The sequence below is a fragment of the Anser cygnoides genome, chromosome Z (genome assembly GCF_040182565.1).
Source record: "Anser cygnoides isolate HZ-2024a breed goose chromosome Z, Taihu_goose_T2T_genome, whole genome shotgun sequence".
Taxonomy (NCBI): domain Eukaryota; kingdom Metazoa; phylum Chordata; class Aves; order Anseriformes; family Anatidae; genus Anser; species Anser cygnoides.
In genome coordinates, this window is record NC_089912.1 from 2,515,049 (window position 1) to 2,587,137 (window position 72,089).

A 72,089-nucleotide genomic window follows, 5' to 3' on the forward strand; every position below is an offset into this window, starting at 1 on the left:
GGTTGGAAGCACCATGGCTGGGTAAATGTGTTTGTCCTTAGCTCTGTGTTGCTGGCAATAGGATATTATTGGTTCATTAATTATTTCACTTAAAGCCAGTTCAGGTGGCCTTCATAGGCGCAAGTCTACAGGCTGGATATCTCAAATCACTAAGATGTAAGAGAATGTTATTATTTGAACCCTGTGCCTCTCTGTCTTTTGGTTCATATTCCTCTATACTGCTAAGCTAGCTATTTTCCATCTTTACTCCCTGAAAAACACTTCCCTTATAAGTAGGCAGGGAGCATGGTCAATGGAAAGCTGTGTAAGTGTAGTCTACCTCTCTGGGGGATTTTGTCTTCCTTGTTAACCTTTTTTGCCCTAAAGAAGTCTTGCAGAACCAAGAATGAACAAAATGAGTAACATTAATAACATTTCAAACAATTGAAACACCACAACTTAGGTTGGGCAGACAAATCTGAACTCAAATTCTCATTTCTAAACATTCAAAATCATATAGAAATAAAATAAAAATGAAAAGCAGAGCTGTCATAGCCTCAAAGATGACACTGGATGGTGAAGGAGGCACTCCTACTCATACTATCTCTGCTTAGGTTGGTGCCAATCCAAATGCTGCATACCCTTCCCATTCTGCAGAATAATGAGATGCAATCCTATATCAATTTGGTACTGTTAGTAATAGTATCAAACAGCTTTGCTCTGAGACATTGTGACCTTTGATATTCAGGAAGAAGCAAAACACGAGGAAAAAAAAGGAAAAAAATTCAAACTTTTCTTTTATCTCATCTTTTATGTATCATTAGGTGACTGTTAGCCTGACTTTTGGCCTTTCTGGGTGTGATGACAAAGCTATTTGCAACCAGTACAAAACTCAATGGGCATAACTTTAAAACTGAGCTTCTTTTGCCTGTAAAGTGGAGGACAGCTGATACAACTAGCTCTGTGAGTATTGCTATCTGCTGTGAAAGCTAGGGAAGCAGCCTACCTCTATCACTGCCACACTTGTTTATAAAAATGAAAGTGTAAAAATGATAATATCCTTATTTATTTATTTTTTGCTTTTTCTACCCTGACTTCCTATATATATATATATATTTTTTTTTTGTCGTGGAAAGGTTGTGTACATGTCCTTATCAGTTTTGAACTCGCTAGCTAATCACAGCTGAATTGCTAAGGGCATGGAAGAGAAGGTGAATATAGAGGCAAAGAGAGAAACTGTTTTCACTTGTACCTCACCAGAGAAAGGTACATCCAAAGTACTATTTTTGACAGGGTCTTAGCATGCAGCAGCTTTTTCCTCATCCCGTAGTATGCTCATTGATTAATTAAGATCCCATTCAGCACCCAGATATTTTACCATTTATTTCTGGATATCTTCAATCATGACTCATGACTCATAGTCACCTCACCTTCTGTTCCTCTTTCAGTCAAGTCAACCACCATTCACAAGTGAATTAATTTCAGCCTCACACTACCAATTGCCCTCAAAATATAAGATAAGGCATGAATTCCCTCAAAACCACATCACTTGCTGCTCCATAGGCTGGAGGTCTAATTATTCTTAAAGGATGATATAGTAGAATATGTAAAAAAACATACTTCTGTAATCAATTGCACCAATCACAGACACTAGAAATAATTTATGAATGATTATTATTAATTAAAAAGAAGTCTATGAACAGAACCTACTGCAACAGGCTGTAGAAACCTATAAGAGTAGCTATACTCCTGGCACATCTTATAGGAGGTGTGTGAGGAGAAGAAAGAAGAGGTAACATGGACATCTACATAGTGAAATTTGGAACTTGACTGAATGTACTGAACTCTGGAAAAAGAGCAACACGTCACTTGACACAAAATATACAAATATACCCACCACAAGAAATGCCAGGAAAATATTATTAAGAGGCAATGATGCCCAGGGTGGTGGGTGTCAGCTGCTTGTCAGCATTTCTACTGTGGGTGGGATGTCCAAGGGGCAGCCCCAGACTGGGGCTAGACCCACAACTTCTGCCAGAAACCGAGTTGGGCTGAGGAGCAAAACTGAGACATACAACTCATGATTTAATAGATTTCTGTCATCAGAGTGGTTGAGGACCTGTTCTGGTGTATGATAAGCTTTTGACAATCACCTGACAAAGAGACTGAGCCATGCATCTCTGGCGTAGACTGAAAACTTGTCCTTCCTTTGTCATCTTGGCTGGCATCAGGAGTGCAGAGATACGTTTCTTCAGGGAAGAGAACACCCTGTTTGTTTGGGCACTGCCATTTTCTTCAACTAAACCACAATTTTTGCTTTCATTGAGTACAGAATTCACATGCTTTCATCTATCTGTGGGGAATTTTCTTCATATGAATAACAATGGCATCTCTGATACGGTGATTTTCTTGGGAAGGTCTCGCTATAAGGTTGCTAGTCAGAAAGAAACTAGCTAGCAATCACTTGAGCAACAAACAGTATCTCCAATGTCCTGGAAAGCCACAGCTTAATGTTTCAGGAGTAGCTTTTATTCATCGTCCTGCATGTCAACTACCTATCTCTGATGATAGCGTTAGCTGTTCTTTCTGGAAGAATGGCAGAAATAAAAGTTCTGTTGTATTTTAGAGGCTTTTCAAACAGGTATTTTTGCATTGTGAAATCTGCACCACATTTACAGTTAAGACGTTCTGAAACAGAAGAGTGAGTGGACACTTAATTAACATTTGGCAACATCTTGTAGTCAGTTATAGCCTATAATCACAGTCATACTGTGCTTTGACTTTTGTGACAAGGTCCATTTTGTGGGGCTTAAAGTCTGCAAGGGCTGCTGACCCTGTGGTCATGCAGGCAATATAATAAGAAGTGGTGAATGGGAAAACTGCAAGGGGATATACCACTCACTGCATACTCACAGTACTCAGTTCATACTATAAAAATGGGATAAACTGAGTCAGATATGTTGAATGGCCTGATCGTATTTAGGCCAGAAGAAATCTTTTCACAGGCTTTAGTGGATTTAGACCAGATTCCTTGTTTTCTGTCATTGGAAACATGGCACTGGATAATTTGCTAAGTCCCTAACAATCTAGGATCTTTAGTGTGTCAGGAAGGGGAGAGAAAGGGAGAATGGAAATATTCTCTCTATATAAATATAAACTATTTAAGATTCTTTGAAGAATATTTTCTTCAGTCTAATGAGATCTTGCAGTATTTCATGGGTTTTGCACTAGTTTGTCTCAGGATGAAACCTGTACTTGCAAGATTGACCCAACACTTGTAGCCTACAAACGCGGGAACTGTGTCTATATGTTAGAGGCTGATCAACAGGTCAAAATTAAGTTTCAGAATTTCATAGAAGTGAGCTAACTACAGCACAAAGAAACCAGAAAAATCCTAATATACAGGAGAAATGAAATAGTGATTTGTTTTGTCAAAATATGTATGAGAAAAACACAAACTGTAGTATTTTTTTCTGTGTAATTGTATTTGAAAGACCATAGAAAAAATTGCCCATTCAAATATTAGTATGTAGATCATTGACACAGGGCTCTCTAAAGTGATTTGCCCAATTCCCTTGAGTGTATTTTCCAACCGTACGTCAAACAAATTTATCATGTTGCATTTGTAATACTGTAAGTAAAATACTTGGTAATGTGAGTTGCTCTAAACTAACTCTCAAAGAGATAGGAAAGAGCAATCTTCTTACACATTGTATTGGACATGCTTTTGTCCAATATTAAGGTTCATTTCTATGTATAAAATGTGCATCCATTTGTTTAGATTACGTTATATTTATACATTAAAGTTATGCAAATATTTAATGAGGACTTTAAATTTTTTATTTATTTAATTATGTTGGTGAATTACTAATTTTGCTAGATTTTTGTCTAAATAGATGTATTATTAAAAGGCTGATTAAACTGATGAAGTCTTCTAAAATAGTGGTCAGACCAGTGCAAATTTAACTAACAAAAGACAAGGTCTAATTTAGGATAAATCTAAAAAGTCAAGTGGTAGCAACCAAATCAATTACAAAACAATGCCTTTTTTTTTTTTTTTTTAATATATTTTTATATTGTTTACCACAGAAGAGCTCCTTTCAGGGTGTAAAAGGTGGATGTGCAGCTTTCTCAAACTCCTGTGCAATAATTCCTGTGTAAACTCTGAAAATGTAACTGATAATATGTCAATGATTACTATACAAAGAGGTTAAATATTACAGCTAATTTCCTCACTGAAATCCAATCCAGGGATTAGCAACAATGGGGAATCTGTTTTATTTGCATTTAATTTGTACCTTCACACTATTATCTCCCATGTTTTAGTTTCAGGAAATGTGGTCTCAGGCTATTATAACCACATTTCATGCTGCAGTTGCACCGTTATTTGAGCTGTAGGGTTGGAAACGACTTATCAAAAAAATAAAGCCAGCATACTTTATTTTAATTATACTAGAGCTGTGTCTAAATAAAAAAAAAATACTACAGTATATATTTAATATGGAGCACAGATTAACAGTTTTATGAGACATAAAATCTATCTATATCATTTTCTATTTACAAATCAGTTATATATCTTTCAACAAAACAAATGCCTATAGTGTAAAAATGAATAAGGAGACTGTCAAACTAGCAATCATGTAAGCAGTAAATAACATCTTAATTGGCCTGGAATGCCGGAATTTGATTTTTTGGGGACTAGCTTTTATTTATTGATCTATATAGCATATTTATCTTTTCAGTGATTTGTACAAGTCTATTCCCTTTCCTCAATATCGGATCCATGTATGGTTTTATATTGTAAATCCCATCTGGGGAAATAGCCAAGTAAGAGAAGCCCTGTTGCTTCTGGAAAAGCCATCCATTTAAAAGCTTTCACTGACGCAAGGGTAACTGCAGTTTTTATGTTTTGTCTTCTGATGAAAAAGAAGGGGAAAGAGAAAGAGGAAGAGAACAGAAATGCTCCTAGCATGAGGTTGCCACACAATGCATGCTCCAACAGCTTTTTATTCTTCACTGGCTTGGTAGCAGAGAGAAAACAAGAAAGGGTCCCACGTACACTGGGAAATGTCTGCTACATGTTCCTGCCCAAGGTACATTCACCAACGAGGCTTGAGGGCAGTGTTGGGTAAGGCAGGTTCTGTGCATCACGAGCCAGCTCCAGGTTCAGATCTCAGCAGCATTTGCACGGATTTGTTCTTAGCGCTCCTGTGGTACCTCCAGACAAACATCACTGCACCCTGCGCTACTGAGACCCGTCAAACTCAGCTGTCCTCTGCCCTGCTGGCTGGCTGGGGATGAGCCTCTTTTCTGAAACACAGGTGTCCGCTGCTGCAGTCAGCGCTGGGGGCGAGAAGACATCCATCAGTGCTGCTCTTCTTCCTCATGGAAATGCTGCTGGAAATGTCACCCTGCAGACATCGCTTAGCTGTTTTGCTTAGGACTGCTAACGATCGGCCCTTAAAAGTATTTCTGCTGTTGATGGTAGAGAAAAAATTTTGCAAATAGCAATGTTGCACTTGCTCGACTTCTGGTTTTGTGAACGTGGTTTGATAAACACTGAAAAGATAATGCTCTGATAGTTGCTGTTACTCTGGTATAACCTTAACTGTCTGGAAACGAGCTAATGAAATATTTTGGTGTGTCTTTTAGAGAATACATTTGCATTTGACATAATTAGTGGTAGGCAGATCCAGCTCCATCCAGGGGGAATCTCAAGACAACTGCTTTGCCAACTATTAGTGCCTAATTTCTGAATGTCAAACCCTGCACATCTTAATTTCTAGAGAATAAGCTCAATTGAACTTGCTCCCCAGTTATGCAAAACTGCTCAGATAAAACCAAGTGGACACCAATGTAATGAATGTGGTTATTAAATTGTTTCAATTGAAAGAACCCTATTCTTACACCATCATAATAGGAACAATTTATCCCCACTGATCAGCCTGTCTCTTTTTTCTGAGCTCTCTTTGATCTTGAAGCATATTGCAGTGGTGTGTCCTATTGAAAAGCAAAACTGGGGCAATTTTAATGCTTTTGTACCTTACCAGTGCTCTATTTTTTCGCTGTTTAAAAATAGCTGTTAATTATAAGTGCAGTTTAAATGTCTCAAGTGACCCAGAAATGCAGGTTGGAATGAGACAGATTGTGTGTCTCATATAAAACAGATGTACTTTCACAGAGCAGTCTGAATTCAGCCCTCAATATGTATCTTTCTCTAAGGTTATTTCAGTCAGGTATTGAGCTTGTCTAGCACTAAGCTATAAAATCCCACACATTTTGAACAATGAAGAGAAAACTGGATCTATATTTACCTCAAGAATAAAAAGCCTCTCTTTCTGTGGGGGTGTATTTTGCTGGTAGTGGTTGATGGGATGAGGGCATTTCCCTTCTACTTCAGAGACCCAGGAGACCAGATGCCTCATTTAATCTCCACCTCTTCTGCCTCTTGACGTAATAAGCCTATGCTTTTAAAGAACATTTAGTGGTAATAAACTTTCAGGAGCTCCTCTTATTTCGACTGGATTAAGCACTGCACAAGTGCCAGCTTTGCCTTGCAGATATGAAATTTCAGACTTTTCCTGCATTTTGAGTGGCTTGAATTTTTTTTTTTTTTCCCTCTCTTCTGCAACTGATCTCTTTTAATTCCTGTCGGTGATGAGGTTCATCAAGAGAAGTCTGACAAGTAGCATGCAAATTAAATTAAGACATGTTAGTGATTTACTGGAGGGCCTGAACAAATCAGTTATTTATATGTCTATTTATTTGTATGTTGTTAGACAGCAATTTACAGACATTTCAATTCAGCAGCAAGACTCTGTTTCAACTTTCAGATTAGAATGGGCTGTCGAGTGCAATGAGTTTGATGAGCTCTCCCCTGTCCCTGAAGATCAGAGGTACACATTTCAAAGCCACCACCACTTTGTGAGACTGAATGGTTTAATGGTGATGGAAGGCAAGGGTCAACTGAGCCTGGACTGTACATTCAGATCTCACTCATTAAGAGAGACTGACACCTAGTTAAGGGATGGACACTGCAGGGCCAGTCTGCAGTTGCAGAAGAACCTACCGGCTCTGCAGCTGAGCAGGAAGCTTGGGCCAAAAGAGCATTGGGAACTTTTTCCCCTTTGCTTGGTTATTACACATCATACATCTTTCCCTCATTATTTCACCTAAGAATAAAACAAACAAACAAAAAAAAACCACACAGATTTGCAGAATGAATGGAGATTCATTCTCAGATACTTACACATTCACATAGTCAGATATCCATGAGATAAATAAATAGAGAAATATGCTTAGTGGCAGTAAGTGCAAGGGGTGAATTACTTTGTTTTCCACACTCCTGGAGATCATTTTCAATGACAAAAATTTGGGGAGTGAAGTTCTAATTTCTTAGTGTTTTCAGTGCTTACAAAACTTCTCCTGAATCTCAGAGGATGTTAAAAGAATAAATTGGCTATGATATATTACAATGCTCTGAGTCCAACTTCAAGAGAAGCCACAGATCTTAGTTTCGAACATCAGTCCCCAGAAGAACACAGTGATTATATCTGCCTTTGGGAACTTTCTAATTCTGGAAACAAAAGCGCTTCCTTTTAGTATTCCCACATTAACACTTAATGTTAGCATGATGGAAAATGTAAATTTCAGAGTAAATGAAACAATAGCATATCTATATTTGAAACGAGAAAACTAGTATTTCTGAAAAAATGTTCATCAACTATAACTATCTTTTCACCTCTTTAGGAATATATTTTGGTGCATAAACAATTTCTCAAGGTTCAGATGTCAAGAGAAAAATTTCTACTAAAACTCCATGGGCTATGTTTTATCCTGTAAATTTTCCCATTGGTATTCCGTCAAGCACTAGGACTGAACATCAGCTTAAACAAGTGTATGAATTAATTATTTGACAAAACAGTATGAACTCAAAATTAAACATATACTTAGAACTGAGTGCTATGTTGATCTGGGATGGACACACACTTAAATGTTCTACAGCACTGAGCCCCTTAATTTGAATATAGGTGTTGTGTATTTTAACTACATTCAAAACAATCCATTCTAATCCAGTTTAAGTGGGGACAACTATATAGCCAGAGGAATTCTGTGGAGTGCAAGAAAACTTCATCACAATGGTTGTTTGAACCTATGTTAGCTTTGGTGGTTTAATTTTAAATTTCCCGTCTCTACTGGATGACTTTGATTGTGTTGCTAAATTAAAACCACAGCTTTTGGTTTGGTTACAAAACCAAACCATTGCATACAGGAAGCAACGTGAGAACATATTATAAAATTTTTTTTCTTTCCTCACAAAGAAAAGGTGATCAACTTAGAAAAAGCATTCATGTTTTGCCTTTAATGGAAACAGGCAAAAATCTATCTCTAAAAAAGATAGAAAGAATAACCTTATGAAAGCAGAGTGGATCACAGTAAGTGAGAAGAAATGGTGAAACAAATTTATAAAGAGACAGTAGTCACAAAGAATCTTCTGAAATCTTCAGTGAAGACTCTACAGATTATGTAATTTATAAACAGGTAACAAAAAGCACAGACTGCAGTGTGAGCAGGCAGTAATGGCAGAGGACTCTGTTCACAGTATCAGAATCATTAAGGCTGGAAAAAATCTCCAAGGTCATCTGGTCCAACCATTCCCCTACCACCAAATTCACCCACTAAACCATGTCCCTAAGCACCACGTCCAAACTTTCCTTGAACACCCGCAGGGATGGTGACTCCACCACCTCCCTGGGCAACTTGTTTCAACATCTGACTACTATTTCTGAGAAGAAATATCTTCTAATTTCCAACCTGAACCTTCCCTGCTGCAACTCGAGGCCATTCCCTTTCATTTCATAACAAATCTTCCCCGTGTAAAGTCCTAACTGTCCACTGTTGAACAGCTAAACTGGTTTTATAGACCAATAGTTCTATTCAAGCCTGGCAAAGTTAATATAAGCATGCTGAATTTTTGTGTTGGTAACATTAATTAGACTCTTATTTTTTTCTTTTTAAACTGATAAACAATCTTTTAGTAAATTCCTTTTTGTCAGGAAAAAAACAACAACACACAAAAAAACAATCAACAACAACAGAAAAACAACTCAGTGTGTCAGGGAATTCATTATGTTTGTTGTGAGTAGTTCCGTTACAATTTCTCCCCTTATTTCAGACATAAAACGGAACAGCTGTATGTTGCATATTAGACAGAACATACACATGAACATACACATGCATATAAATGCTTTCTATTTTAAGCCTTTGAATTTGCTGTCAAGAATGGTAATGAGCGAACCTCAAATATTTTCAGGCACAATTTAGAGAGGGACACAATGATTGAAATATCTAGGATCCCTTCCATGAAGCAATCTTTCCATTCAGCATTAATGAATCTGCTGCTGTAGTTCTTTATCTTCTTTCAGATGCCACATGATGGAGGGACTGTGGAGCAAGTCCAGAGGAGAGGATCAAAAAGAAGCAGAGGTCAAAGAAATATGATCTAGGAAGAAGCCCTTAACAGGGGGTGTTCAGCCCTCAGAAATGAAGACTGCCAGGGACGTGGTCACAGTCCTTCCATTCTGAAAAACCTAGTGCAAAAAAACAAACAAAAAAACCACCCCGAAACCAAAGAGATTTGTCTTTCCTGAATATAGGGTGTATGCTGGGAAAACCTTTGTGGTGGAAAGGTGAGCAGTAGGCCAGATTTCTGGGGGGGATTCTAGGAGGATACCATAACCATAACACAGTCAGGGGCAGGTTAGAAAAAAGATCTGTCAGCAATGGAGTAGTCATAGTTTGTCCTACTTTGGAGGTGCACTTGAAGTGCTTACAAACCTTTTGACCCTAACTGTCTCCTCTTTCCACTTCTCTTTCCACTTCCCTCCCCAGTAATCTGTAGCCTGTTGTATTGCTTCCTACTGTAAGGCTTCTAAACAAATGTTTCTTGTCTTCCATAAAAAACACATTTATCAGCATGCTGCTCTTTCCCACTCCTTCCCCTTCTATTTTGCAGTTTTTGCCTGTCCCTTACGGCTATCCATGATGATCTAATTGACAAACCAAAATAAACTGAAAAGGTACTGTGTGAGGAGCCAAATCATTTTTTGGTGGTCCACCTGTGCCTATTTGCCATTGCAATACTTGAATAATAAGCAAACTTACAATTTACTTTTTTGTGCTTAAATCCAAAATGGTGATTCAAAATTGATGTCAATGTCTCATCTGCAGCTGGATGCACCTGAGTTTTTTAACAGCTTGATGTTACATTTTCCTAATGAGACTAATATTTTCCTTTCATTTTTTTCCCCCATTTCCTCAGCTTTTTTAGTTATGGGGAAGTTGGAGCCAATTTCATGCTTTTGTTATGGTAATCCCCAAACTGTTTCATGTAATCTAAATAAGCTGTCCTTAAAGGAGGGACAGAACTAGGTTCTTTTCCAGACATTGTCCTAATGGTCGAGCTTCTTTCAGCTATCTCCAGTTCCTCCTCTTTGCTTCCTTTGTTGCTCTTTGACTCTTACTTACTCTCTGGTTTGACAAATTTTATTCAGGGTGACAGCACTGCTAAAACATGGTAGATAAGTAGAGAGTGGTGGCTTTGAATATGAGAGGCAGAAGACAGATTTCAGGTGGGGTGAACTCTATCACTGCTGAGTTAGTGCAGAGACAGAAGGGAAAAAAACTGCTCCTTTGGCCGTCGTTTGAAGGGAAGGAATGAACACACATTATACTTTTGGTTTCTTGGTTTAGTCACAAGTCTGAGACAGTGGTGACAGTAATTTACATTCATAGAAATTTTAGGAACCGTAGCTGGACGAAGCCTCTTTTGGGAGGAGCAGTTCCACTACACCATATCCATTATTACTGTACCAGTGCTCAGTCATCACTGTCTCAAGCACTGGATGGAGGCCAACTCAATGATTCTGTAGCATGCTATAATCCTGGACCATATTGAATAACATCTGGGGTTTGATTAAAAGTATATTCAGTTACTTGCATACTTTCAAATACTTCTATACAGTGGATTTCTTGTAAACAGCTTAGTACCACTTCCCAGGGCCTGTGCTTTGAGCTCCCACTGCATCCCATTTCCACTGCCAGTGCCACTACACAAGGATTCTGCCATTGGCCACACATTTACCAGGTGTTGTTTGCCAAGGTAGGTAAAACTACAAGGCAGATGCTGCTTATACCTTTTTTGCTCTATCTGCTCTAATTGTGAGGAAAACTAAAGAAAAAATCTTCAATATGCTGCACAATGCTTCTATAAATTATATTCCATTTGAAACAGCCAAGCAATTTTTACTGCCCATGTTTTATGTCACGCAGCCCTTTGAGACAAACCGGTGTGAGCTAAGACTGTTTTCGCAGGTGCTAAATCTGTGCTAATCACTGAGGGAGTAAGAAAGAAGAAATCTAAATTTTTGTGATTCTTGTGATTAATACACATGGATTTAGCATGATTGGACCTGCTGGCAGCCAACTAATGGACTGACTCTGTAGTTGCTGATAAGGAAACTGATTCCACTACAATCCAAGTACTTCATTACCTCCTGTTCCGAGCACACAGTATACATATTTTCTTAATTTTAAGGTTTAAAAAGTGTATGTTGTCTAAAGACAACGACATTATGTACAGCTATGTGTTCAGGAAATCCTAATGTGTTCCTTGGTTTTTCAAAGTACACTGAGATTATAGGACAGTTTTATTCTGTCACAATTCCTTGCTGCCACACTGTCAAAAGGGAAAACTCACTGTATATTTGGTGGGAGGGAAAGAAGTCCATCCTCATTCTTCTCAATTAGCATATCATCGTCAATAACATTAGCTGGTTTAGTTAAATGCATGATTTGTGACTTTTATCTATCAACTGAAAAACAAAACAAAACAAAACAAAAAACAAACCCAAAAAGAGCCAAGAAAATGTAGTCCTGTTTCTAAGCAGGTAGAGAAGATGTGAGCCTGAGTGCAGTGGATTTGTTTTCTGTTTGATTTACTGACTTGCACAGAAACTTTGAATCAACCACATAACTCTTCTGTACCTGAGTTTCTCTTCTCTAGAATTATGAGAATAAAACTGTGGAATATCTTGGAAAGAGTTTCATACAGATAACAAAATAAAATAAAAGCAAAGTGATACCATTTCAATGGAAAGAGCTGGGGTTGGTTTACTGAACTCCCACAAGATATAGAGAGGGATCCTTTTTTTACAAATCACTTAGGTGATTTGTAATTCACTAATTGCAACAAAGCTGAGGTGAAAATTATGAGAAGTTTGTGAAGATCTAGTGTGACAGTGTGAAGAGAGACTGAGAAGATCAATTAGATTAGAGAGAAAATGAATTAAAACTTGATCTTGTTCTCCCTGTAGTTAACGGCAAAACTCTCACTGACTTTATGGAGCATAAAGATCCAGATGTGGAGGCTGACTGGAAAGAACAAATGTAAGTGTACAAATAAATGGTGTGGAGTAAGTAAATCACATTTTCTTGTTCATTCTCACTTATGTTAAAGAAGTGGTCAATCAGTTAAACCACAATGCAAAAGCTTAAAGCAAACAGAGAAAATCCTGCCCTTATATAAAACCTTTTACAGTTCACTGCTACATAGAGATCAATGGGACAAAAAGGGAGGAGATCTTCCATGGGTAAGAATATCCAAAATAACATTAACTAAAAATGACTAAAAACTGAGAAAATCAACATGTTACAGGATATGATGTAAATACAAACAGTAAATACAAAAAGGGGTGTGTAGAAACTTCCCTCAAAGTAAATTGCTTATTCAGCAACTTCGTTTGTCTTGCCATTCTAAAGGTCAAAGCAGACACTTTCATTCCTCTCCTTTTCTCAAGCAACCTTGGAGAGCAATGGAGAGCAATGTTATTATTTTCTGCCTTTTTCAGGTAGTTTATGCATATTGGATTTATTTTTCCTTTATTGAGAGTCGGATGCATGGCACATATATATTAGAAATGTAATGATGGGAATTACTTACTATTTTTTTGTTTTCCAATTGTCACTGTTTGACTTCTACACAAACCTTTAATTCTTACACTAACTCTTCAAAGCTGCTGATTCATGTTTGTATCAACTGAACTTACATCTTACAAGAGGAGCTTCTTGAAGTTTGTGGGACTTCCACAGAACCAGGTATTTCCATATAACAACTGCTACAAGTTCTTTCTGTATGGGGATAATAGCATCTGAATCAGACACTTGAAATAAAGAACAGGAAAACTGATGTGTCCAGCAAAATATTTTTATCGTATTTGGATTTTTCCCTCTTTTAATTGTTCAATAATTTTTAAAAATATTTTCCCCTACAACATTTAACACAAAGAAATAGTTTTTCATGTGTAATTTGTACATTGAAGAGGATCAAACAAGATTTCTTTGGATGACATAAAAGGATAGCGATAATGTTTTGGAATTATATTTGTTAAAGCCTTATTGTGAAAGTTTTTGAATTATTTGTGTGGGAGGAGAAAGGAAGAGTAGTTAAACTATTAGTTAAAGTTAAACTGCTCAAGCATCTGTATTACACATTATTTATGTGTTTGACAAAATTGTGGAACTCTTTGCCACATCATCCGGTGAAGTCTATAAATATAACAAAAACCAGAGAGAAATATACTAAATTTGCTGGGGATAAATCAGACATTGGTTACAAAAGGCTGAAATCTACAGGTCTCATTCACCCAAGTAATCCTGGAAGCTGGATCAGTGCACAAGATCAAGGATGGATATACTTACCATGTTGGACTCTTTCTGTAGGAGTCTGGCTGCTCTTGTTAGATGAACTGCACACTGCTAGAGACAGTATGGTCTGTCTTAACTTCTTATGCTGTGCAATTTGCAAGTCAGTTCAGAGCTGCATTTGCACAGGGATGTATACACAATTTATTTATTTATCTATCTATCTATTTATTTATTTTTCGGGGTGGGGTGGGGTGGGGGGTGTGTGGGGGAGTTGTGTAAGTGGCAGCAAATAATATCATAGTGGGTAATTTGGGTAAGGTAGGAAACAATAGTAGACTTGAAGAGAAGGTGACAGCTCATATGAAGGTCTGAAATGATAGAGGGATCTTTAAAAAACGTGTTCACAGGTTTTGGACAAGGTCTCTCCTTCCCTCTTTCTTGTCCTCATCAACAGGTTGGAGAGTTGGGCAGTCTTTAAAGGAGAGAGGATCAAATGCACAGGGGAAAAGAGACAAAACAACACAGAGAAAGCATGCTGTGCAGAATTTCACACATGAAATACGTGCTGAAACATTGGATGTGGCAGAAACACCTTTTTCTTTAGCTGGAGATAATGGCTGGTATTAAAGTGAATGCATCCAGTCCTAGAAAGTGTAAAACAAAACTCAGGACAATGATTTTCAGCGAGCACTGAAATAGAACTCTAGCAGACAGAACACTAAAAAACTAAAGTTTAATCAGAAAGTGGAAGAGAACTTCACATAAGTTGCTCCATTGTAACTGGTCCTATGGAAAATCATGCTGGTAGTCAGGGTTTTTTGACAACTATAGACAAAACACTGCCTCTCTGTCTGTAATTTAGATTGACTGTTACTTTAGATCCCGCTAAAAATGTGGAGATTACCAACTGAGCATCCAAAAAACTATGTTTTGAAAGTGAAGGCACTGCTTAAAAGTGATTCTAGTACCTGCAATTTGTTTTCACATAACTCCGTTTATGAACAAAAAGAGAGAAGAAAACACTTCTTTGGGTTAGAAATAACAGGACACAGTACACACCAGGAGACTGATTTTGCAATCCTTGTGAAAGCAAATTCTTCACTAAAGCTATGTGAGTATGTTGAAGATTCCAAGTCTATATCTTCAGGAAGAATTAGAAAAGCAATGGATGATCCAGATATAAACGTTCCTCAGTGGAATTCTCAAGACAGAAATAAGACAGCCAAAATGTTCATAGTTTTTTACAAATGGTCCCAGAGGTAGTTCCTAGTTTAAGATTTAAATCCAAGCCAGCATGAATATGTGAGCTGGCCTGTACAAACCTGCTGAAATTCCACTTAGTCCAAATGTTAACCACTACACCTGGCCAAGTGTAGGATGCTTCATTCAGGAAAAAATAGATAGGCCTAATTCAGACCTACTTCTAGAACGAGTTTATTGATTGTCATTGTTTCTAGGGGTTATATATGGGAAGGGTAATATAAAAACTGTGGGGAGAAAAATAACATATACAAGATAGTCTGTATTATTTGTGAGGAAAACAGGTAGTGAAACATGAGCTCATCACTTCTTATACTTACAGTAGTGCACTTGTGATGTGCTGCTTCTCTTTTTTTAACAGTAGTAACAAAAAGTTAAACTGAAATACATATTCTGACTCTGGTACATCTTGGTGGTGTACTAGTTTCACAGTGGCACAACTTGTATGAGTCATCTGGGATCAAAGCTGGCCTCCTGACCAATTCCGTCTTCTCATCTCCATTATCTACTAAAACGAGCTGCTTGCAACTCAGACTTAAGCAGTGTAAAATTTGATAAATGAGCTTTAACCTCAGGTCTCTTGCTAATTAGGATATCTGAAACTTGTTTCAGTTAACACAGTCATCTTCTGAAGGTATTTGGGGACTATGTTTCATTCCAGGAAATATTAATTCAATGCCTAACTACTTGGAGGGTAGGGCCCACTGGCCATATTATGGAAGTACAACAACTTTTCTTATAATAAAGCTGTCCTTTAGCATTAGTAGAACCAAGCTCAGATTCCTAATGAAAAATAATGGTGTTATTGTTCAGAAGCATTTAATTTTAAGAGGTATTATACTCCATTATGACAAAATCAGTTTTCCACTAGTTAAAACCAAAAAGTCCCACCAGAGCCCTTGCACTGATACAGGCAGTGCTAGTGTAATGCATGCGTTAAAGAGTGAGGCTCGGAATATAGGTCCATCATTAAGACCGCACAAGGTAAATTCATGTGAATTCACAGTACACAATTCACTGCCCATGTGAGAAATTCCAACTTGACCTGCAACACTACAGAAGCCCTGGGAACGGGAGTGGGACTTATGATCATGTTTAACTCAATATGCCATTCTTTGCCCTGAGGAGATATTTGTGTGTGAACTCAGATTTTCCCAGCCTGGCCATGATTTACAGGTTTCTCAAAGGGAACATTGGCTCTAGAAAGAGGAATAATTTTGGTATCCATTTGCTATAGGACAGAACTACAGACCAGTAAGCCTCACCTCTGTGTCTGGCAAGATTGTGGAACAGATCCTCCTGGAAGCAATGTCAAGGCACATGCAAGACAAGGAGGCAATCCAAGGCAGCCAGCATGGCTTCACCAACGGCAAATCATATGCCTGACCAATCTGGTGGCCTTCTGTGATGGAGTGACTGCATCAGCTGACAAGGGAAGACCAAATGATGTAATCTACCTGGACTTCTGCAAGGCCTTTGATACTGTTCAGCATCACATCCTGATCTCCAAATTGGAGAGAAATGTATTTGAAGGATGGACTGTTCAGTGGATAAGGAATCAGCTTGAAGGCTGAACAGGGAGAGTGGTGGTCAATGGCTCCATGTCCAGGTGTAGGCTGGTGACAAGTGGAGTCCCTCAGGGGTCTGTCCTGTGACCAGTGCTGTTTAATATCCTAACCAATGACATAGACTGTGGGAGAGAGTGCACCCTCAGCAAGTTTGCAGATGACACCAAGCTGAGCGGTGCAGTTGGTACAATAGAAGGAAGGGATGCCATCCAAAAGGACCTGGACAAGCCTGGCAAGTGAACCTAATGAAGTTCAAGAAGTTTAATTGCAGGGTGCTGCACCTGTGCTGGGGCAATCCAAGAGACGAGGACAGTCTAGGAGAAGAACTCATTGAGAGCAGCCCTGCAGAGAAGGACTTGGGGGTTCTGGTGGATGAAAAGCTCAACATGAGCCAGCAGTGTGTGCTTGCAGTCCAGAAGGCCAACTGCATCCCGGCCTGCACCAACAGAGGGGTGGGCAGCAGGTGGAGGGAAGTGATTGTGCCCTTCTGCTCTGCCTTTGTGAGGCCCCACTTAGAGTGCTGTGTCCAGGTCTGGGGCACTCAGCACAAGAAGGAAGTGGGTCTTTTAGAGTGGGTCCAAAGAAGGCCACAAAGGTGACCAAGGGCTGGAGCATGTCTGCTATAGAGACAGGTTGAGAGAGCAGGGTCTGTTCAGCCAGGAGAAGGCTCCATGGTGACCTCATTGCAGCTTTTCAATACTTAAAGTGAGCTTATAGAAAAGATGGACAGTACCTTTTACATGGGCAGATATTGGTAATACAAGTGTGAATGGTTTTAAACTAACAGAGGGGAGATTTAGATTAGGTGTTAGGAGGAAATTCTTCACTCAGAGGGTGGTGAGGCACTGGAATAGGTTGCTCAGAGAAGCTGTGGATGCCCCATCCCTGCAGGTGTTCAAGACCAGGATGGACGAGGCCCTGGGCAACCTGATGTTGTGGGTGGCATCCCTGACAATGGAAGTGGGGTTGGAAGTAGATGATCTTTGAAGTCCCTTTCAACCTAAGCCTTTCTATGATTCTATATTTCTATAAAGGGGAAGAGTTCAGATGATATTCTACATATGGAGGATTTATAATTTAATACCAAATTTAACTATCTGAAGATATTTGATGTTATGGAGAATTTTGATTTAGAAGAATGATCCAGGAATGCACTGTAATAAGAAGAGCGTAATATAGTTATTGCAATATAGAGTGGGGTCACAAAAAAAAATGTGATTCCCATCAGGAGTGTCCATATTCTCACCATGCTGATGCTAGGCATCCCCAGTCACTGGAAAGGAATACACGGGTTGAAGGCAGCTCAAACTCATTGCTTTTTTCAAAGTTTATTGTGCTGGTTGTTCCTTTTTAAACTCTGTGTTGGGCTGAGCCATGTATACCTCATGCTTGTCTGGCTCCCCCAGGAAGACATTCACACTTGATTAACTTGGAGAAGACCATTTACATTACCAATTGACCTAGTCACCTGTTGTAATATATCGAGAAAAAAAAGTCTAGCTTTGGTCTGAGATCAGTTCAGCTTTCTTTGCAACAGCTGTGGTCACTCCTTACATGTTCCCTCAACCCCTTGAGAACATTGCCAGTGCCCCTCTCCTTAGAGACCTCTTCCACTGAAGGGTTTGTTCATTGTTCACATGCCCAAGAGCTGCTGAACGTATCTGAGGAGGGAGAGCCTTGAGTGAGCTGTGGCAAACTTCTCAGGGGACATCTGGGGCAGTGGACAACATGCAGTGGTGTTGGCAGGGAGCTGGCTATGGGGCGTGGCCTAAAGGTTTAGGCAAAAGAAGACAACTTGCTGCCCTTGATGCTAAGCTTTACCACCATGTCTCCAATTTTACCCGGCAGCAAATGGGAGGGTGAAAGATTCCCTTTTTCAGCCAGGGAAGAACCAGCTTAAATCACCTCATTTTATTCCAAACATGTACAGCCGTGGTTGCGATAGAGCAGCTGCTGCACTGGAAGTTCACAGGAAAGTCTACCTGGTGATAATTTATTCATACGCTCAGGTCTTCAGTTGTCAGCGTCCTGAAGTTGAAGATCAAAACTGCTTAATGTTGTAAGTGTAACATTTCCGTCAAGTTAAAAGTGCATGTTGAGCTGCATAAGATTCTTGCTTTATTTGCTTACTTGCCTGCTACTGTTAATTAGCATTATTAAGTAAATGGTCACATTTAAATCAGCAGAGAAATAAGTTAAATGCTTTCTCTGAGATGGCCATTTAAACAAAAATTCAAACTAGAAATTAGAAAAGGAGTTATTTCTTTAATCCTTTTTATGAAATTTTAATTCCTTTCAGCCACTTAGATGGAAGCCAAATTGTAAGTGCTTAAAATAATACAAAGCAGATTAAACACAATTTCTCTCAAATCTATATACTTTAAAGAAAAATCTCTTTTAACTCTATCTATCTATGAGGAATCCTCTGCATCAGACATCTTTCTTGTTTTTGTGAAGAATTGGTGAGCTTATTTTCAAGTGACCCTTAACTTTGTTAAAGATATGAAGGTAATTGGATAATACACTTACCATTCAGTAAATTGAGAAATGCATTTTAGCTGTGTAAATATGGCTGACTCAGCGCTTGCCTCCCCAGTTTAATAGCCTTTTCACTTGCAATAAAAAAAGGGAAGCCCTGTTTTCGTATTATACCATAACGGACCTCTTGCAGTTGATTTGAAAACATGAATCGGAGAGCTTGTTGCCAGGGGGAACCTCCACCACCAGCCCTGTCACCACTGTCCGGGGATGCCAGGAATGCCAGACGAGCCACGAACATGATTTACTAAGCCAGACCTGCCCCTGTGTTGCACACCAGATGAAACACGTCTGGAAGTCTGCCCACTGGAAAGACAGGAATGGGCATAATTTAATGCCAGAGATTTTTTTGGGAACAGGCCCAAAAACATCTTCTGTGGGAGGAAATGAGAGAGGAAATGGCTTGTTATTCAGAAGAGAGAGAGAAAGAGAGAGAGAAGTGAGCTGTGAAGGTGAGGATGTGGCTGGCAAGGAGGAGAAGGTTCATGCACAATATGTGGGGAGGAAAAGAGCTGTTGGAATAGGAAATATCAATAAGCCAGCAAAGATAAGGAGGAAGCAAGGCCTGCTTGGATGGTAAACAGTTCACCATGGAAAAGTTCAGCCTAGCCAAGAAAAATAATTTACAGATAATTAAAGGAAAGGACTAGCACAAATATGAGAAAAACTACAAAACCTTAAAGCAGACCTAAAAATTGCATTAACCTTACGATTCAGCATATTACAAATGACAGCAAACAGGAAAAGGAAAGGCAGACATTCATTCCCAGACAACCTATCTTTTAATAAGTGTTTTCAGACATTTTTTTCTGTGTTGGTTTAAGCAATAGAAGTTACTTTCAGCCCAGAATTGTGTCTCAAATCATTTGGTGCTGGAAAGTACCACTTACCAGGAAAAGCTGTCAAATACAACTGGTTTCAGGGACCCACATTCAGGGAAGCAGCAAAGTACCTTAAAACCCTCACATTTTTATGTAGAGGCTCAGAAAGAGACAAAGTCATTTAGGTATTAAGGAGAGAAAAATCTTGCCCAGAAATAGATGTTCCAAGTTAACATTAAAATATTGTGAGGAAGCTTGAGGTATTGTACCTGATTTGGAAATGAAACTGTGCTAGGATTTGATTCTCTGGTGTCCCTTCTCAAGTACTGAAAATTGCAAAAATTGCAGGCAGAAAAAAATAGGGTTTCATTAAATCAATTTGAAAAAGGCTGAAATGGAAGGAAGGAGTTTCAGGAAGTAAGCTAGTGAGCTTTGTACATCTCTACACTTGCTATATTGTGTAATGACTAGTTTATAGGAAAAAAATGCTTTTACTGTAGCAAGTGGCATGAAACACGGTGGTTGGACACAGTGCTGCTGCTCTGCCACTGCCCAGTGGGCAAGTCCAATCTTTTTGCATCTAGAAAGTCTCCCGGAAGAAATAAATATTTTCATGCAGGACTCCCTTAGGACACTATGAGAGTTAAGCAGAATCGTTTTCCTTTCCAGGAGGAGGATCTCCTGTTGTTCAATAAAACACCAGGAGAATAAGCATTCTTACAGCATTTTAACAGGAAATAACTACAGAGGCAATTTCTGTTAATATTTCAACATACTGCAGGGTAACGAAGATCTGCAAAGGTTTGTGGGGCTGGATATATATATACATACATTTTTTAACACAACTTTTGACATGGAAAAATATACTATTAGCAAATGGATCTCTCTTCCTACACTTTCAGATTCCATTGGTGCTTAAAGGAAGGTTTAATTCTTTTATCTCTGGGGGATGAGGATAAAACCATTTTCTGACACACACATCATTTTTTCTGACATGTTAAAAAATGTATGGAAGAAAATGTGAGTGTGGGTAAGTCAGTATCTTACCTAGCATGCCCCAAAAGCAAATGTAATTGATAATTTCCTGCTAAAATAACAGGATACAGTGGCTTATTTTTTGCATGTTGCAGAGGGAAGTCTTGGTTTCATTAATACTCATTTACTACTGGTCTATACATGCTTGAGTTGCTTCACAACCCTCTTTCCTGTTCCCTAGGATGATAGCTAGAGGCAATCAAACAGGGGCCTGTAGTACAATGCCCCTTTGAACAATGTTCCACAGAGAAGACATCTGTTGTGCATACAATCCGTCTTTCAAGAACTAAAAGAGGTGTTACCAACATTTCACTTCCTCACAGAAGTCTCTAGGTTCCTAAATTCCACATACATGCCATCATAAATAGTATAGTTTTCTTTGTGAAGACACACAGCTTGATTTGGGTATTAAAAGCATCTTGAAATTCATACATCCGGATTGGATAAGACATTTCTTCATCTGTAGGGCCTATATAAATATTGTTGTAGGGGAGATTCAGCTGAACCAGCAACTGGGAAAACTGAGTCCACTGAAGGCACATGTATTTCTTGTTTCTTGGCTATAATATTAATAAGTGAGGTGTGAAATTCCCCTTTCATGACATGGTATTTGCAAGTAACTCAAAGCAAAATATTTGTGCTACATTCTGTTCACCTTACTCACTCCATTAGTCCTACCACCTTCAGCGAGGCTATTGCTGTGCATAAAACAAGCTGGATTTGGCTCCTGATTCTGCTTCAGGCAGTTTGGTTTACACAGTGATGGACTGGGAAGATAGATGCTTATGATAACTTTAAATTGGGTCTAATTTCTCCTGGCTTAACTTCTGCTAACTTTCAGGTTTGGGTTTCATGGTGCTGTAATTTTGAACAAGCGACAGCTATTGCTGCACAGCAGCCTTCTCCAGAGATGGATTCACCAGGAAGAGCACAAAATGGTGAGGAACACCAGTCACTGCACCCAGGGCTCTGCTGCAGGGCTGCAGAGCTGTGCTTGGTCCCTGCCGATCACTGCCTTCTCCCTCCTAACACCCTGGCCCACACCTGGTCCTTTCTGCTCTTCTCTGCAGACCTTCTCCATTTCTGCAAAGGAAGAGAAGCCATGCAAAAACTGGCAAGTCTCCCAGTTCCCAAACTCTTATGTCAGATCTGGATGCAGCTCAAGTGGAGGGGATGGGCGATTCAGGAAGGGATGGAGGTTCACAGGGGGTCTGTATCTGCTGGCATGTTTTTGTCTCTGGAGCTGTGACTGACTCCCTCATCTCTGAGAGGCATCGGAGGAGTGCCACTTTTCAACTGTCCTCAGGTTTACATCCTTACCTACCTGAAGACAAATGAAACACTGCTTGACAACTTAATTTCTGCAGGTCCAGTGGTTAAAGGATGTTGTGGCAATATTTAGGGGACTGCAAGCCAAGAGAAATTGGAGAAGCACAGAGATTTAAACGAGCAAGAGGGAAAATAACATTTTATGAAGCCTGACACTGGCAGAGAGCCATGCATTTGCAGATGAAGTAGAGAGCAGTGGCCACTCGGTGAGTCCTGCACCCAACATTGACCACTGCCAGCACAGCTGCGTGCAGAGAGGCTAGTGAAGACTGAAGGCATTAAGCTATGTGTCTCGTGAGGAGGGAGCATTTGCTTCAGAAAGGGTGCAGCCTTCTTGTTATATAATGACTTTAAAAAGTTTTTAACCCCTGTGGGTTTCTGCAGCATCTCAACATAAGTTGCCAAAGATTTCTTTCATTAAGGCGCTTTCCAATACTAATCTACTTAGTCAATATCTCACAGTTCTGCATATGTATGTGGGGTTTGTAATTTTATCTTTAAGTATGTACAGAATTTATTCTGGCTTTGCTGTCGCCGTGCTCCTCTCTCCATTTCTCAGCGGAGTGGCTCAGGCGGGTGCCTGCCGCTGGGGCAGGCCGCGATAAGTACAGTGCTGCTGAGCCTCTAAGCCGGTGCTGCACAGAGCAGCTGCTCGGGTAGGCCATGGCCGCCGCGCAGCCAGAGGCATCATTATCATAGTGAATACGTGCAGATCTTGAGCAGGCTGACAGCACTGGGTTTACCAACCCGAGCTAAAACACGCCGGGTGGATGCTGCGCTGGACTTCTGAAATGGAGGTGCCACAGCATGCGCCTACTTTGGCTGGGTCAGCAGCACCTTCACAGAGCCACGTCCCAGCCCAGTCAAGCTCCTCCAGGCCTCTGGGCTGGCGGCTTGTCAAGCCCGCAGCGTTTGGTGGTGGCTGCTGGTAATGTTTTTGTTTGTTTTATGAAGAGTTTCACTCGGATGCTTTGAGGAACCTTGGTGGCACTTAAGTGAGCGCAGCTCAGGGTGGGAAATGAAAGTTAGAGTGGCAAATGGCCAGGGTGTGCCAGCAGCCCGCAGGTTCAGAGGGTTCAGAATGCCAAGGCGACACTTTAGCTCGTTCACTGCAATAAGAAATAACTTGCAGATCTAATCTGAATGCAGCGTGCTGAAATGCTAATGTGCCTTCGGGTCTGAAGAATTCACAAAAGAGTGCTCCCGGCATTGTGTCGGCAGTGACATTACCTACATTATGATTTTCACAAACACATCCAGGGGAAAAAAAAAAAAAAAAAACACAACACAGATGAACTGATTTTTCCTTTTAAACAGGAACAGGCTGTACTTACTTATTACAAGTCTATAGGCATATGAATAATCTTCCTCCTCTGATTCCATATGCACTTTAGTAATCCCCATCTCCTCTGCTCTTTGAGCTGGCTGAGTGTGTGCACTGTGAGCAGAACACGTACCCTCCCTACCACCTGTGTTTCTCCAATTTGCATGTCGAAACTAGCCATCTAAATCATATTTAGACAGCCACTTTCCAAAGCCTTAGAGCCTCTGAAAAATAATTCTGCAAGTTTGACACTACATTTGTATGTGTTCCTCAGAAATAATAATCAAAAATGCACCATATTTGAGGTAAAAATATGAACTTGCCTGGCACTACTTGTCACTGCTGGCTTCTCTATGGACCATCTCATGGTGAAGACAAAAAATGAAACAAATAAAACAGAAATAAGTATCTATGATATGGGTATTAATTAACAACCCTCCCTGAATGTTGCCTGTCTGCTTGTGACCACATCCCACTATAACCATTCATGGGAACAGGTGCAGTTTTGGGGCACAAAAGGGGAGATGGTTCTGGAAATCCAGACATCCTACGTGACCCTTGTATGAAAGGGAGACAACCAGACTCAGAAGTCAGAGCCTACGGTGGCCACATGCTGGGGTGACCCCTTAAAAGCTCCAGGAGGACCAGTAACAAGTGGGGTCTTTATGCGAGCAAGGTGCCCTCGTTCTTAATGTACACACACAGAGCCCTGGGCAGGGGGATCTTCTCCCCTCCAAAGGACTTTCCGTTGCATAAGCTCTTTTAGCAGTTTTTAAACAGGGAGGGAAATATAGTCTGCTTGTCAAACACCAACTGGACATACATAAAATGCACTCAGAAGTCTTTAAAGATTCACTGTATTTTATAAAGGATTTAGTTTCACACTGTCTGCAAGGTCAAAAAGCAACATCAAAAGAGAAAGCTCCTTCTGGGATCATGTCTTCTGCATTGAGCATTACCACACGCAGGCATATAGTGGGTGACTCATACCTGCTGTTTATTGACACTAGGTTAAACTTCGAACATAAATTACGTCAATCTGCTCATGTAAATTTTCCACAAATCATGGCTGGGTTGAGTTATATGGCACACTTTATTTTCCCCAACTGCAGGTATATTTGAATTCAAGTAGGCTGTCAAGTAAATATTTAAAGGTGAAGCATATAAATGAAGACAAAGAACAGCAACTAAATGGTGATGTTATGGTCTTTTTTCATGGCTTAAGAGCTGCAGGATTATCATGCAAATATGAAAGGACATCTTGGTTAGAAATAATGCATGCCACCATACAGTATCATGAGCAGTAAATAAAGATATACCATTTAAAGAAATTATAGTTTTAAAATTTGAGGTCAAACACTTTTTAATTAGATATTGTTTTCTTTTCTTCCAGACCATGATTATATAATTATTATTCCAGGATATTATGAGTGCCAGAAGATGCAAAAGAATTAAGAATCAATTAATTATTAATACATTGTAATAATTGTGCAAGATTGTGGAATACTGAATGTAAAGAATAAGAATTGGCAAGGAATAATGATGGAGAAGAAATTGTTAAAAAATAAAGCGTTTTTTTTTGTTGTTGTTGGAGACTGATTCTTTTTTCCTTTTTGATCATAGGCTAAGTTACAACCATCTGTCTGTTTCTGCATCTATCTAAATATGTGCCTGAATATATTTTGGGGGGTTATGTCTAATTTGCCAGGCCAGCAGAAAGCCACATCCACTCAAGATGTATTCACTTTTTAAAGCTTCAGATAAAGGGGTCAAGGTCATAGCTCAGCCAGCTTGTAGAATACGAATTGAATCACAGTAACTTTCCCAAGTTGAGAAATGTAGGCAGGAGTTTTGCTCTGTGATTCATTTCTTTTTAAGTGCATTCAGTTCTATCTCAGGCTTGAGAATATTTTTAAGCTTTCCCTTTGTTTTAGAAACTTCCTGAGCACAACTTTGTGTTACCACTTAGAAAACAGGAATATGTTGTGTTTAAAAGTGCTACTTTAGGTTTTGAGTCCCTGGGTCTGTATTTCAGGTGATCCAGGGAAAAATGCTCTCACAGAATTTGGAGAAAGGACAATCAGTCAAATTACATATAAAACTCTTCTATTTCCAAAGGAGAAAGGAAGTGTGTCTCTTAATAAGTATTGTTGAGAAGTCTAGCATAAACAAGGACTTTGGAAAACTCAAGTGCAGAAGTAAATTCTTACCTGGTAGCCAAAAGGTTTTCTTTGCATACTGTATGGTAGAAGATAAGAATCAATTCTCAGCTCAGAAAAAAACATTTCTTAATATTAAAAGCTATCATTACCAAAGATGAAGTACTTCAGTATTTATATAAAAGTTGTAAGCCTTGTCTGTAACTTAGTCAAATATATCACCTTTAGTTAGAAAAATAATTACGGAGATTAAAATTTCATCTTTTTTGAAGTGCATCGGTTGGAGGTCATTCCAGGTGCGTGGCTGAGGTATCTAAACCTGCTTTCTTTGAAAAAAATCCTAGCACCAGCAAACAGGAAATGCCATAGACAAGAAGTCCTGAGATTTTAGTGACAGAGAAACTGCACAAGGTGCAACACAATTTCCAAGGCATTCTATCCCTAAAGTTCCAGGCAGACCACAGGGAATAAGTAAAGTTGGTTTTGGCCTCATGAAGGGATAGTATAAAGGACTGGGAAAATCTCCTGTTCACCAGAGGCCCACGGGACACAGAAGTACAACATGGAATTAGGCAAATTTAAAGGGCATGTACTATGCATTGTGCTGTGCTATGGGAAACTCAAGAAACAGTGTGCATTACTGCTGCCTATGCTCAGCGTCGATGGCATTTTGGCTCATGAGCATGTCTGCGTGCCACACCGTGGTACTAGGCAGACACATCTCTGAAGCAGTACTTGTGTTACCGTACCTTGTGGCTTGGATATCTCTGCCTAACACAGAGCTGTTTTATTGGCATCGTCTGAAAAATACTGTAATTGTTTGTCAATAAAAACAGGTCGCTACAATTATTTGCAGAATCCACAGCTTAGCGACAGCCAATACCCCAGAATATGTCGTATCCGACTGCAGCAAATTTGTCAGGAAAGGAGCATTTCAGTGCTAAACCCCATGAAACACAAGAAGCTCCAAGAATAAGCCTTCTACTGTGTGTGTAATTATTTTGGTGTACAATTTCAGGTGATTTGCCAGTGAAATTTTGGCACCAAAAAGACCAGTGGTTTTTAAAACTCTAGAGCAGGGCTGGTAGAAGTATGTCTTAAAAAAGAAGTAAGAATGTAATTAGCTCAGCTGCAAAGCTCTTTGTTCACCGACTACTACATAACAGTTTCTTCTAAGAAATCATAGCAACTGAATGCAAGATGCTATTTTTATTTTTCCAAATGAAGCATAATTATTTAGAACATTTTCTAAAAGAGCACTTTGTAACGTAAGAAAAATGTAATGCAGTAACAGCATAATATCTTAAGATATTCTTTCATTCTGAGTAGTACTGCCTTTGTGTATATTCAGAATAACATTAAGCAGAAATATAAACAACTCACAATTGTGTTTCTGGGAGGTAAAAAGACTCAGGGACCTATGAAAGACCAGAAAGTACTCCAAGATCATCCTGTAACTCCTGCGAGGCTTTTGGGTATGGGATATTAGCCTGAGACTTCATTACCTTGCTTTATAACTCTGTTATAGCCCACATGCCAAACAGCACTAGTTTAGTTTCGATATACACATTCACGTACTTCTTTGGAAATTGTTACTTCTTTTATTTGCCAAATTGGGGAGAATTCCAAATTATGTGGCATTTCTTTCATATGTTCAACCTCTGTCTACATTTGCTGCTTATATTTACAGTCTGTTTCACAGTGTATGCTGTTGCTTCAACATTTTATTTAGCAAAATAGAAATAGAGGAACAAATAAAGGCACCAAATGTGAAGTATAGCCAGAAGGCTTTGACAGAAATAACAGCAGGGCTACTTCATCTTTACAGCATTTGATTTGGTGACATTGCAACTGACAAGGTTTCTGCTTTGAGCATTTAATTCTGCAATTTAAAGTACAATTCAATACAACATAAAAAGGAGGAATGTCCAATTCAGTCACACACACGAATCCAAAAGTTTAAAGTGATGTAAACACTAGTGTACTTGATTGTGTTTTTAATTTTAGTATTTTATATGCAAAGCTGTTACCTCTACTTAAAAAATAGTGATAGTCAGGTACTAATATATATTGCAGATGTCTAAAACTTAAGTAATAATTCATAATACAATTTTTTATTGACAGATCATGGTAACTAGGATTTTAAATTCTTGGTAACTTCATAAATTATACTGAATTTCAGAAACAGATCAAAGCATAAAATTCCTAAGTCATTCAGAAATAATAGAAAAATCTATTTTGTCAAGGAATCTTTGTCCAGCGTATTATGATATTAAGGTTCATATGCAAGATTATAACCTACACATTAGAAAAGGAAATATTAAATTAAATAAAGCCAACTAATATGAATGTTACAGGTCACAATCTCTTAGCAACTCTTTGAATAAAGGGGAGAACTATGACCTCCTCATTGTTATCTGTGTTTCTCTTCAGGGATACAAAATTTTGTCACATTAGCTTCCGATTAGTTACACATATGGTGAAAAATTATTATTCTCACATACCATATTTCCCACCTCCTTTTAGAAGCCATTATTATTATTATTATTATTATTACATGTGGTTTTACTTACTGACTCTGATAATGTAGAACCTGATGCTATAAAAACAAAATGCGTGGACAACATAAAAAGTTTGCCTGCAGCATATTATGAATAGAGAGACAGGGATGATTGACTGGAAACAACAAGGCAATGACCTAACTCCTCTGTAACAGCTATGTCGGTCATGAAGGAAGAGAGCAGGGCAATACTTCTAACCTGTTATACCCCATGGTGTCTCCACTGAGATCTAATGGCCTGGTCTTACCAGGTCTATTGTAATACCATTTAAAAAAATCAGACTAATTAGAGTTACTCTTAGTTGAAGTTGGTACAGGATAAAATTAAAATCCAGACTACAGAAGGGCTGCTAGAGTAAAACCCAGATTACATATCAGAAACAGCAATTTCACTACTGGTTGTTATGTCCTTGCTATTGAACTCTGCAGACCCTAAGTAACAGGATATCTGGACACTGAAGGTGTCTGAGCTATAGCAAATAAATGAATTTACCAAAGGTGAATTGGTTATATCCTCTGGGTGCACCTACCTTGTGTCAGCTGCTGTGTGGGAGTTTATTTATTATTAAATTCCTTCACCTTTCTGATACGGGTAGTAGTATGGTCATGTTCAGTTGATCCTAAAAAGGATATTGTGGAATTACATGTCAGTTTGGAAAAAATAATTTTTTTTGAAGTGCAGAAATGGTTAGGCTTATTTACCTTAGGCAGGAGATGCATGCAGAGAGACACTCTGCAAGTCTACAAGACAACAAATGCTTTAGAGCATACAGATCTGTGCACTCCACTCTTCCTAGTGCATCAGGAAAGTGTGAGGAGGCATTCAATGAAACCAAAAGGTGGAAAACTCAAGAGTGATGAGTGAAAATAATCTTTCATATAAGGTTTAGAGAAACTGTGAAACTCCTTTTCACAGAGACTCTTGGAGGACAAGAAAGTAATAGGATTTAAAAAGGATTAGACATTTATATGCATATCTGGAGGAGTCAGGGGTATAATTAAAGATACCAAACATTTTGGAAGGACTATATTAAGTCTTGCATTCAAGTCTTACACCAGCCTCTAATAATGAATGTATTTCTACATGGATCCTCGCAGGCATATGTAGACTTGATCTGGCGGCAATGGACATGAAAGAGCTTCAGGTGCTGCAGCACTGACCCAAGACAGGGAGCTTGAGGAGAGCTGTCAGCTTGCAAAAAATGGTAAAATATAGAGATCTAGGAGATCTTCTCCTGTTTATTTTGCTGTGGTGCAGCTCTTGACCACCTAAGAGTGATACAGAAAGCCTGGGTACTGAGTGTTAGCATTCCTATTCCTGACAACATGTTTTCACATACATGAGTCCCTTGACATTGGGTTTCAGCACCTCTGCAAGGTGAATGCAAAAGCAGGATTACTTCAAGAAAGCTCCTGAAGCTCCTGCCATATTATGGTTTTTTTTTTTTTTTTTCTCTGGGTTTTAGCAAATTTATTAATGTTCCTTTTATATGTTGCTGTGATAGTAAAACATCTGCTGTGGTAAACACTACATATTAAAAAGTGGGCCTAAATTTTTCAAAATGAAATTAATATTTAGTTGCTTCTATAATTTATTTTCAGAGGGCTTTTCCAAGGCTATTGTATATTCAAGAAGAGCTTTTTCTCTCTCCAAATTGATACAGCTATGTGCTTGACAGCAAAGAAGAAATATGTTTAGACAGAGATGAAAATAAGTAATCTATAACTTGTTCTCTAGGTTTGGTTATATGACTTCTGATGTTCTTTCCAGCTGACTACTGTAGTGTCACACTGAGGAGGGATGATGTTTTGTTTCTTTTGGAGGTGGCAGGGAGTGATTGTTTGTTTCTCTGTGCCATCCATGTCTCTCACTGTGGCTTCACCTGGGCGGTGCATGAGCTGGGATGGGGAGCAACCACGCTTGCCCCTGCCATGCTGTTAGGGGTGTGATAACCCATGGCAGAGGGAAGGTTCTTATTGCAATGTCTGTGTTATCCGTACTGTACTTGTTGGCTTAAGATAAGAGATGGTCCCAGTAGTACATTCTGGAGTCTAAGCAAGTGAACTGAGTTTCAAAAGCTAGAAGTAGTGTTTCCCTGTGCTGTTTGCCAAGCTCAGTTCTCTGTGATACACAGAATGTAGTTCTTGGTCATATTTTCAAAGGCTATTGCAGCATTTAGGATCTTTTCTTCCCTGGTCAGTTTTGTGTCCATGTTTCAGACTCCTACATTGTCCATTGTCTTGGTCCCATAACAAGAAGGCAACCCAACCTTGTACCACATACTAGCATTAAAATGTCATCAAGTCCCCATCATACTGCTACTTTCATAATAGTTCTGTGTTGCACAATTATATAATTTCATTCCATCACTGAAAAAACAACTTGATAAATAAAGTGATATTTAAGAATTATATAAGTATGCACTGAGATAGATGAAGATTTTAAAACAGACATCCTAATATACAAATGATAACATAAAACATGAGGGCTTCTTTGGTGGGATCCATTTTCAGAGAAATAAACCAGAAACTGTACTAGTTATAGTCCAAATTTATGTGTTATATTGAATTTTGGCCATTTTACAGTGCATTCAGATCTAGTTTCCAGCTTTGACCTGGCTAGGTTAGGATAGCTCAATGGTTATAATATTAACATACTCCTTGTATTCTGTTCCTGGAACTGCTACAGCCTCTGTGTATAACCTGCTGGTAAATCTCTCAGCTAATCTGTCTTTCATTTCTTCATCTATGATTTAGGAATAGCAAAACACTTTTACTTCACAGAGATACTGCATGAACACACATATATAAATGACCACGTATCATCTGAATACCACAGTAATTGGGAGCAAAACAACTGCTGGAGTCATATTCACCCAAATCTGTTGCTTGTTTTGTCCATGATAGGAAATCAGACAGCAAGGTCTAAGTATCTCACAACAGAAACATCACAGAAGAAAAGATGTTCAGCACCCTTCAGGGAGAATGGTGGCAGAGGAAGACAAGGGACTTTCTCTCTGCTGCCACTTAAATGCAACTCAAGAGAAGGCCATAACTGCTGCAGTACAAAGCCTGAAGACGCTGAACAGCCAATTGCTCTTCCACACCTGCCTAGGTGACACCAACCATCAGAGCTACTGAAGATGAGACCTTCCATGAACAGTAGGTGTTCTATTTTTTAACAAAGCATGGACAGTTTGGGCAGAGTTGTTAAGAAAGTACCTCAGGTGTGGATGTGATTAAATATCTTCCCTGTAGGCACAGATTACTGGAGGAGCATATTCATAAGGAAGGTCCTCAATGCTCTCCCATGTGCTAGACCAGACAAATCTGTACACTGAGGAACTAATTAGGACAGATTACAACCACTTGGAACTTTAATCCATTAGCCTTTGTTAAATCTAAAATAGCTATATGAAATGACATCCTAATTTTGTTTTTTATATGGGCCTCTGTAGCTTGAAAAAGACCACAAGGAGTCTAAAAGACAACAAGAGAGTTTCTTACCACACATATAAATATCCCACCTGGAAATACTTAGCTCTAACAGCATTCACTGTGCAGCTACCACGTAACAATGCTTTATGATGAAGCCTGTAATTCCCATCTATCTACTTACATATGAGTATATAACTACCATTGTTGCACTGGGGGCCTCCCACAGCAACTGGGCAAATTTTGTTCATTGTCAGTAGCAGACTGTTTCTGCCTGTTTTTTTTTTTTGTTTGTTTGTTTGTTTTCTTCTTTTTTTTTTTCTTTTTCTGAATGACATGTGTAAAACACTTGCCCATGAAGATTAGCTGCTGGTGGAGCAGTAAACAGTGGTTGAAACAGTTGTGGCTATTTCAGGTATGATGGACAGTGAACAACTTGGACAGTGAACAACTCCTGATACAGCTATAGAGCCCTTAATGCCAGTTTCTTGTTGTGGAGCTCCACTCTTTGCTATTTTCACCTATACAGCTTCTGTCAAAATTAGTAGGAATTACATGCATATAGCGATGGGCTGTCTTTTGGTGGACTAGGTGGGGGGCACAGTTTATACTTGGAAAAGGAAGAGTAATAGAAAAACAGTAAATCCTCAGTTCAGTTTACAAATCCCTATTCTCCTTTTCCAAGTACTCATTTCATTCTCAAGGTTTGGTGTTTTTCTGCTTTCAGTCTGAGGCAGTGATGTTAAATGTTGATAAGACCATTCATGGTGCAGCCTCTGGAACTCAGTCAGGTACTGAACAAACACATGGTCTTTTCCTTGCAATACATAATAGCAAATTGCCTATTTATACATACCTCTGGCCAAATACCACCTCAGTAACAACATTATAAACCCCAAATAATACCACTTCTGTTAACAAATATGGCACAGGATTTGCAGAGGGAAAGTGGAGAGTGTATGCAGCAATGCTGCAATAAACTGAGTTAGCTATGTTAACACCATATTTAAAAGTAAACTTGTTTTCCAATGATACATATATGCAACTGGCAGGTTCCTATTGGTACTTTAATTAATATTTGTTAAAGCTGGTCTTGCATACTATATTTTCAGCTACCTGAACTTAAGTCTGTCATGAGGCAAAACTCTTACATAAGACTACTGCATAATAATAAATAAAAAATTTCCTGAGATTTGATATTCACTGATATATTCTCATATTAAATACAAGCAAGAATTATTGCTGTTGTGTGGCCCTCATGCTTTATTCAGGCCAGTAATGGGAAAGACTGCAAAGGCCTGGTTTTAATGGGACCGGCAGACAGGCATTTGTCCGACTGCATGGAGCAGAGGCAGTGCTTGCCCAAGGTCCAATAAAATTCTAGATCAACCATGAATGAATCATACATTCAGTTTAAGCAGAGATACCATATTTCAGGCGTGAAAGGATTCAATATGTCCTGATTTTGTACTGATCAAAACTTGACTGGTTTCTGTCAGAGTAAGGCAGGGGATCTGAACAAAAGAAACCCACATAAAAGTAAATCTAGCAGAGAGAATACATAAAATAAATGGCGTGTTAGCCGAATATAGTCCTCCAAAATGGATTAAGGGATCAGGTCAGCCAGTGCCTCCAGACAACTTCTCAAATCTGAAATACCCTGGTGTTCACTGTCAGTAAATGTCCTGACGGAGGCTTCTTAAAAAACGGGAACCCTAACTGATCATCCCCTCTGGAAACGTACATAAAAGTCACAGAAACAGTTTAAAAATAATAATAGAAGAATAGGTTATTTACAAGTCAGTCTTTGACCAAAGGCCAAATCTCCATCTACTGATGTGGAGTGGCAGTTCTTTAAACCTTAGGCTAACATGCTACTGTATTCCCAAGCTTTAAATAATTTTCCTTTGAAATGTGGAGTTTAAAACCCTCAGTAAAGTATGCACGCACAGCCTTCATACTGAAATCCAAATCTGAAGTGCTTGCTCCACAAAGCATTTTGTATTACACACCTGGGGCATAACATACATGAAAGGCTCTATATGATTCACCTCCCCTCCCCATATAACCTTGTATTTTTTTAATCTTTTCACTTAGTGAGAACAGAAAGATCACTTGTAAAGATTACAGTAAAAAATACAGAATCTAGAAAATGGCATTTTTTTGCTTTAGGAGTAAACAGGGGGTGGTTAAATCTGATTGTTTTTCTCAAACTTTATACCAGCTTTGCCGTGGGCTTGTTCACAGATCTTCTCTCCTGACATCAGGACGAGCCACAGAGCTTACATCTGCACAAGCATATGTCCCAGTATTGGGTCCTAGGGGTTCCCCTTGCAAATAATGTCCCAGCCCCGGCAGATGGGACTATGCAGCAAAACCAACTGAAGCAAACAGTGACAGTTAAGATACTAAACTGAGAAATGGAGAACAGGGAGAGTGGTTTAACAAAATAGTGAGCTGACATTCTCTTCCAACTTAAAGCTAATGTTCATTCACTCCAAAAAAAACCATACCACAACCAACAATAACAACAACAAAAAACCCAACAACAATAACAACAACAACAACAACAACAACAAAAAACTGTTGATGTGTAATTAATTTTGAATAGACATGTACAACTTAATCTTGGTTATAACATATTTTTGGCTATTAGTAGGTTGCTAATGCACAGGTTTTCCCAGCCCAAAGACAATTAAGGAAACACATAACGGAACTTTAAATTTCAGCTGGTAAAAAAAAAATTAAAAAAATTATTCATGTCAAGAACTAGCATGACAATCCTGCTTTTTGCTCTGTTCCTAATCACAGGACACACATGACATCATAAGCCACTGCATAGGCTCAGCCTAGTAATATACAGCGTTGACAAAGCTAAGATGCACTGTGTGGTGCTAGGCATGCAGGCTTTTTGTTTCAGCCCGGGTGATTTTGCCTGTTTCAGTCTTTGCTGTGGTGCAGAAGTTGTCCTACTCCTGGCAGAGGAGAAAAAAATGCGGGAACGGGACTTTATATCCATTGGCATTCCCTGCCAACTGGCTGCAAATTACTTTAAAAATAGAGCAATAAGGAAAAAAGATCAAAATCAGCAGCAGGCTGCAACTGACTAGAATTCAGCAAGGCTCAGGGTGGGAATGAGATAGCTGTAAACCACCTTTGCTCCTCTCCTAATTTACTGCTGATCTTGTTCCAGTTTAAATTGGAGAATCCTGACGGCTGTTCTGAGTTATAAGACTTGCCAGTGTTCTCAAGAGGTTTTCTTCTCTCTGCTGTTTGCGAAGTGAAAGTCACGCAAGGAAAGTATCTTGTGTCAGTCACAGGTCTGGGATTCCTTTGATGCTGGCATTTACTTAAACTTTTATACTATTTTAATATTTCACAGCTAACTTGTGAAAAGGGCAATAACAATTAAATTAAAGCAAATAAACTGGTTGGTTTTAAATGTACCTTATCAGTCCCAGTCCTTCCACACATTTCTTAATGATTTTGCCACTGAACTGTCAAACACATGATGAAAAAATAGGTGGCTGCTAAAAGTTCTAATGCTGATGAATTTGATCCTGAGTACTCTGTTCCTCCTATTCAACACAACTGTTAATCAATCAATTCTTAGCCATGACTTATACCAGTGTCAATTAAAGTGGGGTCTGGCACAGGAATTTTTGAAAGTCAAAAATACAATATCATAGAATCATAGAATCATAGAACCATAGAATATCCCGAGTTGGAAGGGACCCATGAGGATCATCTAGTCCAACTCTTGGCACCGCACAGGTCTGCCCAAAGTTTAGACCATGTGACTAAGCACACAGTCCAATCTCTTTTTAAATTCAAACAGGCTTGGTGCAGTGACTACGTCCCTGGGGAGCCTGTTCCAGTGTGTGACCACCCTCTCGGTGAAGAACCTCTTCCTGATGTCCAGCCTAAACTTCCCCTGCCTCAGGTTAACACCATTCCCGTGGGTCCTATCACTGTTTTTTGCAGTGAATAGGTCACCTGCCTCTCCACTCCCCTTCGCGAGGAAGTTGTAGACCGCGATGAGGTCCCCCCTCAGCCTTCTCTTCTCCAGGCCGAACAGGCCAAGTGACCTCAGCCGCTCCTCATACGTCTTCCCCTCTAGGCCCTTCACCTCTGGACACTCTCCAACAGTTTAATGTCCTTCTTGTACTGTGGTGCCCAGAACTGCACACAGTACTCGAGGTGAGGCCGCACCAGCGCAGAGTAGAGAGGGACAATCACCTCCCTCGACCGACTGGCGATGCCGTGCTTGATGCACCCCAGGATACAGTTGGCTTTCCTGGCTGCCAGGGCACACTGCTGGCTCATATTCAACTTGCTGTCAAGTTACTGTCAAGTTGCTGTCAAATATCTTGTAGGGTGTCAGCACATGGTGCGTTTTTTATTTTTATTTTTATTATTTTTATTTGTTTTTTTACTTGTTTTGTTTTTTATTTTTATTTTTTTGACCCAAAGAAAACCTAAAATATCTAAATGAAATAGATAAATCTGGGAAAGAGGAATAGACATGAAGTTTAAGACGACAGTTGGTCAGAAAACTTTTCTGGTAACTTTTGTGTTATTTTTATTGAATAACAGAGCCATGAAAGATATTGTCTCTTAATTTGATCATCATTTCTGCGTGCAGATGAAATACAACTTTGCTTTTGCTGCTGCACTCCTATGCCTCTCCTCAGCACTGAGAACAGTTCATTATCCAGTTTTGTGCTTGTGCTCTAATTCACAAAATAGTATAAGCATACACCTAAAAGTACTTTTTCAGAAAAGTGTTAGCACATCTGTGGTTTTATGCCTCTTTAAAATGCAGCGCTTTCAGCATGGTTTAATTCTTTTTTTCTTTTCTCTGTACCAAGGAAGTTCCATGATCAGGGATGCTCTCAGGAATATACCAGATTCTGAATGTGATTGGCTTGTTGATAGGTTTTGAGTAGCTGGGCACCAGCATATTCTGTAGTAGGATATCAGTCCCAGTTTCTGGATTACCAGCTGCAAGCTGCTTCTCATGTTGTCTGAATGTTGATACGAAAATTGAAATATAGAATTTATCTTTGATACTACTGTTAACTCCCTGTTTTTGTTAGATTTGGTTAAATCATAAGAAACATATATATATTAATATTTCACTATTGGAAGCATTTGTGGAAGCTGAGTGATGTGGGAATCACTTCCTTATTTATGTGGTTGTTTTCTTTTAGAGATTAAAAAAAGCACTTAATTCATCCTCACCAAACTCTTACGAATGGCTCTAAAAGAATCAATCTTCTGGAACTTCTGTTCATGTCTCTTAAAGAAATAATCATACTTTACACTTATATAGCACCCTACATGTGAGGAAGTCAAAAAAAAGGCGAAGAAGAGCAGATTCCCAAGATTTTGACAGAAGAAACCAGAGATATTCTCATGGGATTCAGAGAGATGCTGAGCAGGGATAGAAAATAAAAAGAGTGAGAAGATATTTTTTCAGGTTCTGCATCTTAGCGAAAATAGAAGTTCTCTTGGGGGACTTCTCTGAAACTTGTCATAAAACTGAGATCTAGCCATCCTAGGCTAATGACAGTCATCAATGAACCTTTATTTTCTTTCAACTGTCAGGTTGAAGAAATAGCTAAAAGCAAGAGTGGAAAGCTATATTCTTTTTTATTTTCAGATTTTTGGGTTACTATTACCTGATGACGATCACTTTGCAGAAGATAATCAATTGATGTCGTAACAGAATTTGCAAAGGCGACCAATCTGTCTTGATTACGGTAGTTTTAGGCAAATCTATGAGGTTACACAAAGAACTAATAATTTTAAAGATTTCCATCTAGATGATAAGGAAAGTACTTTAATTATGGAAAACTCGCAGCTTCTTGGAAGTTCTACCTCTGTGTTGACCCCATTACAAATTAAACAACTTCTACATTGACATAAAATAGTATGAGAAAATACTGTCCCTTTTCCAACATTTCGGAGTATAATTTCAGAACCCAGTTCATATCTGAGATTTTACAGTAAAAGTAATTCAGACAATAGGCATACGAACATGGCTACTGGACCTTTCTAAAACATCGCATAGTTTACATATGCTAAAAAGGGTTTCAGATTTTTTAAACTTAGTGATAACAAGTTTAAAAAAAATGATTTCCTTAATTAATCCATCACTTAAAAAGTTTACCATTCCTAAAATAATTTTAACATCACCATTTTTAACAGATGTTACAATTCAGAAAATTTCTATAAATATGCATACTGAAAAATTTTGAAATGAACATTAGTCTTAACCACCTGCTTGTGAAATAATATTTACGTACAAATGTGTATTTGGTTTAACAATATTATCCTACAGTCAAATTTTATGTCACACAGAAGTTAAATTAAAACTTTACATTTTCTTTATGAGATGTTTCTTAATTTTAAAGTTAAAAGTAAATGATAAATTATTTCAGCTATTCTGTAACTTGCAGTATATAATATAAAACATATGACTCCTTAAAAGACATCAAACAGGCTGCCCCTGCAAGTACAGACATACTGCTTGATTCTTCCAAGGTTAGTTGAGCTGGGAGTTGGGATTTGTCTCAGGCTGATGTAGTTCTAAAGGCAAAATGTGAAATTTGTCTGGGTTTGGGTTCTGAATTTTGGAAGAAAAAAAAAAAGAATTTTGCTTTTGGGACATCTGTCTGTGCCCCTGTCCTGTATCACTGAGGGGGACATTGAAATGTCCTGTGTAACCACTGTGGCATAAGATCTCACTGGTACACTACTTCTGGGGAGTTACAGGTTTTGCCAGAAGCTTGGTTGCCAGCATAGGCACAGAGCTCTGGAGAAGTGCTCTTTGATATGTTTCAATACATTAACTCTCTGTTTTATTAGTGCACGGAAATGGAAGAGGCCCGGGTGAGAACCCTCCAGAATATTACCGTGTTAGATGTGTGCACGTTCATCCCAACAGCTACTTGCCAGCAGAACAAAGCACCAATGAAGACTTTCAGTGTGGTGGAAGGCATACCCTTTTCAAATATCCTCTAAATATCCTCTGTTTCTTTGGCGTTTTATTTTTATTTATTTATTTATTTATTTATTTAGAGCCTGCAATTTTTTCAAGCTGTCTCTCTTAATTCCTTTTTTCTTTTACTTGTACCAAATTCAACATTGATTACAATAGATTACCAGTCAGTCAAAAAAGAACTGTCTTTCAGCTTTACTGAAATGCCTAACCTTCTTCTCACCCATTTTTGCTAGGCTTTTATGGCCTCTGGAGGTGTGAGCTGTCATGGGATGGAAAGGCTTATGTGATCTTGGGTTTTACGGATGGGCTATTTGGAGAGTATCAAGCCAGTTTTCACACATGCTACATCACACTGATTGGTGTAAGAAATAAATGGTCATTTTCCCCTCAATAACTGTTGTCTTTTTCAGTTTCTTTGCTCCTGGGTCTTGCCATTCAATGGGCGCATATGTCCAGTCTGCTTGCACGCTCGTGTGTTTTTCTCTTTCCATGCTTAACAGGGAATGCTCAGCTTGGATGGGGCAACCTGGTCTAGTGGGAGGTGTCCCTGCCCATGGCAGGGGGGTTGGAACTAGATGAACTGTAAGATCCCTTTCAACCCAAAACATCCTAGGATGTTCATCCACACTCTCCAAACACGACTCTGTCAGAAAGCTTGCCTCCACTCCTACAGCTCAGGGAAGTGATAATATTGGGGTAGTAATTTGTACTGAATTCTTCATGAGAAAATCAGGTGAGAGCACTACACTGATGACATTTTCACAGATAAAACAATCTTGTAGCACCTCAAGTGCTCTGAGACCTGTACAGGAAAAACTGTGCAGAACTGGCAAGTTTTGTTGTTCTGCGGTTATTATTACTGCTACTACTGCTGCTGCTGCAGCTGTTTTTAGACCCAAGTACTCAGCCACCTCTGAATTTCATCATTTTCCACACATGATAGTTTGCATGAAGATAAAGTTCAGAGATCATCAAAAATTATTTTCCCACGGTGGTTCTTGAAACATTGGTTCATTTATAAATATGATGGGAAATGTGCTGGAGGCAAGTAAACTCTGACTAGTTAAGAGTAATTAGAATTAAATCCAGGGTAATCAGGGTAATTTTGTCTGAGGGCACTTGGGCTGCTGCTGACCCTGTTCTGCTCTTCCTTCTGCACTGCCATTTGCCCACTGAACCCAAATGCTTGTATTAGCTGGGGAGGGGTTTAGCAGACTCAGGCACTCCTTTGCTGTGCAGACAGGGTTAAAACATGTCCAATGAATGGAACATGGAGCTTCAAAAACCAGCCAGGAGATTGAAGGGTTGTTGGTACCTCTTAGCAGAGCACAGGTTCAGAGGACACTCCCTGAACTCAGCCTTTGCCCGACAGATGTTACTTGGGGTTTACTCACTGCCCAACAATTGGGTGAATGCTGGTAGGTCTTTCCACACCATCCTGCCATTACTACTTTCCTCTTTGATCTCCTCAGCCACAGTACTTCAGGTAGAGACCTGGTACTTCAGGGCTGCAAGGGTTGTGTCACTGTTGTTTCACCAGAGCTGAAACTTTGGTCCCGGAACCTGTTCCTTAGGACTCAGCATTTCTCAGCATTTGCCACACAAGTTATATTCAGGCATGACACTGAAATCAGTAGCAAGAAGCACAGAAAAGCTTCAGAAGCATGAATTTCCGAGGAAACAGGAAAATATTCTTCCAGTGTTATTCAGCAAATGCTCACCCTGTGTCTTACTGGGGTCTTGAAGATGCACTGACTGAGGTCCCCTGAGTAGTGACATTAATTCTGAATGGGCTGAAATCCTACCTGCTCATCCTATACCCCAGAACACAGGAAGATCCTTGATGTTGATAGTTTGGATCCCAGAGGTAGGAGACAGATCTCAAATTTTCTGAAATTGACATTGGTTTTATAAAGATAAAACCTACCAATGGACATGTGCAAAACCAAAATCACATGGAGCTCTCATCTTCCTTAGTTCCGTCATCTGCTTAGGGCACATTTAAAAGAGCATCATTTTTCCTCCTGCCACAGACATAAGAGATAGCAGGAACATTGTACAGGAGCTAAACCTTTTCTACCATGTGTTCACATAGAGAAGAGACCTCTGAAACAAATGCTGGTTACCAGAAAGGGCCAACTGAAATAAAACACTTCTCAAGCATCAGACTAAACAGAGGAAGAAATATGCTAGATCCCCTTTAAGTGTTTATCCAGAAATGATACAAAGCATTTGTGTGAACAAATATCTAGTGAACCCAGAGATGAAATGAAATTTTTCAGGTGACCTGAATAGAAGAAAAAGAGTAGATCAGTTAAAAATTGATTAAAAAAATGAAAATAACCCAAAATATCTTTCCAAAAACAGCCGACTATCTGACAAAGAGAACTAAATTAGTTAAAAGAAATAATCTGATGAAAAACACAATTATGTTGCCCCAAGGTTCTCTGTTTATCAAATTTCTTTTGTACACTTTCCATATACTCTTTTCCTTATAACTCAGCAGATCCTTCCCAATATTTTAAGCATCTTCTTTGAGCTAATATGTACCTTTCCCACATTTTTCCATGGCCTAGTATTTTCTCATATTCCTGTAACAGATTTTTAATGCAGCAGTCTGCAGTTACAGCACCGAGAATCAGAAAGGCTATATTCCCTTCACAAGTGCTCTGAAATACACACGTTCCTCTCTCATTTTTATTTTATTTATTTATTTATTATTTTTTTCTAATGTAAAGTTTTCATGATTTCAGGTCACCAACCATGAGGTTTTGAATGGCAAATTCAAGAGTTGGACCAGTAAAAAAAAATAAAATTCTTATTACACACACACACACATATATGTATAATTAATAATATGTTATAATTAATTGCAGTGTGTGTCTGGCTGCATAGCTCTTAATTCCTAGATGTCATCACAGGGTTTGCGTGCTCGTTTCATCTACATTAGGAGACCTGTCAGGAGTTATATGCAGCCCTTTCTGTCGGTGGTTTGTACAGATGACGATGTGCACATACCCTGCCAGAAAATCAAATGTTTTGTTTTTCTTCTCCTTGGGGTGACCATTGTCTCCAGCTGGTTCTATACAGGATGAGTCATTAATTAAACCCGGATTCTTTGCAAGTGGCCTGTTGCAGGGCTGTGGTTTGTTCTTGCTGGTTCTGCTTCTGTGAACAATATTTTGGGGGAGTTCAGGCTTACGTTATTTTTATGATTTCACATTTTCTTCACTCTTCCTTCTGCCACAAGTATTCCTCTAAGAGACAGAAAGTGAAAGGCTTGGTTAAGAAAAACACAGCCACCTCCAAAGTGCTAAAACTGCAATAAACCCATCATCTCTAACAACAGCGGAGCATGAAAAGATAAAAAACAGCCTGCCAAGAATGTAGTAACCACCCATTCACTTTTAAATGCTCTCCACACTTCAATGCACAGACCTAATTACTTTTCTGCATTCCCAAATCCACTTTGCACTGCTGCAATCAGAAACCTGGCGTTAAAATATTTTAGACTCTAAGGATCAAGACTAATTATGGGCCTAAGCTGCACCTTTTGGTTTCCCCATGGACTAGCCGGCCCCCTCCCCCAGCCTCTCCACCCCCTTCTCTTCTGTGGGACACTTTAAAGCACGCTCCACTAGAAGAAAAGCTGTCCAGCCTCAGTCGGGGGTGAAGTAAAGAGAGAATAAAACAAAAAGCAACTCAGTTCAATTCAGTAAGCTTCAATGAGGCTGGTATATTTAATGTGAGCCCAGGGTTAGCCTACAGAATTGTGGCAGAATGCAATATTCTCAACAAAAAAAGATGTGTTTAAAGTCGGGCAAGGCCCCATAAGGCTGTTGTTGGTGTTTAAGCAGTACACCGAGGTATTTAGCTCTGAGGGTTTCTAAACATTCCAGCTGAGAATAAAACCGCAGCTTTACAGTAGCTTCTTAAAGGTTTGGGGGGCTGGGAATGTTCCCTCCCCCTTGTATTGAAAAGTCAATAAACAGTAGGAAAGATCATGTCATAACAAAGATGAAGCCACCTATTACAGGGTATAGTGATGGCTAATGGCGCTATCAGAGGGACTAATCCCATATATTAAATGGCGTAATTGTTATAATATCACGGTTATTAGAACACCCAAGTGTGGGGCATTTTTCATTTCGTGCAATGTGAAGCCACTGTGGACCATCCTTCCCGCGCCAAGCACTTGCTGAAACATGGAAATATTAGATAATGACACCACTGACTCGGGCAGCAGCCTATGCCCCAAACACATTTTCTGCTATATGCATCTGACGTTTCATGGCATTTACCATGCTACTTTGGGTAATTTTCTCTGGAGTTGCATTCCCAGAAAGCTTTCATTCATGCTAAACAATGATCTGCAAAAGTTGGCACTAGTGTCTTAACTCTGTGAAGCACTTTTAGTTCCACTTATTAAATAATAACAATAATAATAAAAAAAAAGTGGCATATTGGTTTCAAAGTAAGTTCCTGAAACAGGCCTGTAGGAAGCAGTCATGATGGTGTAGTTACTTTATGGAAACTTTGGTGCTCAGTTGGAGATCTGGCAAGCTGCCTGGGACTGTATCCAACTAACTTGGTACAGACACAGGTTCTCCAGACGTGCATGGCCAAGGCTCAGGCACTGATGGTGTCTGGGGTTACCTCGATGAGAAAACAAACACGGGACTTATTCTGACACGGTCTGATGTGGGGGTCAAACAGGGGATTTTGCTCCATTTGGTATGGCTTTGGCAGGGAGGGACTGCTGTAAGGTGGCAAGCCTACTCCAATGACCATAATGAGAAAAACAAACAAAAACAAAAAACAACGGAAATATTTAATTCTCTCAAGTCTTGCTCTCTTCACTGATATACATTATGATAGACTCAGATGACTGCAAACCCCATAGTTATGGGCACATAAATATTTTAAGCCCTGTTCAAGTTTAGGATAATCGAAATTAAACAGTCATCTGCAGCTGCTGTGACGAGGGGAAGGGTTAAAACAACAAGGCGTTTTGCGGGGCGATAGTTCACATGGAGGTTTAAGAAAAATAATAAGGGAGTTAGTAGAGAGCATGCACATTGGCTTGCAACTACCAATTAACCCTCCTTGTTAGATAGGTAATTTATTCCACTCAGCAGCATCAAATATCAGACAAAAAGGTGGCCAAAACAGTAATTATCTTTGTGGAATTCAAAGGCATGAAAGCCATAATTCCTAAGAAATAAAAACAGTTCTTTTCACAGTATATGCTTCATCTAAAGACTGTAATAAGAGCCAGGCCCTAGCTGTGACCCTTTACACTTCAAGGTGAAAAAGTAGGTTAAAGAAAGTAATGGCAATAATCACGGGGCTTTTCTACATAAAACAGTCTCTGAGTGGAGGTCAAAGATCAAACACTCAGGGCACTACCTGCGTCACACAAAGATCTCTTCCACAATAGAAATGAAGAGCAGGACTGGCAGGAAAGAGCAATAAGGCTAATCAATTCTAAAATTATTATGAAAAGAAAAAGAAAAAAAGAAAGAAAAAATTTAAAAAAATCAGATTTTGAAAGTCTGGATTAGATTAAAAATAATCGCACCCATTCTCTCCTTAATTAAAAAAAAATAATAATAAGTTTGAGAATTTCCTGCACTTCACAGAAAACTTCTATTGGGAATGAATGTTAAATATTTCCATTTCATCTTCATCCCCACCTTCTCTTGCACCCACCATCCCCGCATTCTTTTGCACCATCTGAAATGGGCTTTAAATTTTTTTTGAACTCGTTTGGACACTATGACAGAGAAGTGATGGCCTGTATCTCTTGGGATTATATTCTTTTGTTGTTGTTGTTGTTGTTGTTATTAAACATTTGGATGATTCTTGTTCCATAACAGGTTAGATCCCCAATCTGAGCTTGCATGACTTATGAGAGTGCATTTCACATTCAGCATCAAGTGAAATGCACTTCTCCTACCCCCCATTACCCTGACTGTTTGAGAGTTCAAAGGTAGATCCCCACAATGGCATGTAAGAGCCCTCTGGACTTGCTGTATTGCCTGGGGGAGCATTTTGTTAGGGATTTCATACACACGAGTAAAGATATTCCTTATTTTTCACTTGAGGAAGTTAAGGCATGCATCCAGTTGTCCCATTTATACTATTATTTATTTTACAAACTTGATATAAGACAGCTTTCATCCTTAAGGTATATATTTTAATACGTAAATACTACCTCCCCCCCACCCTCCCCCCCTTTGAGCTTACCAGGCTTTTCCCTTGCTGACAGCTGGGCACATGTGAAGATTTTGCTGGAACAGGAGCAAACTGTTCAGGACTGAGCAGGATCCAGGCCTGACAGAGTGGAGGAAGCTGCAGCACACCCCTGCACACAGAAGTGAGTTGCCTGGTTCATTTTTTCACCTTTGGTCTTCCTTGAGATTCAGATATCTAGGCAGCTGCTTCTTCCCTCTGACAAACTCTTTCTTACAGCTAAGGAAAACGGGGAGACATTTATCTGCTCTACATGCAGGTCTGTGGACCCTCACACACCACCCTGAAGTTTTTTTGCAAGATATAAAGCTGATGGTGCAAAGAAATTCAGTGTACACTAAGAACTGGCCATTATCATCAGGTCATGTATTCTTGCAAAAAACACACTGAAAGCATCACCTTTAATGGTACACAATCAACATGTAATATTAAATGACCAGCCTTTTATTAGCTGACAACTGACTGAGCTGTCTTTGTGACTTCTGAATGGATAGCAGAATAGAAACATCCTGTATAAAAATTAATCATTGTGTTTCTGGCATCACCGGCTATGTGTGCGGTTATTTTGTAGGAAACTTAAAAAACATGCACTGCATAGCTAATGCTTCCTATTCTCTAGGTAGAATGCAACAAAATAATAAGTGTACTGTACGATTCCCAGGTTTTTGCAGATGGTAATAATGACAAAAGACTTCTCTCATTCTTTGCTGCTACTATGGAATAGTCAAAAACTCCTTGGATGTCTGAACATTTTATATCATATAATCTAATAATTCAGTATAGCATCAGGTCACAGAAGGCTGATTCATCTATCTGACACATTCAGCTATCTATTAGATATATGCTAACCCTTATGCCCATACTGTAGAGAGCACATTCTGTAAAAATAGAAGGAAAATATGACTTGACTTTATTTTTTCTAACAGGTCAGAGAGGTCACAGGGGTGAAAGACAGAAGCATAGGTGCATTGTTCATCTAATATTTATTATATTGAGTGCATATAGATCCTGTGAACATTTTCTGTTTGCTGAACTGCCTCCCCAAGATTTTAAGATAGGACGAGTGGACGTGAGACATGAAAATGTATTCTTTTATCCTGGAATATTAGTTCCTGCTGTCTGAATTTTCTTCATAGACAGATCTTAAAGCATTCTCTAATGTATGTAATCACAGATACATCCCTAATTATTAAATTGCCTTTAATGTGTTTAAGTCAAATATTTGCATTTGTTGTCAGATAACAGAACTCACTTCCTCATGATGTAGTTTCAATTAGCAATTACTGTCTGATGACTCCTTAGGAAAAAAGGCCTTAATAGCCACTGCACTAGAAGGTATTATAATGGCCACATTGGCCTATTGTTTGAGATCTTGGCCAACTAGCATAAGGTCACTGAGCCTCATGCCACTGATGTGATCTGACTGAGCATGAAGTTAAAATTATAGTCTCACAATGAGCTGTGATGTTTTGGGTTGCAATGTTTGCAATTAGCCACAATGTGACCTTCATGTTTCATCCCTTAAAAGCAGAGTTACATTATTGATTATTATTCCTGGCATTGCTGTAGTTTATTAGTTTTGTCAGATTTATTTTATATTCAGTTATTTGCCACATGAGGATTATGTGGCAAGTTATGGAGTATGTGCCACACTTTTTTTATTGCAGCAGATGTTCCTAAAATAGATGTAAGCATCTCTGCAAAAAGCAGCCCCTCTGTGCCAAATTCCAGCTTGTGCTAATGTGGGAACCCAGTAGAATGAGAGAAAGAGTATAAAGAACCTTTATCCATTGCTGCTGGAATGACACTTTCTGAATTTTGAAAATACACTGCAGATCGCAGAGAGTTGCAAAGAGAACGAGGATGGCTGAGGCCAAATCTTGGTTTTGCCCCATTCTCTGCCATATTATACTCCAGGGTACAATTGGTGCCACTTATTAATGCAATGTAATCAATCCCTGACAGCTGGAGCTCAGCAATATTTTGTCCAAGTTCAGCTAATATGCCACACAAAGGATCTTTGTTTAGTATTAACACACCTTGAAAAGTGGGCATAATTTTTCCACAAATGCATTCATTTGGGATGTAGTGAAAATACCTAGCTCTGTGACCTCACATCTTTTCCTGCTACCATATTTAATTCCATTCCTCTCACTGTGGTCTGCAAGTTCATGCGAGTGTTTTAGTGTTGTCTTTTATTCTTCCAGTGCATTGAGAATGCCACCACAGCATCTGTTATCCCCTCATCCTGTTTTTCATCCAGAATGTGATGAGAGTTTCAAGCAAGATTCGTCCTAAGAAGGAATCTTGAGAAACTTCAGTCATAACTTCCCTCTGAACCAATAATTCAATTTAAGGCACTTTAGTCTTTGAATTTGACAGACAGCAGTGTTTCTTACACCAGCCTAGCCCTCCATCTTCAACAATAGTTCTTTACATGTCATGCTATCAGGTACTTTATCAAAGCCTAATTACCTGTGATCTATCTCTTTTCTTTTGTCCAAATGAGTCACCTGTCTTTTCCAAAAGATCTGTCAGTTTGTCTGGCATGATCTTCCTTTGGTCACTCACATTGCTGGTAACCCTGTTTTTCATTTAATATCTGCTGAATCAGATAGCTGCCCTCTAAAATCAGTTCTGATGTTTATACCAAAGTAAAATGTCACAGTGTTACTGTAAGGCTGCTTGATGAAACAGGACTGTAGGGCTGAGTGGGGATAACCCCGACTGCTGTTACAACTGGTAGGCTTTGCTAGGTCTGTTTCTGTAGCCACAAGCACACGAAAAGGAGGAAAACCACTCCAATCTCATCTACACTTAGCTGAAGAGATAGAAAAACCTTGTTTGAACTTCCAGGGAAATTTTAGATCTGGGGTCAAACTTGTGGTCCCGAATCTATGCAGAGACCTCGTTGGTTTGGTCCCCATGTCCTGTAAGCGTGAGCAGAAACACAGATTCTCTAGTGCCTCATTCAGCCGCGCTCCCCTACCTTTACAATGCTGTTACTCCAGTGTGTACCGTGTCTCTGGCAAGTTTTCAGCTTCTTCTGGGAAGTGGTGCTGTTCCCCTCCATGATGTGCCAGTGCCGTCCAACAGGCTATGTTGCCATGCTATTTTTAGGGGAAACAGCCACAGAACAGCTTGGAAGGTCAGCTCAGCCTTGCATTTTTCCAGCCCTGGTTGCAGAATCCAGGCTTCCCCAGGCAGAACCACACACAGTCACTGCCTCAAGGGGAGGCAAAGTCAAGCCAGGAACCATACGTGTCAGACCCACAGCAGGCTAAAACTCCTACCCACCGTCCACATTTAAACTTACATGAGAATAAAAGCTCATGTTAGAGTATGTTTTGATTTCTCGGAGGTCCGACCAGGCATAGCAGGCTGCAAACGGAGTGAAATTTACTTTTAAAATAGGGAGGAAGGAGGGGGAAAAGGAAAAAGATGCTACAGTGGCTAAAGGGACATGTGTGGGACAGGATGTTTTGCCAAAACCTGGGGAGTGGGTCAGAAGCAGTTTCATGTAATCAGTGATTTCAGTACAGCAGTTGTGTGTTTTAATGATTTTTAAATAGGCAAATGAGAGCTGGGGAAGCAATGACAACCCTGTGTGTGTATGTATGCACACAGTAGACTGCCTTTCTGACAGCCGATGATAAACATTCTTCAAAAAGAGACTATTCCCACCAGAGATCTCCGAAGTTTCACTTGCAATATTACAAATCTCGGAAATGAGAGAAGATATCTTTAGGGTAGAAATTCTGCCAATGAGACTAGTGAGATAATGAGGTAATAGGCCATGTGTTGTGTGACAAATCAGCTCAGGTTCGGAAGCAGTGATGATATGACCCTATTTGGCAGCACAGGAAGGCTGAGAGATTAGATTCCACCTGCTGTCAGTTAGGCTTTTGCATCAGTTTGCTCGCATTTGTCAGGATATCCACAAGCCTACACCAATAAAAAGACAAGTATGTTTTCTAAACTGGATGATAGCATTTTATAACAAGTTTGTTAAGGATTTAGTCCAAGTTCTTCAGTTATTGCTAAAGATTAAAGTGCATTTCATTATTTGCTGCCAAATTATTCATGTCCAAGTGTGTTTCCTTAATCTGCCTCTGGTACGCGATGTTTTTCTCCTGCCTTTGTGGCGATGAGCTCCAGGCAGATGCTCCAGGTACACGCGCATTTTACTCTGCCTTTTTGTTTCCCTTCCTTTGCTGGCTCCCACTTCACACCTGTGTTTGGTGTGTAGGCGTGTGAATAAATATCCTTCCAAGTGGGGATGTGCTTCTGCAGCTCTCTTGGAGTGGGGTTTGGCCTCCTCATGCTGGTGACAGCAACTTCAGTACCGGCGTTCTGGATGCACGGCTTTGGTGCTGCTATATGCAGGCAGCCCCCACTGCAAGCATCTATCCAACACAGCCTTGATGAGAGGGAACTTTCAGACTGCACCCAGGCAAATAATGAAATTCACCTTCTTTATATCACTTGGACACTTTTGTATATTGGGTTCAATACGAGTTGCAGAAGCTCTGAAAAAGCAGGTAAATTATGGAGTATTGGCTTATTTGAATTATAAAAGCTCTGAAGAGATGCTCATAGATAGTTTGTGGAGCCAGCTGTAAAATAACAGTTATAATGAAATCTTAAATACAATGGGCTATTGTGTTCAACACAACAAAGGCAGAAGATTAAAAAAAGCCTCCTCTGGTATGCAATGCTCCATAAAAGTTACTACATCTGAACCCTAGTGGGTATTGACTTTGAGAACTGAGGACTACTTTCTGCAAAGAGCCATTACATGTAATTCTGTGCCACTGATTTCAGAATCTGCATGGTGAAACTGCTCTAGTGATTTTCTGGAAGGAAAACCAAAATTCTGCCCAGCCTCATGCCACCACTTTGAGTACCATGGAGCAGGGTCTTTCCGGAGACTGCTGGGAAGCAGCAGTGTTCCCAGAAACAGGTCTGCCTGTCTAGACAGGGAAAAAAAAAATCCGCCACCACATCCCACACTGTTTTCTAGTTTCAAAATGCATGGTGTCCTCTATTTTGCTGCCTACACTGACAGCCATGTCAAGCTGCAGCACCAGGCTGCCTCGCTGAAACATAGCCGTCCCATACTATCACCAGGATGCTGGAAGCCAGCAACTGCTCTGAAGGGAAATGTGTCTCACATGCTCTCCTACACAGCTGCAGTCCTAAGACCTCACCACCCATCTGCTGACGGTGTGCAGGGATCAGTGACTGCAGAGAATATTTCTGCACTGTCCTTGCTGGCCTGATGGCAAACCCATACCCTCACAGTGACCTCTTGGCAGGCATGGGGTTCGGGGGCAATGCTGGCAGGCTGGGGTGTTTGCTCAGCCTTGTGTGGGGCAGGTAGAGGAGTTCGGTGCTCTGCAGTGATTTTTTTTGTTGTTGCTGTTTTCCCAATGACACGTCCATGACTAAGTGGTGAATGGGGCAAAGTGGTGGGAGCCCTGAGCACTGGCCTCTAGTTGGGTGCAGGTTTTGTTTGAAGGCCTGTTAAAGCTTGGAGGCACCAGAGAGAACCCACCACAATGGGCGAGGAGCACGGCGCATGGCCAGATGCCTGTGGGTGCAGGAGAGCAACGCAGACGGGTGTCCCCGCAGCTGTTCTATTGACAGGCGGTGCTCCTGCTGGTGTGTACGGAGAGGATAATGCACCCCCCTTGATTCATGGTCCCATGTTTGGGTTTGTAAAATAATCCTGTTCACCTGCATGCAGGGGCCATGTGCAGAACAAGCACCCACCTCAACTGTGCCGCGCGCAGCCTGGAGGGGCTCCTGTAAGGTAATTCTCGTGCTGGGATGAGCTAATCCAGCACGAGATGCTACACCTGCTTCCTTCTGCTAACAAATAGGCCCCTGCCTCCCAAAGACTGCCTGGCCTGACTGATTATACCTTCCCCATCAGCAGAAAGACTCATATCATCACTGGGCCAAAGGTGAATTGCCTGGAGACAAAGCTGGAATGAATTTTTTGCAGCCCCATTTTGCCAGACATTCAAAGCACTTCATCCTGAGGAGCAGAGACCTTTAACTCTGTCACATTTATATATGCTTATAAGGATGGAGCAGGTTCTCCTTGCAACCCTGCCCCAGACGAATGTACAGGTAAGCCAGAGGAAAGTGCTTTTGCCTTTCCTTCCTTTTGTCCAGAAGGAGGGGAGGGGAAGGAAAGGGAAGGGAGGGGAAGGGAAGGGAGGGGAAGGGAAGGGAGGGGAAGGGAAGGGAAGGGAAGGGAAGGGAAGGGAAGGGAAGGGAAGGGAAGGGAAGGGAAGGGAAGGGAAGGGAAGGGAAGGGAAGGGAAGGGAAGGGAAGGGAAGGGAAGGGAAGGGAAGGGAAGGGAAGGGAAGGGAAGGGAAGGGAAGGGAAGGGAAGGGAAGGGAAGGGAAGGGAAGGGAAGGGAAGGGAAGGGAAGGGAAGGGAAGGGAAGGGAAGGGAAGGGAAGGGAAGGGAAGGGAAGGGAAAGTCTGCTACAGGGGTAGTGCTTCCCAGGTTTATTTGCATTTTTGAGGTTAAATGTGTGTAGTGTATGCTAGTGCTGTAACGTGTGCCAAGGCATGCAAATATTCAAATCCACACACAGCGATGGGCTATGTGGGGAGAGCGAGGAGGGGAAGTAAGGAATTAGTCGTATTTGTCTTCTGGCCCAGGAAAATGTCGAGATGTTTTTAGCTGATGCCAGTTTTCCATTTGAAATGTTGCTTTGTATTTATAGTTTTCTTAATCCCTAAAGCAAAAGAGGCTAATATTCATTTAAAACCCAATAACAATTAAAATCCCCAATAACAATTAAAACCTACGATGAACAACTGCTCTAGCTTTGTTTATTGCACGCATAAATAATCATACTTCAATGAACATGTTAGTATCTATGATCTCTTCCCAGATTAAGGTTGCCTTGAGACTGCTTGCTTTGGCTACTGTAAATGTGACATGAATTACACTCAGTAAAATGTGTCTTACATGCTGGGTTTGAAGTAAATTATTTTCTTCTAATATACCTACACGACTGTCACAAGGAATTACACTGTAGATTTAGTGATGTTAAGTGTCAATTGTAATTTGGTGACAGCCATTTTATTGGCTATGCATATTGCTCTGCTAGGACCTGCTTCTCAGTATGGAGGCCACCGTATCATTAAAAACCAGTGATCCTTCACTGATGACATAATTTGACTGGCAGAGAGAGGAGCAGTGAGGGGCTTGCTTCCACCTGCATGGAATCTGCTGCGTGTCAGAGATGAATTTGCCTTCAAATTAGAAACAGCATAGCAGAGTGGTGGCTGTGATTTTGCTTGATTTCTTTTAAGGAGTTTCACTGGAATGGTTACTGAGCAGCTGATAGGAGTCTGCTTTAATCTGTCAAACATATATATTATGCAGCCTGTAAACATTTCAAATATTTTTAGCCACAGTACACAGTGAGTTATCTGTGAAATAGTTTCAGCTGAATTGAGCCACATGCTTTTTTTTTTCTCCTTCTGCACACTCATCCATCCATCTACCCATCCATCCTTCCATTCTTTTGTGCTCAATTCTGCCTCTGCAATAGGCTTAGTGTATTAAATTTATGTGTTAAAAAGAGAAAAAAATGTGTTAACATAAAACCAGTGTTTCAACAGATAAAATAAATCATACAAGCTGTGTAAAAATTTACAGTAAGAGCAGAACCATAATCATACATTCTGAAAATTTTATAAACTGACAATTCAAGTTATGTGTTTTATGCTAATACACATAGTGGTAGGTTCTAACAAACTGTGATTCACACATAAAGAGTAGAAAAGTTGAAGGTATTATACATGTTATATCTATTTTTCACATGTACATCTTTATATATATATTATGTACTTATTCTGAGAAAGAGGAAATAGATTCTGAGACTTTCTTAGCAAATTTAAATCAATATAGCTGCGTTTCCATTTTCAGTATTTAAATTAAATTTTTTTTTGCTGCAAGGCACTGCAAGGAACAAAGCAAAATACCTTAAAAGAAAGTGTTTCCCTAGTAATTTCACCTCATTTCACACCTATTTGGCAGCTTTTCTTAGCCAATTGGTTTCATTGAAAATGCTGACAATGTTCGCCTATTAGAATTGTCCGTGTGGTAAGGTGTGCTTTCGTCTTAGATTCACTTTATTAAATTTAAATGTAGAAAATAATTTTTTTTTTTCCTCCTCAGGACTACCAACATTTCTCAATGTATACTTTTGTCTATCTCCTTTTTTTTTTTTCCACAATGCTTGTTCTACTTTTTTTTTTTTAAATCTTTACTGAACAATAAACAGCATAAATTATTCAGCCAATTTCAGTCCAGTGGCATAAATCATACTCTAGCAGACATGCTACTTATGACAAATGCTTTGTCTAAGAGAAACATACCTCTGAAGGTTTAATCAGAAGCTCTAAACATTTCAGACTTGCTCCATTTTGTTCTTGGCAAGAAGCTCTGTTTTTTGCTATATCTTCCATGGCTTTGGGGGAATGTTCATTTTTCCCATGAGAATACTGAGGCCATTTTTACCCACTCCAGGAAAGGGCAGGGTGTTAATAAAAGAGCACTTTCTTCCAGAAAAAAATTCAAATGTGATTGGCAAAACTTTTTGCACTTGAAAGCTCATTTCAGAGGCAGCCTTGGATATTTTAAGTGCTTCCTATGTAATGAAGTATCAGGACTTCCATACTGCCACTTCTGAAAGCATAAACATCATGTATGAAAACATAACCTTTTATGGGATAAAAGGTTTCTAAAGATTTTATTAGCACAATTTTGGAGAAATAAAAACAAAAGCAAAAACAAACAAAAAATAATTCCAATCTCCCATTTCGCTGTGGTTTTTAAATAAGTCCATTGGATGACTGGGTCAATTACCCTTCATCTGATTCAGAACCACAGCTATATACTGTTGATGGTGCTGAATAAATATGTTGTCCAGAATCAAACCCTGGGTTTAGAGGAAATTGCTGTTGGCTCTGAGGAATTTTTAGCCTTCTTGCTAGCTATTCTGGAAATTGTTTTTGAAGAATATCTGGTTCACTGTTAGCATCATCTTTATTTTATGTCACTGCTGTAGAAGCCTGGAGCTTTGTGGAATAACTGGTTGATATTGTCACATTCTCAAAATTAGTACCTATATTCTTATATGAGATCTTGCTTTGGGTCCATTCAGGGGTTTTATTATGCAGCTCCACTCAATACAACTCTGTTTTGACTTCAGTACTTTTGTTTCAGCATCATCTAAAATGTCAGTTGAGGTCCTGGAATAAGTCTCTACTTCTTGAATAACTACCTCTTGCATAGCCAAGAAAAACACTGTAGAGTCAAATTTATATAAAACAGCAACCTGAAAAAATGCTGGGATAACAGAATGATGGGAAGAGACTTGCAGATAAACTACTGTCATCAGCGCAATGCAGAGCCTATGCATAGTTGTGTGAACACAACACAAATTATGAATAGTTTTCAACAAAACAGCAGAACATTTAAAATATATAGGCTCAGGATCTAGCTGACCTTATCCACCAGATTAAAACAGTCTGAAAAGTAACCGTATATAGAGTCAAAACAGCTAACATGTCCTTTTAAAGAAAAGTTGTTTTTGTTATTTTTAAGTTCTGGCTGAAATGAAGACAGCTGAGTAGAGAAGGACAAGATGCAGAATGCCTATGCCAGTTTTTGTTGTTTTAGGTCAGACCAGTCAGCACCAAATAAAGGGGAGCGTAAGTATTGACATTCTAAATCAAAGTTGTGGTCTGCTGAGTCCAAAAGATCCTTTAGGGGAAGAAAAAGATGCTCCACCAGACACAGTGAGTGAATCTGCTACCTATTAATGTTTCTTCATGCTTCCTGAGAGTGGGTGATTTGCATAACCCCTTGAGTTCGAAACAATATATTCCTTCGACAAACATCTTTGGATTATATATATTTGGATTATTAGAACTCTTGTTTGCATGTACGCAGCCAGTCTATGTGAGTCTTATGAGATGCTTGGTCTCAGAGGTATCATGTGGTGAAGCTCCACAGCATCATCACAGACTGAGCAAGCGTTTCTCTTTATTAGTTCACCTAAGTAATATTGCAAAAAGAAATCCAAAAGTAGCGCAAAGCTCCCATTATAAACCTACTGTCAGACGCAAAAAAAAAAAAACATCTTTTTTTTCTCCATCTAAATGACTCTTATTTCATTAAAAAAAATAAAATCAAAAAGCAAATATGAAGTCTAGGAGAGAGACAGATATTCTCTGACACATTTTGCAACTCACAGAACACCACGGCAGGGTTAGAGCACACTCCTCTAATGTTAAAGGAGTGTAAAGAGCATAAGGAAAGCAGAGTGACATTCTCTCTTGGTTACTTAGTTGCTTATACCAAGCCTTCCAGTTCATGAGTTCATTCTGTCACCCTGACCTGTTTTGACCAGACCCTTATTCTTCCCTCGCCCTGCAGAAATCACTACCAGAGCAAAGCACTGTGTGAAGGTTTTAAAGTGGAAGCAGTTGACTATTCAGTGGATTCACAGTGGATGAGGCAGTGAGCCCATATCCTGCTGTCCCTATTCTGCATGTTCTCAGGTGCAAAATGTCCATTATGAGAAATAATACATATTTCCAGCCAAGCACTGCTCATACATTTAATTTTTTTTTTTTCCTCATGTGAAGGTCCAGCACAGAGGAGGAAGTATGAAGATTTGTAACCTGACTTTACTGGAAAAAAAAATCCCTTAGAACCAGATAGGAAGACAGGGAGTTATTTGTTCTTCCCATAACACTGTAATGCAGTCTTATGTATAAAAAACATGATGATTTTTAAATTTTAGCAATGAATGTAAGAATAACATAGCAGATTGCTATTGATGGGTTCTATATATAAACCTAAAAATGACCAGGTCCTATGTGTAATATAAGAGTCAAAGACTGGACATGGCCTTCAGACCTTTTAATAACATTTAATTGCAATTTAATTAATGGAGATCTTGGAGATCCTGGTGGGAGGAGTACAAAAACAATTGGGTAAAGAAGCCACAGATTATATGAAGGGGATCAACCCTGCTTTACTTTGTGTGTCATGTGTAGACTTTTACCCATAAATAAGGACCAGTAAAAATGAGGCGTTCGAGATGAAGGAGGTAGCAAATAAATTAGACCAAAAACTTAATATCATGACATTTACTTTAATATTTTTATATTTATTTATTTTTTGTTTGTTCTTCTGGATCTTTTGGAAATCTGTTTCAAGCAGACCTGTTCTCAAAAGTCTAACTATTAATATAAAGTCAGAACTTAGATGGACATATCTATAACAACAGTATCTACAGCATTAAAACATGTTCAAGCAATGGCATACCTTTCTCCCCCAAAACAAAAACAACCAAATCCAAAGCCAAAAACAAAAGCACCCTAAACCATGTGACCACAAAACATCACAAAGTCCACATCAACCTGTTCTGTATAATGAAAACATCAGTTCACATTCTGAGATTCTTTATAATTTTCTGCTGAAACGTGAAACTGAACCCACAAAACTGACTGCTAATGCATGCCCATTTGAGAAGACAGCAAGGTTACATTGGTTCCACTTTTCACAAACTTGTTCAAGATAAAGACCTTCTTATGATTGTAGAGACATGATATCAGGTCAGATTTTTTTTTTTCAGTGTCTTGCCTATGAAGTGAGACACCTGGCACGTACTCAGAGCACCGCACTCTGTGAAGAATCATATTTGAAAGTTGTTACTCAATTGGCTACTTTCTAGCCTAACAACAACAACAACAACAACAATAAAATACAACAACAACAATAATAGTAATTAATAACAAGAATTCTCCTGGGCATCCTTCTCTTTTATTTTCTATGTTATAAATGATGACAGAGTTCACTGCAGTTTCTAGAAATGTGCTTTTGCTCACTAATATCAACTTTATTCCTGTTTCACCTTCTGCTTATATGTTAGTAGGCACATGTCATGACAGTCTTCTCACATCAGCAAACAAATGACTTCTCTTTTCCATGCAAATCCTATATTTTTCAATGTTTTCTCAGTTATAGCACCTCTTATCCCAGTAGATCCTAAAGCACTTGCCAACTTGACACGCCCTGATGTACAAATCAATGCATTTCTCATAATAGTAACGTGGGGTTTTAGCTCCCTCTCATAACAACCTTGATAAGGCAATTTTGTTTTTTAGCTAATGTTTTTAAATGGGCACACACTAGCTGTTAGGGTAGGATTAATTGTGAGCATCTGGGCATTTATTTTTTTACTTTTTTTTTTTTTTCCTCCTAGCAGAGAGAGTACTGAATCTTTGCTATGAGAAAATATACATAGAGACTTGACACACACCTTGAATTTATAAATAAGTCCTAAGAACCGTTAAAGGGGGATTAGATTCCAACTGTATTTCTTTAAATTTGTGCAACTTGTCTATATCAGAAAACAATAGGTTTTACTCATAACTGGACAAATAAGAATGTGAACCCTCATTCAACTCCATGAACTTGTGAAAAAAAGGAAAAAAAAAAAAAAGACAAAAGTACCATATCAGTGAATGTTAGTTTTATGAAAGGGAAGGCAAATTTCTGAAACTGAAGCTTGAGCAATTGTTGAGGCTATGATGAAATTACTAATTCCATTATCCAGGAGATCTGAGTCTCAAGCCTCTATAGGTCCCTCCTCCATCCCCCAAAGTGTCATAGAAATATTGAACTTCTCCTATGTCCTAGTACAGGAGCCCAATGAAAGACCTGAGTCTCTGAGGTGTCTTAGATCAGTAAATAAAATATACATGTAGCCTTTCAAGTTATATTTTGTGTTTGTATTCATTATAGGCTCCTATTAACAGACTGGAGTCATCCAGGAAGAATTACAAACACAGTGGTACCAGCAGTACTGTTGGGTATGAAGAGGTGGCTAAATATAAGAATGATGAGGGATTTTTTTTGGGTAAGATTAGTGATCAGGACAACTCATAATCATTGGTGATGAGTATAGAGAGAGATGAAGAAAGAGCTGCAAGATAAGGATGTCTGTATTGCCTTTTAAATGTTGACTGCAATGGTGTAAACACATTCCCACTGAAAAAAAAAAAAAAAGTCAAGCAGTTGGAGATTCCCATCCTGCTTGTTAGTGGTCCTTTGCTGCAGGATGCATTCCTGAGAGTACAGAGATCTGTGAATGCTCCTCATTTACTTCAGTGTGGTCAGTGCTCTTGGCTCAAGCTTCTCAAAAAGCTGATTTAACTTTGGTTCTGCTGCAATGGATAAGGAATAGTTTATCTATGCTAAGCTTCTGGGTAACATGTAGAGAGAATTGCTTACAGTTCCCAGTCTGTGACAACCACCTAGGGGTAATGACACCTCTAACTACACAAACATCTGTCCACACCTTGTTTCTCCTTGAAAGTAAATACACAGTATTTCACTTCATGCATCCTACAGAAATAATGGTAAGTGCCATTTAAGTGTTTTGTAAGGACACCGATTGATTTAAAATTCTCTGAAGATGCCAAGAGCTTTAATATAGCTTAGAAAGTGTCCCAGGTATGGATAACAACTAATCATAACAAAATAACAAAATTTTATTTCTGTACCAAAACATCCATATGAATTTTGTAAAACATATTCATATTAGGATTATCATTCGGAGCAGAGCAGACAATCATGGGCCAGGAGTATAATCTGTAAAAGACAGAAGTTCTGGGATGAAAAACCCTCTAGGATAAAGCTGTAACCCTTTCAACAAACCCCTTCCTCAGTTTCCATCTCTTAACGGAATATCAGAAAGTAGCAGTGAGAACATGGCTTTTGGTGCAAGCATTTTTCAGAAACCCCTACCGATAGGCTAGAGGTCCCAATCTAAGTTTCAGACACAAAACTTTCTTTCCAGAATAAGTGAGTAATTGATTATATAAATGCAGCACATCTTTGCTAATTTTAGCTTGCAGCTCAGTGACAAAGAATGGACTGACATAAGGGCTGGAAACCCAAAAGGGAAGGATTTCTGTAAGCATGCAATAGCCATACATATCTCAGTCTGAAATAATGGACAAATTTTCCCTTTTTTCCACTTTCTCTCTCCTGTCACAACCCTGTGCATTTTCCACCTAGTTCCTTTCCTACAAGTCATCTCCCTTTAGAATCCCTTAGCCAAAACAAAGTCAATTTAAACAGTTATATGTATGCAAGTACATTTATTAAAGTCATTAAAATTACTTAGGATTAACTGAACAAAACACTTAAGCTTTCAGGAGAGCTAGGATGGCATTTTCTTTTTTTTTTTTTTTTTTTCGTAAACAAAAGACTTATCATCTTTTATAAAATGTGTTATTATTTCTGTAAAGGTGGCTTGGTGTATGTTCACTGTATTTTAATACTCATTCACTTTGCATCAGGTGTGATATGCTCTTTTCTGATGAAACTTGGAAGTTTTCGTTTGAAAAATGATGTGTCTTATAGATAGCATGGACTAAGCAATTGTAGCTATGGCAGAGCAATAAAAAACATTCTTACCATGGATTCATTGAAGGTGCAAGGACAAATATTACCCTTGGTAGGTCTATTATAGCACTTATTTAAAAAAAAAAAAAAGAAGAAAGGAAAGAAAGGCATTCATATTTAAATTGTCTCTATGTCTTCATATAAGGAAGCAAATTTATAAACCTGAAACAATAAAGGCATAGAAGTATGATGCTGTTAATGTGTTTAAAAATATTTTAAAATTAAAATAGGAAAACAACTAAATAACAGTTTGCACAAATTCTAGAACTGGAATTCTTGATCTTTGTCAGTAATAAAAATGAAATTTATTTGCATATTTAGATACATAGAAGGTTTGTTTTGATAATTTGCTAATGACCCAGAACTTAGCAATTAATAACACTGTTTCTAAATAAATAATGAGTATAAAAGACATGAATATGATATGTTTTCATATGTACAGTAGGAACATAATTAATTGACTGTATCAAATGTAATACAGAAAATCTTTATCTGTCTATAGAAACGACATAAAGGCAAATCCTGTTCATTCCAAGCAAACAAGAAACCTATTGAAACTGATGAGACTATTCCCATGAGTAATGCAAAAAGGATTTGGCCCATGCACATTATTTAGTAACGAGCTGAATCCTGCCGATGCGGGCAGAAAAGGCAAGTAGGTAAACTGAAATGGAGGGACCCATGCCGTACTTCACACACCCTGCGCACAGTTTTGAAATTATTATTTACTATTTATTTTTCACCTTTTGAGGGGGAAGAAGCTTAATGAGCATTGAAAGACTGAACCAGGGAAACTGACTGTCCCGGCTGCAAGGGGGAGCTGCAAAGTCAGCTCTGGCAGGACCTATGGAATTGGAATTTCTCAAGCGATAAAAACCTTTGGCCACAATTTCAGATTTATTTTTGCTAGTCCGAACTCCTAGATGACCCTACTTTTAGAACTGGTGTGCAATATTTAGAGCTTGGCATGGAGCCAGAGATATCATTAAATCCTCTCTGCTAGCTATAGCGGAGAGCAGTTCCAGGCTAGGAGCTGTCTTCGTGTCAGCACAACTTCTTAAATACCCACAAGATGGAAAAAGGGAAAGTCAATGAATTATTCAGTAGTAAGTTTGGTAATCAAAGACTGAGAGGTTTTATTAAAACAAGAACAAAGCTCTTGCCATCAATTAAAGCACTTCCGTCTTTATGTAAATGCTTAACAAAAGAAATGAAGCTGTTTCCAGCCCTTCCTGCAATGCACGGGGGGCTCCGTGACGAGTGTGCCTAGCCTTCAGCCCTGGAAATCACCCCAGAGAGCAGCCCCCCCCTCTGAGATCACACCACCCTTCTGGTTTCTGTACACTTGGACCCTAGTTGGTCAACAGAATGATCCTCCATCCCCAAAATGGGTTCTGCTTCTCCCTCCACCGAGGGGCAGGGAATGGATACAAACATCATTTTCAAAAGAAAAGCAAAACTATTCGTTGTGAAGACACTAATTCTGATGTCTTCTCTTGCTCAGCGCTTTTTTTCTTGGTGTGAATTAAGACATTAAATTGGATGTATTTTACATTTTTTTTTTTAGGGGAAAAATCAGAAGAAACTGTTTATTTGCATGTATTTTCTATGTATATGTGCTTGAGAATATAAGAAATAATGGGCTAGTTTATCTCTATACATATGAACTTCTCAGACTGCACTGAATTATTGGTTTCTGAAGGAAATAATATCACCAGGTCACCATAATGCTAAGCGGTATTACATTTTAGCTGATAATTTCTGAAAAGTGCTTACTTTTGAAATGGGAAAAAAAAAAAAAAAAGGAAAGAAAAAAGCCTGGCAACAGTGCTGACTGAAAAAAATATTTATATTTATATTAAACCCCTCAGCTAGATTCTCAGACACATCACTGCTTAAAATGCAGTCACCTGACAAAAACAGTTCTAATTATTACCCCCTTGGGCTAACATTTTTCAGAGTGACTGGCTAAAATGCACTCCAGCTCATAATTTCTATCTCTGACAGTAGAAGACATAACCTAGTTTCCTCTAATGCAAAAGTCTCTAATCTAGAGGGCAAGACCCTGTTCCGTATAACACTGAAGGGAGAAAATGCAATTTGAGCACAAGGAAATTGCACACACAGTTTGATCGTTCTACCATTCTCATTTTTTTTTTCCCCAGGATTAAATGTCTTGTTTTATTTTATGCTAAATTATGACCTGGTTTGGACTTGTATGTATTCTTTGTCATACTCTGGAAACTTTACACTGTAAAAGCAAAGGGACACAGAAATGCAGTGTAACTTTCTTATTTACATTTCAGCCATTTAAAAAAATCCTAATTTCCATATATTGGGTAAGGATATGTTTTTATTAATGGATAGTTTTTCCTTTAGCAAGTGGCACTTGCAGACAATAAGCTTCATTCACCTCTGGGTTAATCCAGTTGTATATCAGCACAACGTGATTAATTTCATTTTGGTGTAATGCAGTAGTGAATCAGGCTCCAAGGTTTGAAAACAGAGCACTACATTAACATCTACATTTGTATACTGAGACACTGGGGAACAGATTTTCAGATGGGCTTCATCCCAACATTGCTTCCTTGCAGCACATTTTTCACCACCAAAAATAAAAAAAGTGTCCATAATTTTGTGCTCATGAACACCACAGGGAACAAAAATTAGCAAGTCTCTTGGATAGAGAGCTCCCTGAATTATACATGCACCTGCCTGAATTATACATGCAATTGAGTAGTTAGATGCTTAACTACTAATATTTGCAATAGAGAGTACCTGCCAAAATCTGGGCCTCGATGTGCAAACTCAACTGCTAACAGCCTCTCAGCTGACAAAAAGAGCAGATTTAGCAGGGTACACAGAGGGGGCTGCCTTGCTCCAATTAGCACCACCCAAATGGTGCAACCCTCCCCCCTCCATTGACATCAGGGACTAACTCTGCTGTATCTGCCCCCGGTGGAGCCTGAACGGGAAGATTCCTGGCAGTGCTGGCAGAACTGGATTCACATTCTCTGTGGTTCAGTCCACATAGGCAGTGTCTGAATAATAAATTGACTTCAGTCTGATAAAGCCAAAATTGCTGAAAGGGTTTCAAGAAAGTGAGTCGGGAATCCTGGAAGGGATGCACTTTTTTTTTTTTTTTTTTTGGGTGGTGGTGGTGGTGGTGGTGGTTATTAACAATTTTTATTTCTCCCAGTGCAGGAGCCATCCGTCCTTTGTAGCCTGACAGCTGATGCTTAACACCTTTTTTTTTTCCAGCTGGCAGGGCAGCTGGGTGAGTACATTTGTGGTTAGTATTGGTGCATTGCCTTTGTGAGCTGTGGGGGCATCAGTTCCCTCCTGAAAATGCATGTCACCCTCACACCTTGTACACCTTCCAACACTTTGAGGAGTAGCTAGGAATATTGGTGGCAAAAGTACTGTCCAAAAAACTCCCTTCTATTAAAACTCCCATAGCTGCAATGTTTATATTGAAAACTCTTTACATAGACTTGTGCATCTACATACTCAAGCAGGAGTTCTTTTAATTGGAATCCATTTTATTTTTTAAATACCAATGCCTGACACATTTTTCATTGAATTATAGTACTTTGTCCTTGTGAGTCAGTGTTGGATGAGTGGTTCACTTTTCCTTTTTTTTTTTTTTTCAAAACAGAGAAAGGGTAAATGTGAGCAGTGCAAACATGGGCCTGAGGCCATATCCACCAGGAAGCTTAAATCTCTGAAAATCACTTGGGTTCACACTCTGGACAGAGAGAACTTTTTACACATAATCTTGTCTCTGTGTGCACATCTGTTTGCAGGATCTTGGCCCGCACTTGTAGTGAAGATCTCAGCTGGTATTTTCTAGCATCAACCCTGCAGGCTGAAATTGCAAAGGGAAATTATCTGGTACATGGTGCAGGAGTTACTGGATGAGGCCATGAAATGTGAGATGCTCATTGGGTGGATCCTTGTTTAAATAAGCTTACCCTTTGCAATCAGAAGAGACAGCAGATATGTTGAGTATTGAAGAGCAAGCCTGGGTTTAGCTGAGCTATGCAGTCCCTGTAAAATGCCATCTCCCCAGATATTACACATTATTAGAAGGTTTCCCTGTATTTCTGTAGTTAGTAAGGCAAGCAGGGAGATATAAAGCAAACTATTTATTTGCTGCTGTCAAGTATCACACTATTAGCAATTAATCTCTAAATTACCTTGTTTTCTACATCTTTTTTCTGCCTGTTAGGACTTTAGCTCATAAAACATCAGCAGAATCCTAAGAGATTTCTAAGAAAACTTCTATTCTGAAACAATTCTGTCAATATTGAACACACCTTAAAGTATTGCAGACAGTCTTGTCGGTGATCTTTACTCCTGGCTATGGCAGATCGCCTGCAAATGTAGAAGACCTGTTGATGTCACCCTGAGCCATCAGTCCCCAGTCAGCCTGCTCAGACTGACACTGGTTAGTTTACTCAGGGGCAGGAGAGGCCCAACTTCCCCTACATACCGTAGGACACAATTAATAGCTTTTACTCACTCCTGGCAAGTGAGATTATAGTCAATGAGCAAGGCTCGACACCCATTCAGTGAGACTGCTGTAGCTGGGTTTTATAAAGTTTCATTCTTTGATATAGATTAACTGATGGTTTGCCCTTCAAAGTTGCACAGGGCAAATACTGAAAAATCTACTTATACTATTGGTATTTAAATCCAGGCCTACAAATGAGCTACAACCACTACCTGAAAAAATAGGCCTATGATGACTCTTACACAGCTGATAGATTGTTGAGGCAACAGCTTCCTATGTGAAATTCATGCAAAGAGTCCCTACTAAAACCCAAGATCTAACCAACAAATGGCTGAAACATGCCCTGGGTAGAGCCATGCAGGCCTAGGAAGGCTCATCAGATAAATTATCAGCATCAGTGGGGCTGAAGAACAGCTGGAGGAAACACCAGAGGCCAGGGGGAAGGGAAGGGAGTGGGTCCCAACATACAACATTTGCAAGAGAAACAATGCTGTTAAAAGGGTGGAAAACATGGCCCCTGACCACTGATAGGTTTTTTCCTTTCCATTTTTCATAAATCTCTTGCAACATTACCTCTCTGAGAAAGCCAACAGTGCTGTTCCTGTCTCAGACTGAGCAGGCTTATTCACATTTTAATCTTTTGTTATCTTCTGCTAGATTTTGTGTTGGGCAACATCATCATCACCTTATCGTCATCACCAATTGACTCACATTTTGAATATAAACCCAAGCTTTGTGGATCTATCTTTCCTGTACTAAAAAGATAACTGCTTTCCTAAATATAAATGGTTCTAGGGAATTCTAGCCAGCGCATCGTCTCTTTATAATGCACTAGAAAACCTGAAACCTAATGACAACAGAAAGGAAAATGCTTTTCTACCTAATCTTAAAGATAGAATTAGGATATTCCAGCACAGAGAACAGAAGATACTAATCATTCGTATTTAGAGAAACAACAAATCAATTGCTACTTCAGTAGGAGGGGGTATTGTAAGTATCTGTAGTCTGTATCCAAGCCTTTTGTACAGAAAACAAGAGTAGAATATAGCCCTAATTTTTTAACACTATTACCAGCAAAGTCCACAAGTCTGGAAAAGTATTTCATTCTCTGTGCATCAGCAATTCTGTAATGCAAAACACAGTATGGGGCGCATCAGGAAATGCATGTAAAGAATGAGATATCTGTAATGACCAAAACTGGAGCTTGTGGGGATTTGTGGTATTATTTGGAAAGGACAGTGAGCGGCACGTGAATGTTCTTGAGCTGAATCCTGTTCCTTAGCAAAGACTCCCTACAAACATACGCCCGTGTGGGTCTCACCTTCCAATTCCCCACAGTTTGGGCAGTACCATGCATTTTTGTGGTGCCACAGACTCTTGTGACTCCCCAGTCCCATGTGAAAGATGTTGCTAGTCTTTCTGATGACTTGCTATTTGAAACCTGGCACTCCTCTGACATGAGGTTGTCTCCCCCAAGAAGGAGGACAGTTGAACAGTCCAGACCTAAGCTCCATGTAAATACTTGGTTAGAAAAGAAAGGTCTTGGCAAATACCCAGTGCCTTTATAAGGAAAAAGCATATTACTCAGGAACAGTGAAAAACACCAGTCCTTTTTCCTTTTTGTTTTTATGAAATCCACATAGACCAGAAAAGAAAGAAAGCAGCCATTATAAGTCAGTGGGGCTACACGTGGTTTGATAGAGTACTTGGGGGTGAGGAAGTGTTTTCAAGCCAAGCCTTAATAATACACTGCTAAATGATTGCAGAAGGGAGATATGGGGAAAGGAAATTCTGCTGAAGTCAGGGAGAGATCTGCAGTTTACTTCACTGCAGCCAGGATTTCATCCCAAGTCTTTGGCTGACAACAATGTTCATGAACATCTAAAAAACATTATAGTATTTCGTCATTGTTTAATTGGGAACTGAGTATGCCTGTGCCTCGGGAGTAATTCACCACATCACCTAAACAACTTAATCATCTAAGCTTTTTATGTGTACTGGCAAGAATCAGACCCAGAAATCTGAAAAGGAAAACAATCTAAACACATTCAAACATCTACTGGAGGATACAAAATCCCCATTTTTTTTCCTAGGGAATTCTTCATTTCATCTGCACTGTTTTTGAACTGTAACCCTGGCTTAGTAATTTGCAGCCTGCTAGATAATGAAGTTCACCATTACAAATTTTCATATTCAAGAGTAGAAAACTGTAAGGAACTGAAAAATGAAAGCAGTAACAGTTTATAGGCACAGTACTGTAAAATTATCATATTTCTGCAGTAGACTTACTGATTTGATTGCCCTTCCTTTAACCATTTATCTGCTTTCCTTAAATATAAATTACATGCACGTGGTAAAAATACATATGTTTCATTTAGGTACTTGCTGTCCATGTTCTCATAAAACAGCTAGAAAGGTCCGTGAAGACACATGCACAAACATGCACGTTAAGCCCACTCCCTCCAAAATCAAACAGAAACAAAACAAGGAGAAATCTCATTACCAGTTAAGAACAGTACGCTATAAACTTTTACTCACCTATGTAATCCTTATTTAGGAGTGCAGTGTAAATGGCTTTATAATACGACACTTAGCTCAGTATTTATATTTTATGCCTACTTCCATACAGACTGCATGAAACATTTTGAAGCGGTTTTACAGTGCAATCTTGTGGCCGGCAATTTTTTTGAGCATTCCAAACGTCCCCATTAAACAAACCCAAACAGGATTCAGAAAGTGTAGGATTCCAAAACTTTCCCCCAAGATCAGAGTACCGCTGTGCATTCTTGCTCAATTTAAACAAAGCAAACTGCGGTTAGTATACCCTCCCCTAATGGGCACCCCCACTGGGGACATTGTTCGATTACCACCACGGACACAGCCCCAGTGCAGCTGGATATGTAAACAAGGCCATAATCCGCCTGAAAGAGCACTCGTAGTTTGGCAGGGCTCACCGTGTTGTTAACATATTGTGCCAAAGCAATAACAAAGCCATCATTTTAAAGTTTATTCACAGGCTCTTATTAATCAAGAAATTTTCCAGAAATTGCTCCTAAATGAGGAACCTTCCAGAAATCCACCATTTGGGAGGAAGGTTTCCAGATGATACTTTTACTTATCTGTAGCATGTTCTTTGGAATAAATCACAATTGAGTCCAAGTTCGATTAAGACAGAAAACACATTGCTGTTATACAATGTAAGGGAGCCTTCTGGGTTTTTGTTTTGAACACTCTCCATTTCTAGTAAGGCCAATCAGGTTTAGGGTCATCGTTCTTCACTAGAGTGAAGATAGTCAACACAGTATAGCTTGGCTGCTAGCAATGAATGAAAAACATTGACAGTTATAAATTCAATACAACCACCCCATGCATGCACAAGTTCCAAGTTAGGTACTCTGAAAAAAGTATGTTTGGCTATTTTTGTAGTTCAGTTTGATTTTTTTTTTTTTTTTAACGGATGAGTTGATATTCCAGGTTTTTAAGGTTTTCCTAGCATTTCAGGGGCAGTAATAAAAATGGTGGAACAATGTAACAGAAAAAGGTGTCATTTTGAAAATAAACTCTCTACAAGCCTTCAGCCCGACAAAATTGATTGTTTTGGGGTAAAACTGTACCCAGAGGGAGACAGAGATAAGATTTGTTATTAAGATGACTTATAAATAACAAATTCTAAACCAGTTTAAAAAAAAAAAAAAAAAACAGAAAAAAACCAAAAGATCTTAGAAATTAAGGAGAAAGCTGTTCTGTATGTATATGAAAAATAAAACCAGAATAAAATATGGAAAATGATGGTTGGTTAACTTTACCATTAAAAGTCTTCAGTGTAAATTAACATTAGGGACACTTACTCTGGTCATATGATTTTTATTTTTTTTTTAATTTTACCATGAGTTCTGTATGTTTCTGTGGCTCCAAGAGAGACTGACTTACTTATGCAGTAAGTAATATATATTTGAGTATGGGTGATATCTGTGTGCGACTATACATAAAATCCACTGATAACCTTGTTTTCTTGGTAAACTCTTGCTACTGATGGATATTTGCAATGTACATCTGGACAGTAAGTCCTGCGCTGCATTGGTTTGTATCATCCCACATTGAACTGACTGCACATGCTTTGTTTAACTGAGCATGTTCAAGAGATCCCATGTCTCCACTTTGTTGCACACGTGCAGGCCAGCTGCAGCAATTCAATTTATCACTTTGATACCTGTTGAGCTTAATAGGTATATGTTTAAGCCATTTTTTTTCAACAAAAATGTAACCAAAATGCCCTATATGCCCTTTCAACCAAATCAGAACTATGAACTGAATTTAAAAAAAATATGTTCTTATCTTGCCTGTCCTCGATTTCTTTGCTAGAGCAGTTAAAGTCCAGTTATCTCTTCATATTTAGCACACCACTCCATTTTGTACAGGTCTGTGCTATGGAAGAGATCCTGCAGAAAGTGATATTTGCCTTAAAAGTCCCTTAGGCCTCAAAGTCACCGTTGTTGTCTGCGCTGTCAAGCTGTTTTTTCTCAAAGGAAAGTTCAAAAGCCACTACAGCCCATGCTTTCAGACCTCTCTGGGAAGCCAGAAGTTTACAGAATGCTCAAACTTACTGGCTGTGGCCAGGTGAAGTAAAACCAGAACACAGCCTTTAATGACTTACATGTGACACCTTTTTATGTCTGCCAAGGCATACACCGTAGCTGGGACTGATGAGCCTTGAGCTAAGTATATAGATAGGGACTGATTTTTATAACTGTCAGACCTGTGATTATAGGATACCAACTGACCTTCATTGTTCTGTTTCAAACTCCAAAACATAGACACCTTTATGTTATAGCCATTTTCATTCTGTTAGGACCATGAGAGATTTATTATAGAATATGTGCAATGACAGATGTCCTTTATGTGATAACCAGATCAAGGAGATGGCACTGGATTCATACCAGTTAGAAACACATGTCATTTCAGATGACATTTGATATCCTGTCTCATTAACAATAATTTACTATATTTTATATTAAAATTTACAAACATTAATATTTTACTTTAAATAACTTAATATTTTTAGTATCACTGACATTTTTGGTCCTTTTAGCATTTGGACATGGTCTATCTTCCACCATGTAAAGGCACCTCATAATGTTATTTAGATAACAGATAAAGCTGAGTGAAACTGCTGAAAGCTTGAAACCATAGGCTTTAGTGGTGTGAAATACTCCGTGCAGGTAAATGAACTCCAAACACAATACTATTGTTGCTGTTTATTTATGTCATTACTAAAAAATACTTCTGTTTTGGTCAAGGAATGGAGAACAATGGCTCAGCTGACAGCGGCATCTCATTTTGAATCAAAATCTTGTGAGAAGTTGAACCATGAGTGAAGCATGGCACAGAAAAAAAATATTTCTTTCTGCATGCTATGATTACCTATGAGCATAGGCCAGGATCTCTGCAGGATCTCTGTGTCACTGCATCAGCCATACTGGTCTTTCTTCACTTTGGAGGTGGCAAATGTGATGAGGGAAGAACACCTTCTCCCCCACCCCCCATCCCCTCCCAAAAAAGAGAGAGGGGAAAAAATATATGTTTGAGGGGTCTATGTTTTAATGCCTTCCAATGGAAAAGCCAGAACTAAGTAAAAAAGCAGGAAGATGTATGTTCTAAATATCCTTTTTTTTTTTTTTCCAGTAAATAGTTGGTGACCCCTGAATCTACACATTTTATCTGTAGATAATACAGAACACAAAGATAGAACCCCAATTTCTACAGCTATGTTGCTCTGCCATCAGTTCTCGAAACATAAGAAGAGGATGGTGGTCTGCCTGTTTTGTATCTCTGAAGCAGAATACTTGCAGATGCTACACAGAAGACTGCATATTAAGTGAAAATGTGAATTTTTATTTTTATTTTTTCCCCAAAAAATGCATGCCAGGAAAAGGTTTTTAAAGTTTTCTTTCCATTTTCTGTAAAGCAGAGGATGGGCCACACATAGACATTAGAAATATACTAAAATTCTGATGCCTGTTTTTAAGGTTTGCTTTATGTTGTTACCACAGAAGTGAAACAGTTAAATAATTTTGCCTTCTGTTGAAACAATATATAACCTCTTTGTTATTATGCATAGCTTTCATGCATACTATTTGAAGATATAGTGATTTATCCAGCTGGTTTCTTATATAATCTTGAAGTATAAATTTATATAGTGGGAGTTTTAGTGTATTTATGATGCATAGTAAATTGTATTTAAAAAGTAACTTGTGCAATATATTATACAGTTTTGCTTTAGACTGTTCACTCAACACATACACAGAAGCTTAAGAACTGATCCAGATTTTCTGTTCTGAACTTCAAAAATAGTGGAAACATTAAGACATTGCAAAAATCCCAAATTTCCTCCATTGAGGACCTATGATGTGAAATATTTTAGTTCTATATGAAAAAAGACTTTTTTTGGGGGGGGGGCACACTAGCTGAAATTATTGCTAAAGGTTGAGAGTGTTTATACAAAGGTTATATGCAAGAAAGAGGGTAGTACAGAAGAAGAATCTATGCTTGAATACCAATGGACTGCTAATCGAGGTACATGACTATTGCGTAAGTTGACTGCTTCAACAGCTCAACATCTTATCTCAAATTCACTCACAAAACCTTGCATTCTGGTATCCTCTGGTGTAATGATGGCCAATTGCTAGGTGATCTATATTTCCAGAAGTACTACTATAGATTTTTTTTTGGTTTTAGAGAAGTTGAATTAATTTAAAAACCTTTGTTACTGTAGCTTGCACATACCATTCCTCGGTATGGTCCAAATCTGAAAAAGCCTCTTGGGTACCATTTTACAGACAAGTGATATCCCCAAATCACTAAAGACTTCCGAATGTATAAATACCTATACTTGGGCCATATGTAAAGCTCACAGATATCTCCACAGATGCTTTAAGCTTCTGGTTCAAGCTGAAGCCCCAGGTGGGAGTCTTAATTGAGGCATTCCCTTGTCTGTCTTGTGAACAAAGCAAATATACCCCACCCAAAATGGACACATATAGCCCTAGTGATAAACTATCTAACCTGCAGTTTTGAGAAAGAATTAAATCCGAGCTGTTGAGACAAAACTAGTGTGCTAACAGTTTTGTTGTTTTAATTTGAAATGACTCATGTAAATCACTGCTTGTGCATGCAGACATTGAAACCTATCATCTATAGATTCTTGGTTACATGCATGGAATTTACCTACCATAAAGTGATGTTAACACAAAATGAAGGTAAGATTTGCCATGTGCCTGGAAACAGCAGGGCCCATACTCTGCTCTTGCATCAGCTCACTTCTTTGAAATAGCAAAGATTCACTGCTATAATCTAGAACAGAACAAAGCAAAATTCAGTCTTAAATTACATGCATTTTCCAGCCAATGGCTTATCTAAAAAAATTCAGTAATGGATGTTACAAAAAGAGAATTGAGCTAGGCATTCACATATTAAATTTCAGATATAAAGATACTAAGTCAGCAAAAGTGTTTTTACTAAACTACTCGAGTGTCATACTTGCTGATGAAAAAAAACCTGCTGATATATTGAGAAAAAGATTCTTTCATTTGACTAAAGTTTCTGTTGCCCTTCACTGAAGCCATAGTTCGGGGTCTGTCACTCTCATCTCTGCGGAGACGTTGGTGAGAACACAGAGAGGTACTTTCTGATATACACTGAAGACCAAGTGAAAGAATGAAAGTGGCAGCTCCTAAAAGAATTTTTGAGTGCCCAGAAAATCTCATTTATAAGAGTCACTCTGCAGCTCAAAACCAGCCACAGGGAAGATGATGGTCTAGAAAAAAGTGGTCTAACAAATCATCTACAATCATGTGAACTGACTTGTGTAAAATTACACTGTTTTTGCTCTGGAAATTATTAAAATAGGCAGCAATTAGCACAGTCAGGCTAGCACTCTGCTTTGACTTAATATTAATAAAGTCACAGAATCACAGGTTGGCAGGGACCACAGAAGCTCATCTGGTCCCACCCCTGCTCCAGCAGGACCACCCAGAGCAGGGTGCCCAGCACCATGTCCAGGAGGCTTTTAAAGATC

General features: G+C 39.1%; 1 long non-coding RNA gene across 3 annotated transcripts; it reads left to right on the top strand.

The window, feature by feature from the left end:
• Positions 1-9,819: 9,819 nt before the first annotated feature.
• Positions 9,820-38,717, top strand: LOC125180169 (uncharacterized). Of its 3 annotated transcripts, none has more exons than XR_010827459.1 (4): positions 9,820-11,140; positions 12,354-12,426; positions 31,185-31,439; positions 38,586-38,717. It is a non-coding gene; the product is annotated as an uncharacterized lncRNA (long non-coding RNA). The 3 variants fall into 3 exon arrangements; XR_010827460.1 differs by lacking the exons at positions 31,185-31,439; positions 38,586-38,717 and adding exons at positions 13,053-13,134; positions 21,747-23,507; XR_010827458.1 differs by lacking the exon at positions 9,820-11,140 and having other exon boundaries at positions 11,196-12,426.
• The last annotated feature ends 33,372 nt before the right edge of the window (positions 38,718-72,089 follow it).